The sequence below is a fragment of the Mauremys mutica genome, chromosome 3 (assembly GCF_020497125.1).
Source record: "Mauremys mutica isolate MM-2020 ecotype Southern chromosome 3, ASM2049712v1, whole genome shotgun sequence".
NCBI lineage: Eukaryota > Metazoa > Chordata > Testudines > Geoemydidae > Mauremys > Mauremys mutica.
Genome location: NC_059074.1, coordinates 41,564,627 through 41,625,574, shown reverse-complemented (window position 1 = coordinate 41,625,574; position 60,948 = coordinate 41,564,627). Strand labels below are relative to the sequence as shown.

The window sequence follows — 60,948 nt, the reverse complement described above, 5'->3', positions numbered from 1 at the left end:
CTGGACCAGTGACATGTGCATAGGGAGCCAAGTCATTGGAAATAATCAAGGAGGAAGCCAGTGGAAAAAATGAATGGGGCCACTCTGGTTACCACCTTGGGCTCAGGGGCATCCTCTGTACCCCCAAACCTTACCTCCCTTTTCACTTATTCACTCTGTGATGAGGCAGTTCTGGCGGTACCAAAGTGAGAGTGCCAGTTCAAGACAAATTGCTCAAACAGGGCAGTTACAGCCCTCGGCTTGGGGTTTTCCACCTCTAAGGCAACCCAAACCAGCCAGACAAAAAGGACTTTGGTTTCACCGCACTGGGTAACACAAGTCACACAAACAATGTCCTTAGACACTCCAGTCTCCCAGTATCACCACCAGACCCACTCATCCTGGGGATGAATGGTTATGAAAACCAACACCCCAATAAAAGAAAACGGTTCTCTTGATCCCAAAGGACCAAGCCCCAGCCCCAGGTCAATATACACGTCTGATCTTACCCACAAATCACGCTGTTGCCAATCCTTTAGAATATAAAATCTAAAGGTTTATTCATAAAGGGAAAAAGGTAGAGATGAGAGCTAGAATTGGTTAAATGGAATCAATTACATAGAGTAATGACAAAGTTCTTAGTTCAGGCTTGTAACAGTGATGGAGTAAACTGCAGGTTCAAATCAAGTCTCTGGAGAACATCCCCTGCTGGGATGGGTCACTAGTCCCTTGTGTAGAGCTTCATTTCCTAGCAAAATCTCTCCAGAGGTAAGAAGCAGGACTGAAGACAAGATGGAGATGAGGCATTATTAGCCTTATATAGGCTTTTCCAGGTGTAAGAACCTCTTTGTCCTTACTGTGGAACATTATAGCAAAATGGAGTCTAGAGTCACATGGGCAAGTCCCTGCATACTTTGCTCAGTTACAAGGCGTATCTGCCTTCTCTCCATGGGTCGATTGTGTAGCTGATGGTCCTTAATAGGCCATCAAGCGAACTTATCAGAGCTAACACCAACTTGTCTGCGGTGTCACCCAGAAGCAGAGCACAAATACAAAATACAGACAGTACAGAGCCAATACTTATAACTTCAACTACAAAATGATACAGACAGCATAATCATAACCACCAACCCATAACCTGGTCTTAGCCACCGTATATGACCACCTTTACCTAAGATTTGGTGCCACTACAGGACCTTGGTTGCAAACCATGTTCTACATGGTCCCAGTTTATATCAATAATGTCACACACACACACAAACGAGTGAAAGAGTGTGCCTCACTCATACAATAGGTCAATTTGGCACATTAGCCAGGAGGAAGCAAATTGTGAGTGTTTTCGACCACAAACCCCATCCCTCCAGATTTGCAACCATCCCTGGACCAGTGACAGGGGCATAGACAGCCAAGTCATTGAAAATAATCAAGGAGGAAGCCAGTGGAGAAAATGAATGGGGCCACTCTGGTTACCACCTTGGGGTCAGGGGAGTGCTCTGTACCCCCAAACCTTACCTCCCCTTTTCACGTATTCACACACAAAAAAGTGAAAGTGCACGCCTCACTCATCCAATAGGTCAATTTGGCACATTAGCCAGGAGGAAGCAAATCGTGAGCGTTTTCGACCACAAACCCCATCCCTCCAGATTTGCAACCATCCCTGGACCAGTGACAGGGGCACAGCCAACCCCGGACCAGTGACAGGTGCGTAGGCAGCCAAGTCATTGGAAATAATCAAGGAGGAAGCCGTTGAAAAAAATGAATGGGGCCACTCTGGTTATTACCTTGGGGTTAGGGGACTGCTCTGTAGCCCCAAACCTTACCTCCCTTTTCATATATTCACACCCAAAAAAGTGAAAGAGCATGCCTCAAGCATCCAAAAGATCAGGGTTCGGCAACCTTTCAGAAGAGCTGTGCCAAGTCTTCATTTTGTCTCTCTGATTTAAGGTTTCGCACGCCAGTAATACATTTTAATATTTTTAGAAGGTCTCTTTTTATGGCTATAATATATAACTAAACTATTGTTGTATATAAAGAAAATAAGGTTTTTAAAATGCTTAAGAAGCTTCATTTAAAATTAAATGAAAACGCAGAACCCCCCAGACCCCTGTAATAGGTCAATTTGGCACATTAGCCAGGAGGAAGCAGATCGTGAGCGTTTTCGACCACAAACCCCATCCCTCCAGATTTGCAACAATCCCTGGACCAGTGACAGGTGCACAACCATCCCTGGACCAGTGACACATGCATAACCATCCCTGGACCAGTGACAGGTGCATAGGCAGCCAAGTCACTGGAAATAATCAAGGAGGAAGCCAGTGGAAAAAATGAATGGGGCCACTCTGGTTATCACCTTGGGGTCAGGGGAGTGCTCTGTACCCACAAACCTTACCTCCCCTTTTCACGTATTCACACACAAATGAGTGGAAGCGCGCACCTCAATCATCCAATAGGTCAATTTTGCACATTAGCCAGGAGGAAGCAAATCGTGAGCGTTTTCGACCACAAACACCTTCCCTCCAGATTTGCAACCATCCCTGGACCAGTGACAGGGACATAGGCAGCCAAGTCATTGAAAATAATCAAGGAGGAAGCCAGTGGAGAAAATGAATGGGGCCACTCTGGTTACCACCTTGGGGTCAGGGGAGTGCTCTGTACCCACAAACCTTACCTCCCTATTCACGTATTCACACATAAAAAAGTGAAAGAGCATGCCTCAAGCATCCAAAAGATCAGGGTTCAGCAACCTTTCAGAAGAGCTGTGCCAAGTCTTCATTTTGTCTCTCTGATTTAAGGTTTCGCATGCCAGTAATACATTTTAATATTTTTAGAAGGTCTCTTTTTATGGCTATAATATATAACTAAACTATTGTTGTATATAAAGTATATAAGTTTTTTAACATGCTTAAAACGCTTCATTTAAAATTAAATTAAAATGCAGCAACCCCCAGAACCCTGCAATAGGGCAATTTGGCCAGGAGGAAGCAGAATGTGAGTGTTTTTGACCACAAACCCTGTCCCTCCTGATTTGCAACCCCATGGATCAGGCGGCAGCAAGTCCTGAGCAGGAGCCCAGACGGTTACGTTGTGCAGCAGAAACTGCAACTGGTTGCAAAACGGGAGGGTTTCGAAATGTGGGCTGGACCTCCCGCAGGCATGACTACGGCAGCTCAACCGGAGCCGCCGGTTTCTGTCGTTACACCGGACCAGCGAACCGCCCGACCAGCGGACTCTCCGCAGTCATGCCCGCGGGAGGTCCGCTGCTCCCGCGGCTCGAGGGCGCCTCCCGGGCATGAGTGCTTGGGGCGGCCAAATTTGTAGAGCCGCCTCTGTCTCCCCCCCTCAGTGTTTTGTCAGGACTCTGTACGGGGGGCGATCGCCCTTTCCATCAGTGCAACGCAAAACTTGGTTGCTGCACCAGGGCAGAGTGTGACCTGCCCCCCTATTGCCCTGCAGAATTAAGCTCCAAGGAGAGCTGTGAACAACCCGAGTCCGGCTTGCCAGTGCGGGGTATTTGGGACGCTCCACTCCCCCGTCAGGGGAGGGCGGGACGGTTTACGTCAGGTGGAAACAAAGGGTGGGGCAGGAGGAAGCGACATTATCCCGTGTGTACAGGCGTCTGTCCCGGCTGTGCTGAGGAGCTGGGATTCAAGGTTCTTGGCAGCTGCTTCTGCTTCTACAAAGGTGGAAGAAGCAGCCCGGACTTCTCTGTTTTGCAGTCGGCTGATCGCTGCTGTTGAGCACATGACAGGAAAGCACGGAGGCTGCGGGGAGAAAGGGCAGAGCAAGTGAAGCAGAGCAGCCGGTAAGCAGCAAGCAAATGGTGCTGGGTGGAGAAGAGTTTTATTAAATACAGCCCTTATTTTACCGAATGGAAAGGGTGAGCCTAGGAGAACCTGCCTATTGGTACCGACGCGGCAGATAAACAAACCGGGCCGGCCGCCAGGGTGTTTACCCTGGCGAGCCGGGAGCTGCAGGTTGCCGACCCCTGGGCTAGTGGTTGCACCAGCCCTGGCTCCTAGTCAAATTGTGTGAAATGAGATACTCTCTGGGCAGTTCTTCCCCTGCCCATATTGACAGGATGTGCTGTGTCCAGCAGTCTCAGCAATCTGGTCTCATGGATATTTTCAAACAAAAATGAAAGAAAACATTCAGCTGCTTTTAACCATCTCCATGTGAAGGAAGTTTTAATTAACTTTATGCCCCTAAGCTTGGAAATTCTGAACTATATAGTTAATAATATTAACTGTGATGTGGGTGAGAAATATGGAGGTTGTTTCTCTGTGTCCTATCTGCTTAGTTAGTTTCAGGAATAAAAGCCCTTTTAGAATGTGGTGCAGTTCTGTTCATAAATTGACCATGCAATTCTATTCAAAAGATGATCCTGCAAGCTCTTTCTCATGCAGGTAGTCCCGTTTACTAGAATAAGGTTTTGTAGAATTATGCCCTTTGGTGTCTGATATTCCAAACTGCAAGCAAAACAACACTGTTGGGATTCCCTCCAAGACCTTTTCCACTTGACTTATCCAGAACACTTCAGTTCTGCGAGAACACTTTTATTCTGTTCTCTGGAATCCAAAAACTCAGTTCAAATCCAGGCTTGTCACTGAGGTTTCTTTATTGGCATTTCAGAAAGCAGCACCTGAGGTGATCAGGTCAGGTGCAGTGGAGTAGATTAGGGTGCACAACTCCAAAGTACATAGTTTTAAATGAGATTATACACAAATTCTAAAAGAGACTAACACCTACACATTACATTCTACATATCACAGGCATTATGACTGGCTTGCTAATTTGGTGAACCAGGCCCTGTATAGATCATCATGAGCTATCCATGTGTTACGAATTGTGCTAGTAAGAAAAGCTGCAGAAAATCTTATCACACATCTTCCATTTCTTTATCTACTAGCTACATATTATTTACAAGGCCCCTTGTGAATGTATGCTTTGTCCATTTGTCCTGTGTTCTCACTTCTAATTTTCATTGTCCTACAAGGCTTGCAAACACGCACACCTGTGATGCTGCATACGTAATTAAAACACCTCACAGAACAGAGAATTGTAAGAAGCAGGGCTGTCTTTTCTTTAAGCTTTGAAAAGTTGTATTTATTTTTTCATAATATGACTTAATACAGAAAAAGATTTTTAAAAGTTCTGATTATAACAAAGTACATATTTGTGTGTATCAAAGGTCTGTTAATGTAAACATATAGAGAATAATGTTTACTGGTTTTCTTTTTTTCTAGACAAAACTAAGTGTGTGTACACATGAACCTTAGAGATGGGGCTCAATTTTCATTTACGTTTAGACCACATTATTCTGCTCTAACCGTTCAAGGCTCTTTCATACTTCCAGGCAGTGTAAAGTGGCCTTAGTGTAACTGAGAAGGAGGCCCATAGTGGCTGGTTTGTTGCCGCTTTAATCTGTACCCTGTAAACTGGGTGTGTATGTTTGACTCCTAAAGACTCTTAGGGTATGATTATGCTGCATTTTAAAACTAGTGCCAGTGAGTCTGAGAACCCAAAGCTCATGCTACGGTGCTAAAAAGCGCTGTAGACATTGTGTCTCAGGCTCCCAAAATCACCACCTACCTGGATTTCGGAACCCAAGCTCCAGCTCAAGCCCAAACATCTGCACAGCTGATTTTAGTGCCGTAGTATGAGCCTGAAGCACCATTACACAATCCTGAGTCTATAGAACAGGGCTCAGAGACTCGCTGCTGTGGGTTTTAAAATATAGTGTAGACGTATCGAGAGGGCTTACAGATGGAAAAAATGAAGGTTCAGTGATGCTTTAAAAATGCTGCTAAAGAAGCATAAGCTAGGGTTACCATATGTCTGGGTTTCCCCCTGACAGAGTATATTTTCTCTGTCCCAACAGGGTTTACAAATAACAGCAAATGTCCTGGTTTTTGCAGACAAGATGTAGCTCAGAAAGAGCCCCGATGGTCTGCTTCCTGATTGGTCCACTCCCCTGCATCTGTAACTGATTGGTCCATTCCCCTGAAAGCCATAGCAGCTGGATCCCATCCATCCATGCTCCAGCTCTTAGCCCTGGGGAGAGGGTCCCACAGGGAGGCGCTGATTGATGGTTGTTGCTGCGTCCTGGGTTTGTGCCAGTTGCTGTGTCACCGTGAAAGGGAGTGACACTGCACCGTGAAAGGGAGTGACACTGCACTGCCCCAGCTCTCCCTACATCCCCCAGCTTCCCTCCCTTCCCCACTTCCCTGTCCCTCACCCCCACAGTGTCCTCTTTTTGGGAACCTGAATTATAGTAATCCTATTGTAAGCCTCAATTTTTTTTTCTCTTTTTAGCAGTGGCCCTTCATTTATGTCATAGTAGTTGTTTCTGTTCACACCTGGAATATTAACTTTGTTAGAAGTAAAAAAGCATTGGTCATAAAACAATTTTAAGTGTTTTGTGAGGAAGGTGTTGTGGGGGGAAATGGAACTGACAGTATAAGTTGGTGAAGGATTATTTTTAAAATGTGTTGACAATAGCTGGAAGAACTTCTTGAGGAATGATGATTTGTAAAGGGAAGGGAAGACGAAGATAAAAAAAGAATTGATGTACAAGTAACAGAAAGGGAGGTTTCAGAGTGGTAGCTGTGTTAGTCTGTATCAGCAAAAACAACGAGGAGTCCTTGTGGCACCTTAGAAACTAACAAATTTATTTGGGCATAAGCTTTCGTGGGCTAAAACCCACTTCACCAGATGCATGGAGCGGAAAATACAGTAGGAAGATATATAGACATAGTCTATGAAAAGATGGGGGTTGCCTTACCAATTCTAACTAGACAATTCAATTAAAGGGAGGAAAAAACAATAAAGAAAATGACCAAGAAAATGTATTGTATTTTTATATAACTAGGGAACAAAAGGTGAATGTTTTTTTGTGACTGTAACATCCATAGGCATTAATAGTTCTGCAAGCAAGGAAACAGGGAGTCTCTCTGTCTATCTTCTTTTTTATATACCTGTTTGTGACCTGTAAGGCTAATCATCATCCTTGAACAGGTTTTTTTATGTCAGTTGTGAACTGTTGGGAAATATCAGTAGAAACAGTAATAAACTCTAAACAGTAGTGAAACTAGAGAGCTTTCATGAATGGGGAGACCATATATACACACAAAGACAGCCATTTGATACAAGTCTCTTCTGTCTTTTTTATTGCAGATGAGTTTCTGCTCTGTGTAACAGCCGAGGCTCTGTATCTTTATAAGAGACCATTGTGAGGGTGAGAAGCTTCAGAATCCCTCCAAATATTTTGAAGTAGAGAAGAAGAAATGTATCTTGCAAATCATGGTGCAACATCTGGAGACATATTTGACTGGGACTATGTTCTGTGGGAAGTTCGTTTGAAGCTACTAGCAGCTGTTTTTTTAATCTATGTGGGAGTATTTCTTCTAGCTCACTGGCTGTCCTCATGCATCAGTGCTAGTTATCGCACCTTGTCAGGAAAAGAGAAGGTCTCATGGAATACGTCTATCACATCTGGCCTGTTTGGAATTCAGAGTTGTATAGCTGGGTTGTGGGCCTTGCTCATTGATCCAGTTTTTCAAGCTGACAAAGTATATTCACAGCAAAAATGGAGCTGGTTTCACTGCTTATTAGCCTCTGGCTTCTTCTTGTATGAGAGTGTAGTTATTCATGTGTCTGGTATTGTTTTCAGAACATTTGATGTGCTCATGGTAGTTCATCATTTATTTGCCTTTGTTGGGCTTCTTGGTCTGATAATTAACATAAAATCTGGGCACTATCTCCCCCTGATGGGACTGCTACTTGAGATGTGCACTCCTTTTGGCTGCCTCTCCTATGTGCTTTCAAAGGTAAGAACTTGCTGTATTAATTCTTGGTGATAGAAGTTTCCATTATAAACATCATGTTGCCTCCCCCTCAAAAAAAATTCTGCAAAGAAATATTGGCCTTCAAATTGGGAGATTAGTTCTGGCATCAAGGAAGAATTTTTCCTTCCAAACTTGAAGTGAAATGGCCATGGAATCCTTAATTATAACATCCTAAAAATACTTAAATACTGTCCACAATTTTTTTTTTACCCATTTTGTAGAAAAGAAACAAAATGGAAAGATTTTTAAAAATTACTTTACAGACTCACTAGTTGGGATCTAGTGCACAGGACTAAAGATTATGTTAGTAAACTCTATTTTTAAAAGATTTTTTTAAAGACTGAAAATAGAAGTATGGGAATACCTTATCAGCTCCAACAAACTTAATATAGACTATTCAATTTCTGCTGTAGACTAAAGGCATGTGCATGTGTGCTCCCTCATATGAATGTTTATGTATATTCTGTGGATGGTGACAGGGAGAACAGCTTTGAAGAGATCTACCATCCCCCGCTGTTTTGTTTTGCTTTATCAGGTACTCTTTAAGTGTACTATTGGTCTGTTCCACAATGGCTTGACCAGTGGAATTATACAGAATACCAAAGACGTGGTTAATTTGCCACTGCGTGCAAAAATCCGCAAGCTTGTGGGAAACGTAGGCGGGGCCATTATCAATATTTATCTGTCGGGGGCGGCCCATAACGGCCACCGCAGCAAAAACATAATTAATTACATATTTGGCCTGTTTGCCCCATTGGGGGGTGGCCCAAATATAATGAGAGTAGGTATTAATAATAACATATAATTATTTCCAGGGAAAAAAAAGGGGGATAAAGCGTGACATCCATTTACCAAATTTGATTGGATTGAAGGCCGCAGGGGTTAACACCCAAATTGGAATAATAAAAACTGGCACAATAATTACAGGTTTAAACAATATATTGGGCCTGAATTAAAGGGATCATAAAATATTTTACTACAAATTTAACATTTTAATGAAAAAATACATAAGTATTAATGGAATTCCAAAAAAAACAGAATGAGTTAACTTAAATTAACTGAAAAATGCAAAAAAAAACCAAAGACTACAATCAAGGACACCACTTGCAACAAAAACTTGGGAAACAGCCAAGAGAAAGGGGGGGCTTGGCGGACGGCCAAGAAAGCGGGGGGCTTGGCGGACAGTCAAAAAAAGCTGCTATAAAAACGGCAGGACTCGGCCAGGCACTAACAAAATGTGTTAGCCAAAAGGGGAATGGTCACCATCTGGGCCCAGGAGTCCCCTTGGTGCAGCTGTTTTGGCATATGAGCCCAAATCTGAACATAAATACTTCCTATATAAGCACTATTTATTACCCTGGGGACTATCTAAATGCCATATTATCCGGCATGGGAACGAGGGAGGATTAGCCCCATAGTGCCCGGGGGCAGGGGTCCGAAAAATTGGGTAAGAACCACCACCACCTCCCCGGGGAAAGTAAGCTCCCTATCTTTAAGACAAGGAGGGATTATAAAAAAAACAATCTTTAAAATCTATTATCATAAACTGATAATCATATGGGATAAAATTGGGATTTGGGGTTTTACACTGCAGGGGTCCCATGGATTGAATGCAGGCGTTAATCGCTTTAAAATCATGGAGCATTTGCCATCTACCAGATTTTTTTCTTAATAACAAAAACTGGCGAATTCCAGGGGCTGGTGGATTTTTCCACATGGCCCGCCTGGTATTGTTCCTCACTTGAGTGATACAATGCAAAAGGCTTTTCCTGGGGCAGTGGCCACTATTCCACCCACACAGGGGTACTGGTTAGCCATACAAGGGGAAGGGCAGTAAACTCAGTCATGAATGGAAAAATGTGAACAAAACGAATTAGCTGAAAAAGGCTGAAGATAAAACACTGGCCTCAGTCAAAAACACCACTAGCTGCTAAAACTTGGCGAACAGCCAAGAGAAAGGGGGCCTAACTACACCCAAGCAAAAGCGGCAAAACTTGGCCAGGCACTAACAGCACTGGCCTCAGTCATAAATGGTAAGATGTGATCCAAATTTGCTTATCAAGTCTCTTCCCCATAGGGATACAGCAATATTCATAAAATAGGGCTTAAGGAGAATTTCCTTTCCCCCTTCTCGCGGAGTTATAGCAATCCATCGGGTGCTTTGTTGAGCAGCCTGCAATCCGTCCACTCCCCAAATGGCTGGCACTTTGGATTTGTCCCAGGTGGACGGCCACTGCGAAGCGGAGATGACTGTAACGTCAGCTCCAGTATCTACCAGTCCCTCAAGGGGGATACCGATAAGCGAGATTCCTCATTAATTCCCACCGGGCTTCAGGATTATCTACCTGCCTCTGAATAGCCTCCTGTAGTCTATTAATAAACTCCACATACGACTCTTGAGGGCCCTGGCGGGTGACGGTAAAGGACCGGGAGGGTTTCCCCGTCACCGGTACTTTAAACAGGGCTCTTAAAACACAATGCCCCACAACTTGGAGCGTCACAAGAGGGATATTCGCAGACTGCTCTCGTATACTGGCAAACTGTCCTGCTCCATACAGCTGCTCGGGAGTATAGGCCCCCCCACGATGCCCGCCCCTGTTGTAATGCTTCCTGTTGAAATTCACTATCCCAAATAACATACTGCACGGGGCTTAAAAGCATCCTACAAAGATCCTTCCAATCTTGGGGGAGCATGCTATACCCATTTGCAATCCCTTCTAAAATACCTCGGGTGATGGTGGATTTCAATCCCGACTCAGTAACCGCCCGTCTCGCCTCTCGGAGAACGGAATGGGGGGGGGGGGGCTGTGATCTCCACTTCAACCTCCCTCCCCCTCTGCGTTGCCAGGGCGATGTGTCACTGGGAACGCAGCCAACAGCTCTCTTATCTCTTCAGTGTTCAATCCTCCCTCCTCCTTTTCCTTCTGTATCATTGCCTGAAAAGGGGACAGCCGAAAATTCGGCCGTGAAGAGCCATCCGCACCCGGACATGCATCATAGCATTCGGGTACCACCTCAGGCGGCTTAGGGGGCAAGATCCGAGGGTAAGGAGGGGGGACCCAAGGCGCGGGGGCGAGAAGGATAGCCCTGGATAACGCTCCAACCCTGATTATCTCCAGAGCCTCCGTACATCGCTGACAAAGCAGGAGCCACTGCACCGCGGCTCGAGGCTCCGCGTGCAGCGTCGCCCCTATCTTTATCCAATCATCTACCGACAGTGACCCGTGATCCGGGTACCAAGGACATTGGCGATCGATTTCAATTAGTAGCTTTTCTAACTGACCCAGGGAGACTGGCCTGCCAGCCTGTTGTATGATATCCTGCAGCTCTTTCGCATGAACTTTCTGCCGAGCTGACAGTTTCCCCCCCATACTCACGAAACGGGGATATTCAGCGAGGGTCGATGCATCGAAGGCTATTCCAGCCGGTGAGCAGGGGGAATCACGTCGGGGTCACCAGATGTAGCAATAAATGAAGCCAAGTCAGTCAGTCTGTTCCCGTGGAGCGCCCCAAGCGGGGGTTTTCCACGTCCTTTTATTATAGTGGTTACATAAATCATTCTATTATGCGCATGTGCAACCTCAATCCAACTACTTCGCCCCCTCCCCTGATTGGTGCTCTATGCACTGCGTGTTCCAGTGGTAAACACCTGGTCAGCGCTTTATCTGTGTGTCTCCTGATCGAGTGTGGGGGGGTGGAAACCACTTCAGCCGCTCTAAATCCGGGGGCGGTTTTCCAACCCCCTTAGTGCTTGAGAAGTGTAACGTTCCTACAGTGGTTTAGAATTCTGCTGGAGAAAAGGTGCTGTATCAGGGGTTCTCAAACTGGGGGTCGTGACCCCTAAGGGGGTCACAAGGTTATTGTGTGGAGGGTCCTGAGCTGTCAGACTCCACCCCCAAACCCCACTTGGCCTACAGCATTTGTAATGTTAAATATAAAAAAGTGTTTTTAATTTATAAAAGGAGTCACACTCAGGTTCGCTGTGTGAAAGGGGCCATGAGTACAAAAGTTTGAGACCCACTGTGCTATATAAATGTGCAATCTCTTAGCACTCAAGAGAAAAATGATTGAGAGAATGTTTGCATGGAACTTTGCACTAAACAATAGGAAAGCTAAATATGTATCTTATTTATAGAAAGCACTGACTGCCTTATCTTGAAGCTGCAATCTCATTTCTCTTTCTTTGTTGTTGTCTCTTCCAGATTGGCTATGGTAATACCCTTTTTTGGAAGGCAAACCAATGGGTAAATATTCATATGCTTCACTGCCGCATGGTCCACATGTAATAAATAAGGTGGGTGTGTATTTCCCATTGGAATGACGTGATGGAAAATCTGGGACTTCCATATTTTATTGTTTTTTTCATGGGGTTAAGTACACTTACATTAATACTTAATCCATACTGGTTATTCAAAACGACTCAGCATCTCTTTGGTCCAGTTGACAGGAAATTTCCAAATACAGCAGTGAAAAATGGATCCTCTGAAAAATTAAATTGTGAAACATTCCAAAAGAAGAAGATATAATTCTGCAACAGCTATGAGAATAACAGTAAAACATGGCCTGAAGAACATGGTGCAGGTTTATTAGTGAGTGCATGAAAATAGAATTGCTTACAAGAAGTCTATGAATATATCAGTCTCTTTGCAGATTGCTATCAGTGTACTATACTCATTTATCAAAAGTGTTTTAAAATTGTTTCCCTTTATAGTTAAAACGCACACAATCTTTGTGTCAGGATTTATGCCAGTAATTTTAGTCTAAGAACATAATATAGTTAAATCTCTTTCTGGGGGAAGTGGCAAGTGAAAGGTAAGGGAGGTGTCATTTGATTTATAAAAATCTACATACAGAACCATAGTTTAAATGGCAGGAGGGATTCACTGCCTCCCCTCCCTTCTGTCTCCCTCAGGTCCTACTGCTGTTGGAAATTTTGATAATACAGCTTTCTCAGAAATGGGTCAAGTTAGGGCTTTGAATAATACCCCTCTTCCATGAACACAGTGGCAACAAACTCAAAACAATTATGTAGATATATATTTATTTACATGTTAACTTTTTAAAATTATACTTTAACACATGAATGTATTGCTTGCATGACAATGACATTGACCTTTGGTAGTCCTAGAGAGTTTAGCCTGGACATGTAGGACTGAAAACATTTATTCGTCAAAGTAATCATCAATGTCATCTTCATGTAGGGCTCCACTGCTAGACACGTTGCACATTGGTCTTCACTGGTGTCCCACTCACACATCTCTGTATAAGGCAAACAGCTGGCCAGACATTTACAGGGTAGTGAGCATCAAGTCTTTGCACATGATTTTTTGATTGCGATCCTAAATCAATCCTCTGGCTATAGTATTTCATGCATAATTGGTGCGATCAGTCCATCCTCCAAGACCCATTTGTGCCCGATAGGAGAAGGTAGTTTTGGATGCACTTGATCATCACAGAGCTATTCCATTGCTTGATAATTTGCCCTCTTGAGAGCAGATATAAATGCATCCCTTCCAAATGGAATTTTTCTCCTTTTGTCTGCTGCTTATGAAACATCTACCAACATAGTTCTGCAAGTGTCAGAATGTTGGTCTTGAAAAGTAAAACTCGGCATATGAACACCTCTAGTGCAGTGTTTCCCAAACTTGGGATGCTGCTTGTTTAGGGAAAGCCGCTGGTGGGCCGGGTCAGTTTGTTTACCTACCGCGTCCGCAGGTCTGGCTGATCGCGGCTCCCACTGGCCGCGGTTCGCTGCTCCAGGCCAATGGGGGCTGCTGGAAGTGGCGGCCAGCACATCACTCACCCCGCACCACTTCCGGCAGCCCCTATTGGCCTGGAGCAGCAAACCACAGCCAGTGGGAGCCGTGATCGGCTGGACCTGAGGATGCGGCAGGTAAACAAACTGACCCGGCCCACCAGCGGCTTTCCCTAAACAAGCGGCGTCCCAAGTTTGGGAAACACTGCTCTGGTGCATTTATGACTTCCCAGTGAGTGTCTCAGCCATTCTGAGCACCTTCAGGGATGGTGTAGCCTTTTCCATCCTGTGCCTGTTCCCACAGACACAGTTGGCTGAGTCCAGTACAAGTCCCATCTTACGCAAAGCTTCCGACCCTGCCTCAGCAAGTTCCTTTCTCCCCTGTTTCCTTTAATCCATCCCTGGGACACCTCCTGGGACTCCCCTAGGTTATAGTATTCCCCTATGTCCCTCCTGTCAGTTGGGGGGAGCGGGGGAGGGGTCCTGACATCGATAACACTACTGTCTCCTAGCAAAATTGTGTGCCTGGCACTGCAGGCAATCCCAATACCCTGGCCTCCGGGCTAATGCCTCTTCTGATCTGGTGATATCCTGGGTAGCCAGTTTAGCTTGAAGTCTCTGTATCTGCTATTCCAGAGGTTCTTGAACTGTGGTCTGCAGACCGTCAGTGATCCCTGAGCTCTGTTCAGGTGGTCCATGGATTGTTCCCTCTAAGGTGTGCGCCTGGGCAGCTGCACACAAGAGAATGAAGGGCCACCCACCTACTTCAAAGTCTTGAAGATTGCCTACTGTTCACCTAAGGATTCTGAACTGTGAAGAGAAGGCCTGGAACTGAATAAAAAACCTTTGGGTCCTGATCCTTTTTATCTCAGATCTGCTTGATGCTTTATGCAGGGGAAGCTTGAGTTGTAAGACTGAGATGTCCAGTCCCATCTGGATCACCTGGGATATGAACATTGGACTATAACTTATGAACTAATTCTGAAAGAGCTCTTTGCAACTACAAAGCACACCATCTCTAGTATGAAACTAATCTCAGAATTGTACTCGTCTGGATGTATACTGATCTTTTAATCAATACTCTCTCTCTTGTCTTTTTAAATAAATTTTAGTTTAGTTAATAAGGATTGGCTGTAAGCATGTATTTGGGTATGTGATAAATAAAAGGTGGGATAGCTCCCTTTGATGGACACCCAGCCAGCCACTTACCTGTAAAATCCCTCTTGGTAGCTGTTCTTTACTTGCTTTACTTGTAAAGGGTTAAAAAGTCCTCCAGGTAAAGGAAAAAAAGTGAGCACCTGACCAAAAGAGCCAATGGGAAGGTAGAACTTTTTAAAATTGGGAAAGAAACTTTCCCTTTGTCTGATGTTCTCTGGGCTGCAGGGACATAGGCAGTAATGCTGTAACCAGCTTTAAGCCAGGTATGATTATAGATTATCATTCATACCTTGAACCTACTTATCTGGAGCCTCAGATATGTAAGTAAAATTAGGGAATGTCTAAAAAAACACGATTAGGGTTATTTCTTTTTTTTTTCCCATTGGCTTGTGGACTCCTCTATGCTAACCCCAGATGCTTTTATTTGCTTGTCACCTTTAAGCTGAACCCCCAAGAAAGCTATTTTTGGTGCTTGATTTTTTGGAATTGCTCTTTTAAAATCTAGCAAAAGTCTAAGTTCCAGATGTATTTTCTTTCTTTTTGTTTTTAATAAAATTTACCTTTTTTAAGAACAGGATTGGATTGTTGGTGTCCTAAGAGGTTTATGCATGTTGTTTGATTAGCTGGTTGCCACAGCTAATTTCCTTTGTTTTTTTTCTCAGCTTTTCCCGGGGGGGAGGGCGTGAAAGGGCTTGTTGAAGGTACCCCACAGGGAGGAATTCCCAAGTGCTCCTTTCTGGGTTCAAAGGGTTTTTTCCCCCCTTCCCATTTGGGTGGTGGCAGCGTTTACCAAGCCAAGGTCAGAGAAAAGCTGTAACCTTGGAAGTTTAATACAAGCCTGAAATGGCAAGTATTGATTTTTTAAATTCTTGCGGTCCCCACCTCTGCACTCAGAGTGACAGTTGGGATTCAGCCTTGACAGGGTAAGATCTAAAATATTTGTTAACTTGGGAGGTAATGTGTCCGATCCTTTGGGATTGGTAGAACTTTCATATATGATGAATAGGATTTTCAGTAATCCTCATCATATTTGACTTGTGTATCTGTGCGGAAGCCCAAGACCGTGTTGCTATAAGGGAACGGTGTTTTGGCTACTGTACAACCAGTAAGGTATTGTACAAGCTATTTTGTGGCTAGCTGGGTGAATATAAGTATTGAAATAACCACCAGCTTTGGGGATTGTTTGCCCTGTTCTTTGCAGTTTGTCCTAATTGAGTAACCTCAATGTGCCCCCCCCCCGTTCCCCTGTCACAAATGTCCACTCTCAGTTGTGGGTACAGTGTATTCTCAGGGTAGCGTGGAGGGAGTACCTCCTTTACTGCCATCAATGGGCAGACTGTCTATTAATACCACACTTACATTGATACAACTTGTCCTCTAAGTCTGCCATCCTTCCCACCAGTTCATCCCTCTCCCATCAAATTGCTTCACAGGATTCTCCATGCAGCATCCCATGTCTTTAGATCTGCTATCTCTACTGCTAATATGGATTTCTCTGTTAAAATCCTTTGTTGGTCCACTATCCCCTCCAAAGCCTGAATATGTTGGAGGAGATCATTTTCCCAGTATGCCATCCCAGGGCACATTCCTTTTTTCCGATATTCCTTTCCCTTGACGTCCCCTAGTACCTCCCCCATCTCCTTTTCAGTCTCATCCCAGATTAGTCTCTGTACCTGGTATGGGCCCTGATTCCAGAGGACATGCTTCCATGCTGATGACGGATTCTGCTCGATAACGATCCAAAGCAGTGCAGACTGACACACGTTCATTTTCATCATCTGAGTCTGATGCCACCAGCAGAAGGTTCATTTTCTTTTTTGGTGGTTCGGGTTCTGTAGTTTCTACATCGAAGTGTTGCTCTTTTAATATTTCTGACAGAATGTTGCACATCTGATCCCACTCAGATATTGGACGGCACTAGATTCTTAAACCTTGGGTCAAGTGCTGTAGCCAGGGCCGGCTCCAGACCCCAGCGCGCCAAGCGCGCGCTTGGGGCGGCATTTTGCTGGCAGGGCGGGAGGCGGGTCCGGCGGACCTTCCGTAGTCATGCCTGCGGGAGGTCCACCGGAGCCGCGGGACCAGTGGACCTCCCGCAGGCAAGACTGCGGAGGATCCGCTGGTACCGCGGCTTTGGTGGACCTCCCGCCGGCACCCCTGCGGAGGGTCCGCTGGTCCCGCGGCTCGGGTGGACCTCCCGCAGGCATGCCAGCGGATGCTCCACCGGAGCCGCGGGACCAGCGTAACCTCCGCAGGCACGTCTGCAAGAGGTCCCCCGGAGCCGCGGGACCGGTGACCGCCAGAGCGTGCCCCGCGGCGTGCCGCCCTGCTTGGGGCGGCGAGATTCCTAGAGCCGCCCCTGGCTGTAGCTATCTTTAGAAATCTCACGTTGCTACCTTCTTTGCATTTTGTCAAATCTGCAGTGAAAGTGTTCTTAAAACGAACATGTACTAGGTCATCATCCGAGACTGCTATAACATGAAATATGTGGCAAGACGTGGGTAAAACACCGAGCAAGAGACATACAATTCTCCCCCGAGAAGTTGTCACAAATTTAATTATTGCATTATTTTTTAACGAGCGTCATCAGTATGGAAGCATGTCCTGTGGAATGATGGCCGAAGCATGAAGGGGCGTACAAATGTTTAGCACATCTAGCATGTAAATACCTTGCAACACTGGCTGAAAAAGTGCTATGTGAATGCTTGTTCTCACTTTCAGATGATGTTGTAAATAAGAAGCTGGCAGCATTATCTACCGTACGTAACCCCTCTGCCAGGCTGAAATGATAGCAGCAAGGGCCGGGTTCAATACATAGGGGCCCTTCCCCACAACGTAATGCAAACCAGCTCAAGCCCCCACCCAGTGACCTGGGAAAATCTTACACACACCCCTGGGCGTCTCAAGGAGGCAATACTTCCCCTCTCGCAAGCACAGACTCTTGGTGTAGTAGAAAAGGTTTAATTACATGAGATAAACAACAAGCATTAGATTGGGAAAATACCTCAACGAGAGTTCATAGGTCAAACTGTGAGCAAAGACCCACCCCAGGAACTTGGGCCGTGGCCTTCTCTCTGGGCCCTTAAGTCCAGCAACCTCCAAATCACCCACAGTCCCAAAAGTCCCACAATTCAAAAGTCTCTGTCCCGGGTCAGTGCAGCTCCAGTGTTCAAGAGTCTCTCTGCAGAGGTCCCCCTCCCCAGCCTGGGTAGAAAGGGGCACCTTACGTGGTTTCGGGGCCAACTGCCCTGCCTCTTTGTGGGGTTCTGCTTCCACCAGCCGTCCCCGCAAACAGCTCAGCTCCGCTTGCTCTGTGGGCTGCTCCGCTCTGCCAGCTGCTCTGGTCCACCAGCTGTCCTGTGATCCACTCCAGCCGTCCTCGCGAGCCGCTTGGCTCCACTCACCCAGTGGCTGCACAAACTGCTCCACTCTGCTCTGCCAGCTGCTCTGCTCCACGGTATTGCTTCAGGCTCCCCCACTCATTAGCACAGTACTCAGTGCTCTCAGCTCAGCAAGTCCAGCTCTTCAGTGATTTCAGCTCTTAATAGGGGAGCCCCAGTGCCAGTGAGTTCAGCTCAACAACCTGTATCTATATTCTTAAGGAAATCAAAAAATTAACTCTGACATTCCACAGTGGAGAGAGGCATAGGTGGAACTGGTGCTTCTGGCTCACACAAGGACCCTGTAAAAGCAGCAAAGAATCCTGTGGCACCTTATAGACTAACAGACGTTTTGCAGCATGAGCTTTCATGGGTGAATACCCACTTCTTCGGATCAGAGCCTGCACCACCAAGTACAGCTATCTGTCCCCAGCCTCTCTCTCTTGACTGGGTTTTGGAACCCATGTCCCTTGTCTAGCAAGTGCTATTTAGCTGATAATGAAACCCTCTATCATAAGACAGTTTTGTAGTTCCTCATTTACTTAATCGGGGTGACAACATTTTATTGCTCCTGCCCCAATAACAACGAAATTGGGGCTCCCATAGCTGTGAAAATAATCATCCCAGGCTGCTGTGCGGTATGCTAAGTGGGGTGGGAGTGCCAATGCAAATAATTGAAATGCTAATACGAATACTTGAAACTTCTTTCTGCACTCCCCATAATTTACCACCAGATGTCAGGGTAGAGCTCATCCTGACTCTGCTTACACATATATGTAAACAAACGTGTTTATCTTAGCGATAGGTTGAACGAGAAGTAGGACTGAGTAGACTTGTAGGCTCAAAAGTTTTACATTGTTTTGTTTCTGAGTGCATTTATGTAACAAAAAAAAATCTAAATCTGTAAATTAGCCCTTTCACAATAAAGAGATTGCACTACAGTTCTTGTATGAGGTGAATTGAAAAATATTATTTCTTTTATCTTTTTTACAGTGCAAATATTTGTATTCAAAAACAATAATATACAGTGGTCAGTGTACACTTTGTATTCTGTGTTGCAAATGAAATCAATATATTTGAAAATGTAGAAAAACATCCAAAAATATTAATAATAAATTTCAGTTGGTATTCTATTATCGTTTAACAGAGTGATTAAAACTGCGATTAATCGTGATTTTTTTAAAGTTAATTGCATGAGTTAACTGTGATGAATTGGTTTTTGCATGGTACTAAAAACCACATCTTGCTAGGCAGAAGCAACACACAGTGTCTTTGTTTCTTGTTCACATATGTTAATAAGGATACAAGAATATCAAATCAAATGAGCGAACAAAACCCTAAATTCTATCTCAGGCAAATAAAATACTATATTACCATCACCACTATGGAGCCAAAGAGGCTACTGTTGGGCTTCAGTAGAGCCAGGGCAAAAGCCCATTGCTGTGACCGGAACTAAAAGAGCCTGGCATGCAGTGAAGATGGTGTGAGTAACCACAATGGTTTGGTTTTGTTTGGGAAACTGCTTTCAGGGCAAGGGGAGTAGTAAAGAGGCTTTAAGTGCTTTCCCTGAGTCTGAGAAGAGAAGAAGTGGTCTTATTGTCTAATCAGGATCCAGAGTTAATGATCCCTGTTATAACAACTCACATCTTCACAGGGGTTGTGCAGCCTGGATTGGTGCCAAGTTAGAATCACTCTGATCTTTGTTGACCTCTCTGGACTACTTTGCTTGACCAACAGAGCGCTGTCTCCAGGTTCAGGATCTTTAAGTACACCCACACAAGCATCTAGAACTCTGAAATTAAGAGACGTGCACACTAAGGGTTGGATAACACATGTCTGTGTAAATGTAAGTTCGTTAAGTTTTATTCACTACTGTAAATGTGTGTGTGTGTGTGTACACACAGAGCACAGCCAGGTAGAGATGTCACCAAAATTAATTTCTTATAAATAGAAGGGCTGTTTATTTGTTTTTCTGGGATGCTCTGCAAGGCATTGGATTAACCCAATCTGGATGTGCATAACAATAAGTACGTCCTGTTCTTTTGCTGTTGTATCCTGTGGTGGGTTTTGTACCTCATCAACCCCTTTGATTCAAGGGGTGGGGCGAGGTTAACCCCACCACCCTGAATCTACGTTGGTTTTACTACCTCCCTGGTAGTCAGAGCTGCCGCTTCCCCTGGTAGGATACCGCAGCCTGAGTCCATATTGTGCACTCCTAACACAATGGGGCCCAAGGACCAGAGTCTCTCTACCCTTCCTTCTGCTGGCAGGGTAGCGCGGCCTAGCGGCTGGAGTCTCTATAGTGTGCTCCTAAAACAGTGTGGCCTAATGGCCAGAGTGTCTCTAAATTCTTTTCCCCTCAGGGGATAACATGGCCTGAGTCCGTCTGTCTCCTTTGGGGTGAGAGGGGGGATCAGTGAATTATGTCATGACAAATGGGGGGTGTTAGAGACCCCCGGTAGGGAAGCCCGGGGCCCACCCACCTTCACCAGGCTCCAGCCCAGGGCCCTGTCAGTGACGGCGTGATCTGCTACGGGGAATCCTACCGCAACATGCTGCCCTCAGGGTGGTGGTAGATACCACTCCCTTCCCTTCTCTGGGTCACTTCCTACCTGTTCTCCAAACTTAGCAGTTCCTGTGGCATCAGGATCTCTAGGTTCCTCAGCACCCAGCGCTCCCTGGGGTTCCAACAGCTGCCAGTCTCTGAATCCGCTTCCTGGCTCCTCAGCTCCCCCCTGTAAAGGTCGCAACTGCTCCTGGGCTGGAGCTTCCGCTGGGCATCCTCCTTCCCCAGCCGCTAGTCCTGACTGAGCAGTTCTGCAGGCTTTTGTGCTTGGCTCCCGGTTGGAGCATGCCCAGCAGAGCCTCAGCGGGGTGGCTTGCTCTGCCAGCAGGGAAGGGTTAACTCTCTCAGTCCCAGGGCCGCCCAGAGGGGGGGGCAAGTGGGGCAATTTGCCCCAGGCCCCCACGAGAGTTTTTCGGGGGCCCTGGAATGGGGTCTTTCATTCACTCCAGGGGCCCTGGAAAACTCTTGTGGGGCCCGGGCTCGTGGAGCTTCTTCCGCTCCGGGTCTTTGGTGGCAATTTGGTGGCAGGTGGTCCTTCCACCCTGGGACCAGCTGCTGAAGTGCTGGGTCTTTGGCAGCAATTCGGCAGTGGGGGCTCCCCGCCACTGAAGACTCCAGGCCCCCAAATTCTCTGGGCAGCCCTGCTCAGCCCCAGTGCAGGGGCAGTCCACCCTGTCACATATCCTCACCCTTTATTTACTGTTATCTCTCAATGTCTTATGTTTTATTTGGACTGTAATATTCTCTCAGGGAGAGACATAACCATGTTATTTGTTGAGAAGGTACTATATTCACCTGTGGCACCGTCTAAATGTGAGCAGGGTCTGAATAAGCTCTCCTCTGACATCTAGTGGTGAGCTAGGGGAAAAGACTTCAGGAACTGACCTTGTTTGCATAGACCAGGGATTCTTAAACGTCATTGCAGCGTGACCCCCTTCTGACATCAAAAATTACTATACAACCCCAGAATGGGGGACTGAAGACTGAGCCCTGCTGACCTGGCTGAGGGCAAAGCCTGAACCCCACCACCCGGGGTGGCGGCAGGGGTGGGAGGAGGTGGAAGGGTCAAAGCCAAAACCCAAGGGCTTCAGCTCCAGGCAGGAGGCCTGTAGCCTGAGCCCCGAAGCCAGGGGATGAAGCACTTGGGCTTCAGGTTCGGCCCCAAGTAATGGGGCTCGGGCTTCAGCTTTGACCCTGGGCCCCAGCAAGTCTAAGTCAGCCCTGGCAACTCCATTAAAATGGGGCCATGACCCACTTTTGGGTCCCTAGACACAGTTTAAGAACTGCTGGCATAGACATGCCTACTCTGTTCATGTGCACAGCATGATGGAGCTGCTTTGCCCAAATGGTCACCTTTGACTGGTGCTGGACTGCAAGCCACTTTGATGTTGGGTGCAGGGGTGATGAAAAAATGTTGTGCTTGTCGGAGTGGGTGGTGGCAGAGGTGTGCTTGGCCTGCCCTTGTTGAGGGGGTCATCCTCAACTAAACTGCACTCACTAAGGAGGAGGAAGAGATGCCGAATCCCAGTGAAAGGGGAGAGAGAATGGGGTGTGTGTGGCTCTGCCCAAGAGTCTTAGACACCTTTCAATCCCCCCTCCCTCCATTATTTAAAGACAGAACTGATTAAACTCAACTGAGAGTCTTTTATTTTCTTATGGATCACTAGAGTTGAAATCACTGACAATCAGGGCTGTTTTAGGCCTGATGTGGGACATTGTCTCCAGTGAAAGACACTGCCCAGCTGCACTAGCAGTGAGGCTCCCCCATTAACAAGCTGAACTCACTGAGAGCTGTGTTAAGTGGTGGGTAGAGCCCTGCAAATCCACGGTCCCACCCACCACTAGAGCCCTGCGCGGATACAAACTTTGTACCCGCATATGCAGACCATTTTTGCGCATCACAGCTCAGATGCGGGTACAAAGTTTGTATCCGCGCAGGGCTCTAGTGGTGGGTGGGACCTCAAGACATCACAGAGGTTGCAGTGGAGAGGACAGCAGCAGAGTGAATGACAACACAGCAGCTGATGGCACAGTGGTGGGGTGAGTGAGTGACGATGGAGTGGCTGACAGTGCAGCAACAAAGTGAACAGTGATGCAGTGGCAGAGTGGACGATGGCACAGTGCCCAGTGGCAGAGTGAACAACTGCACAGCAGCAGGCAGCGACACGAAGCGAACAGCATGGCAGCAGCAGCTGAAGCATTGCTCAATGCCTTGTCTCCACACAACCCCTCCCCGGGGTGGGAGGTGAACTCTTGCGAACGCACCTCTAAACTCTGGGTTTTTGCCGACCAAGGACAATTGTGAATGGGTTTCATTGCAGAGAGAGGGGAGAGGTGTGTTAAAGGAACATTTGTTTCTCAGACTTTCACACTGCAAGGTGAGAAGCTGAGGATAAGGATGGTGCCCAACGTACCCTGAGGTTGGGTGTTTCGATCGTGGTCACATGTTTTTGAATCATGCCTGTGGTGTTTTCACAAATTAATGTCGGGTTCCTTACCTCTTTTAACAAAAAGTTTTCTTTTCTATACACAGACTCAGTGTTTGTGAGAGGGGAAGTATTGTCTCTTAGAGATGCCTAGGAGTGGTCTGTAATTTTCTCACTTTACTGGGTGGGCCTCGAGCTATTTTCTTTGTTGTTGTATCAAAAGAACCCCCTGGAACCACATGATAGAAGAGTTTCATAAATAATAACACTTCCAGTCTCTGACCACAAACAATCCCTGTCCTAGATTTGCATCTGGTAGTGGCAACGTGGACACATGGGCATCAATATAGGTCTGGTTTCGGCATAAGAAAATGTGTAGATTCTAGACTGCTCCACTATTCTTGAATGGTTTTCTTACCATGTGCAGATTGCAAATGTATTACACATCTCCTGTGGAACATGAAATCAGTATAGGACTCCATTAAAGGTCTCTTGCAACCTCCAACTACTATGACACTGAATGTCCTTGCAAGAATGTCATAAGACTTGCAAACATTTTATATAGTGAACAAAATCATCTGAATACTGTTTTTAATACAACACTAGGAATAAAAAAAATATGCAGCAGAATTTAGCGATCTACTAAAATCTCTAACAGTTTTATAAAATAAAAACTGTTCATATGCTGAAAAATTACAGAATAATCTACATTTACTCTGTCTGGTTAATAGATGGACCCTTTTCTAAATGCTAGATATAAAAGCTGGTTTAAGGTTGTTAAATGGGGCAAAGGTGTGTGTGTGTGTGTGAAATTCACTTTACCTGATTAAGGCCTAAGAACTAAGTACTGCTAGCTAGAGCCTTATTTGAACCCCTGTACAAGGTGAATTTCACGCTCTAGCTGTCACCAGAAAGTGTGCTCTTGGGAACTATAGATCAGGGCCATCTCAGTGTCACACATGTTGGTTTCTAAAGTTAATTTCCTAATAATTAAAGGGACAATGTCAGGTTGTTTAAGCCCCAAATTTAGGTTCCGTCGGGTAGAAATGAATGCATAAATATTACGATTTCTTTTAAAGCAAGAATCCGAACATGGAAGCATTTTGCTAGGGCGTAAGATAAGCAAAGTGAAACTGAAACGAGACTAACCGGGGTTTGCCCCGGTCCCCAAGCGGGTTCCCAGCCAGTGTCAGCAGGAAGCAGCTCCAGACAACAGCGAGAGGAGACTTAGGGCTTGGCTACACTTACAAATTTGCAGCGCTGCAGCAGGGTGTGAAAACACACCCTCTCCAGCGCTGCACATTGCGGCGCTGCAAAGCACCAGCGTGGTCAAAGCCACAGCGCTGGGAGCGCGGCTCCCAGCGCTGTCCGTTATTCCCCACAGGGAGGTGGAGTACGGACAGCCTTGCAAGTGTGGACGGAGAATAATTGCAGCGCTGGAAAGCCTCCACCAGCGCTGCAACTTGTAAGTGTAGCCACAGCCTTAGCGCTTCAAAGCACTGCCGCGGCAGCGCTTTGAAGTGCTAAGGGCTTGGCTACACTTACAAGTTGCAGCGCTGGTGGAGGCTTTCCAGCGCTGCAATTATTCTCCATCCACACTTGCAAGGCACATCCAGCGCTGCAACTCCCTGGCTTCAGCGCTGGCGGTGCACCCGTTCGGGTTGGGGTATAAGGAATGCAGCGCTGGTGATCCAGCGCTGCTCATCAGGTGTGGACACACACCAGCGCTTTAATTGGCCTCCAGGGAATAAGGAGATTCCCAGAGTGTTCAGCCACTCTGCTCATCAGTATGCACTCTACTGCTCTGGCCTCAGGTGACCCGCCCTTTAAGTGCCCCGGGACTTTTAAAAATCCCCTTCCTGTTTGCTGCAGCCAGGTGTGGAGTGCAATCAGTGAATCTTTCCAGGTGACCATGCCTCCACACGGCAAACGAGCCCCAGCATGGAGCAATGGCGAGTTGCTGGACCTCATTAGTGTTTGGGGGGAGGAAGCTGTGCAGTCCCAGCTGCGCTCCAGCCGTAGGAATTATGATATTTTTGAGCAGGTATCAAGGTCCATGCTGGATAGGGGCCATGATCGGGACGCGCTGCAATGCAGGGTTAAAGTAAAGGAGCTGCGGAGTGCCTATTACAAAGCCCGCGAGGGGAACCGCCAATCCGGCGCTGCCCCCACGACCTGCCATTTTTACAGGGAGATGGACGCGATACTTGGGGGTGACCCCACTGCCAATCCGAGGACCACGATGGACACTTCTGAGCAGGGTGGGGGACAGGAGCAGCAGGAGGAGGAAGAGGAGGAGGAGGAGGAGGAGGAGGAGGAGGCGGGGGGGTGGAAACTGCGAGTGAAGCTACTGGGATGGGGGAAGACACCCCAAGTCCCAGGAGGCATGCAGCCAGGAGCTCTTCTCAAGCCAGGAGGAAGGAAGCCAATCGCAGCAGCCAGCAGTTGCTGAAGGACAAACAGAGGAGCGAGTTACCGGTAAGCATCTTTTATTTTCAGGGTGGAAATGTTTCGGGAGAGGAGGGGGGGTTAGGGCTGCATACATGCATGCCTAGATGTGGAATAGCCCATTGATGTGGTCTATCACGTCGCGGTAATCGGCTGCAGTAATCTCCTCAAAAGTTTCAGCCAGAGCGTGGGCAATGTGCCTGCGCAGGTTTATAGGGAGAGCCACTGTGGTCCTTGTCCCAGTCAGGCTAACGCGTCCGCACCACTGTGCTGCGAGGGGTGGGGGGACCATTGCTGCACATAGGCAAGCTGCATAGGGGCCAGGGCGGAATCCGCATTGCTGTAGAACACCTTCCCGCTCTTCCCTAGTGACCCGCAGCAGGGAGATATCTTCCAGGAGTAACTCCTGTGGAAAATGTTGGGAGACTGTTTAGTGCAGATCCCCCATGCAGCTGTTTGCTGTCCCCAACGCACAGAAACCCCTGCACAGCCCTGAAGCAATCTCAGTACCCCTTACTCACCATTTCCTGTCTCCTGTTGTGTTATGTGTGATCTTATTTGGTATGGGAAAAGAATGCTAAAGTGAACACTGAAAACTCCTTCAGTGTGTGGGAATTACTGTTTGGATGAGATAATTAACAATGCTACCCTGTTAAATGTTGCCATTTTTGCCTTCAAGAAGTGACCTTGACTGCTGGACTGCCCAGATCTACCACAGCACAGAGACTACAGAATCTGAGGAAAAAGCCTCGAAAAACCAGGGAAGACATGCTGAAAACAGTTATTGATCACTCTGCTCGAGAGAGTAAACAGCTGCAGGAGTGGAGAGAAAGGGAAAGCAGGATCCACCAGAGGGACAGCAGGATCCGCCAGAGACATTGGCGGAGAAACGCTGTGGCAAAGAGGAAAAGCACAGACCAGCTGCTAGGCATCCTGGCGCGCCAAGCGGACTCTCTCCAGGCACTCATAGCTATGCAGGCAGAGCAGTCCCGTGCTGCCCCACAGCCCCCCCATCCCAAATTTTATTCTCTTCTGCCCCAATGTTAGCTCCAAACCCCCTTCCCCAGCATCCAGGTTCTTACCACCACCAGCTGCCTCCAACACCTGTACGTTCACCAACCAGCCCTGAGAACTACGACCCTTACCCTCTGCACTCAACTCCCATCACCATGCAGTATATGCACCCTGAAGTGCAGCAGCCATTGCACAGCAATGCAGACAGGACATGTGCAAACTTGTGACTGTACAGTTCACCCACCCACCCCCCTGCCCTAGGTTCCTGAAATGTTGTGTGTCTGTCAATGAAGTATTTTTCTATTCAATAAAATAAATCTTGGCTTTGAAAACAGTCTTTATTATTGCATAGTGAAAGATACCTTATCCCAGTAAAGAAACAGTCACTGGAAATCATGTTAGGGATAATAGAATCCTAACAGTGTAACCACTGCACTTCACTCCCATGCAAGGCAGCAAACATTACTGTTGGCTTTCAGCCTCAAATTCTTCCCTCAAGGCATCCCTAATCCTTGTAGCCCTGTGCTGGGCTTCTCTAATAGCCCTGCTCTCTGGCTGTGCAAATTCAGCCTCCAGGACTTGAACCTCAGTGGTCCATGCCTAACAGAATGTTTCACATTTCCCTTCACAAATATTATGGAGGGTACAGCGTGCGGATATAACCGCGGGGATGCTGCTTTCCCCCAAGTCTAGCTTCCCATACAAGGACCGCCAGCGGGCTTTTAAACGCCCAAAAGCACACTCCACAGTCATTCGGCACTGGCTCAGCCTGTAGTTGAACCGGTCCTTGCTCCTGTCAAGCTTCCCTGTATAGGGTTTCATGAGCCAAGGCAATAACGGGTAAGCGGGGTCTCCAAGGATCACAATGGGCATTTTGACGTCCCCTACTGTGATCTTCCTGTCTGGGAAATAAGTCCCTGCCTGCATCTTCCTGAACAGGCCACTGTTTCGAAATATGCGTGCATCATGCACCTTTCCAGGCCAGCCTGTGTAAATGTCAATGAAACGCCCACGGTGATCCACAAGCACCTGGAGAACCATAGAGAAATACCCCTTCTGATTAACGTACTCTGATGCTAGGTGGGGGGGTGCCAGAATAGGAATATGCGTTCCATCTATCGCCCCTCCACAGTTAGGGAAACCCATTTGTGCAAAGCCATCCACAATGTCCTGCACGTTCCCCAGAGTCACGGTCCTTCTTAGCAGGATGCCATTAATTGCCCTGCAAACTTGCATCAACACGATTCCAACGGTCGACTTTCCCACTCCAAACTGGTTCCCGACCGACCGGTAGCTGTCTGGAGTTGCCAGCTTCCAGATTGCAATAGCCACCCGCTTTTCCACCGTCAGGGCTGCTCTCAATCTTGTGTCCTTGCGCCGCAGGGTGGGGGCGAGCTCAGCACACAGTCCCATGAAAGTGGCTTTTCTCATACGAAAGTTCTGCAGCCACTGCTCGTCATCCCAGACTTCCATGACAATGTGATCCCACCACTCAGTGCTTGTTTTCCGAGCCCAAAAGCGGTGTTCAACGGTGCTGAGCATTTCCGTGAATGCCACAAGCACTGTAGTGTCACACGCGGCAGGCGACTCGATGTCATCGATATCATCGTCGGACTCCTCACTGTCACTTTGGAGATGAAGGAATAGCTCAACTGCCAAACGTGTTGTGCTGACGACACTCATCATCACAGTCCTCAGCAGCTCGGGCTCCATTTCCAACAGAAATCGCGATTCACAGACAGAGAGTAAAAAACAGAGAGACTCACAATGGCGCCAAACGTGGCCGGAAAGACTGTGAATGCTGGGATGTGAAGCGATGCACCACGGGGCGTTGGCACAGGAAGCGGAATGAGCCACACACTTCCTTCCCCTTCCCACAATACTCAGCGCCAAAATGGGACAAGGTGCTCAGTGGGATAGCTGCCCACAATGCACCTCTCAATACAGCGCTGGAAATGCTGCAAGTGTGGCCACACTGCAGCGCTGGTAGCTGTCAGTGTGGCCACACTCCAGCGCTGGCCCTACACAGCTGCATGACCAGCGCTGTAACTCCCAGCGCTGCAACTTGTAAGTGTAGCCAAGCCCTCAGTGTAGCCACAGCCTCGGTGAGCAGCAAAGCTGGGGGTTGGGCGGAAGGGGCAGGATAGGAAGGCATCGCTGTAGAAGCTTTTCACCTATGCTACTAAGGATCTATATGGCTTCCTCTTCTATCTCCCATCAGCTCTCCCAGTCAAACTGTGTGAAATGAGAGACTCTCTGGGCAGTTCTTCCCCTAGCTATATTGACAGGATGTGCTGTGTCTAGTGGTCATGCCACTCTAGTCTAATGCATCAGCAAAATGGACCTGTGCTCACTGATATTTTAAAAGAAAAACGAAAATGTTCAGCTTCTTTAAACCACATCATATGGGAGAAGTTTTAATTAACTCGAAAATTTTGGCATATACAATTAGTAATAACTGTGATGCTGGGGGTGACAATAAGGAGGTTGTTTCTCTATGTACTACCCTCTTAGGTATGTCTACACTTACCATTTAAAGCACAAAAAGTCCCTTTTTTGCGCTAACACCACGGAAACCTTCTTTGAAGCCCTGCACCAGGTGAATTTCGCTCTAGCTGTCCCCAGAAAGTGTGCTCTTGGGAACTACTGATCAGGGCCATCTCAGTGTCACACTTGTTGGCATCTAAAATTAATTCTGTAATTATTAAAGGGACAATCTCAGGTTGTTTAAGCCCCAAATTTAGGTTCCGTTAGTAGAAATAAATTTAAAAAATCTAATATGAATAGAAATCTTAAGAATTTTAAAAAAAGCAAGAACCCGAACACGGCACCATTTTGTCAGGGCATAAGCTACGCAAAGTGAAACTAAAACTGAAACGAGACTAACCGGGGTTTGCCCCGCTCCCCACGCGGGTTCGCAGGCAGTGTCAGCAGGAAGCAGCTCCAGACAACAGCGAGAGGAGACTCGGCGAGTAGCAAAGCTGGGGGCTGGGCGGAAGGGGCAGGCAGGGAAAGGAGCAGGATAATGGGGCACAAAGCTGGAGTGGGGAAAGCTAATCAGAAGTAATGTAGGCGGGGGAGCCTGCTCCAAACCCTCCTCCCCATGCTCGAGGCTTTAAATGCTTCTAATCACCCTTCCCCATCTGGTCCAGCCAGGCTCCATTACCCGCCTGTCCTCGCCCACCCCCTAGTTAACCTGTTCTCTTCAGCAATCCCCCTCCGAACAACCCCCAGGCATCTTACTCCAGGTGCTTCCCCTGACTCTCTCCAGTACCCAAATCCCCACCGATTTCCCCAGTCCCCTGCCTTCGCCATCCCCCGCTCATCCTCGCCCCAGTCCCGCTTCTACAGGGCACATTGGAGAGGCTCCTGCCGCACCCCCACCCTGCCCCAGCGGGGGAGCACCCAGAGAGGGAAATCCGTGACTACGGCCGGTGAGAAATGTCCCACGTCAAGCTGCGCAAAACCAAGACGTGGGTCCCTTCGTATACCACACTCGAGGCGCGATACAGCCAACACACGTGTGAGTTACACACTATTTCTACGCAGGGGACACACACATCCTGCCCCACAGCGGGGTATTGGAGGGGTTGGTTCCAGCTCCCACGTTTCTACCCAGCTCAGTGGTTCTAGCTGGGCTCAGGCTGGCTTTGCACGGGACATGTTTTGCATCCTACCAGCTGCGCTGCCAATGACAACACACTCCCCGTGCAGTGTTTTGTCAGGACTCTGTACGGGGGGCGATCGCCCTTTCCATCAGTGCAACGCGAAACTTGGCTGCAGCACCAGGGCAGAGTGTGACCTGCCCCCCTCCTGCCCTGCAGAATTAAGCTCCAAGGAGAGCTGTGAACAACCCGAGTCCGGCTTGCCAGTGCGGGGTACCGGTATTTGGGACGCTCCACTCCCCCCTCCGAGGAGGGCGGGACGGTTTACGTCTCGCGGAAACAAAGGGTGGGGCAGGAGGAAGCGACATTATCCCGTGTGTACAGGCGTCTGTCCCGGCTGTGCTGAGGAGCTGGGATTCAAGGCTCTTGCAGCTGCTTCTGCAAAGGTGGAAGAAGCAGCCCGGACTTCTCTGTTTTGCAGTCGGCTGATCGCTGCTGTTGAGCACATGACAGGAAAGTACGGAGGCTGCGGGGAGAAAGGGCAGAGCAAGTGAAGCAGAGCAGCCGGTAAGCAGCAAGCAAATGGTGCTGGGTGGAGAAGGGCTTTATTAACTACAGCCCTTATTTTACCGAATGGAAAGGGTGAGCCTAGGAGAACCTGCCTATTGGTATTTCGTTGTTGTTGTTTCCCCTCCTTGCAAATATTTTCGGTGTGTTGTACTGTTGCTTCATGTGAGGAGGAGGGAGTGGAGATTAGAGAGCTTTAAGTAACTTGTTTTTGGTTAAATGCTGAGAAAACATCCTATTTCCTGGAAAGAGGCTAGTGCATGAAGTCAGGGGAATTTCACACAGCCTGGAGGTAACTGTGCTTGTGCTGAGGGGAGGCAGAGGTTGGAGGGTGTTTTGCTTTCTCTTTGGGGAGTTGAGAAAGGAAAGTTTCTGGGACTTTCTCTTCACACCACTGTAAACTATGCTTATGGTTAATGGCCTAATTCCCCACTTCCTTGTACGTTGTGTAGGGTGAGTGTAAAATGCTACCAAATTAGAATTCTTAACTCTCCCACTGGTCCAAGATGCAAGGCAGTGGGAAGGAAAGGCCAGTGGAGTTGCTCTGGTGTAAAGGAGAGCAGAATCAGGCCCTCTGAGAATATAAATAAACAATATTCCATTACTCTGTAGCTATTTGGATCCTTCTGTTATTTATTATATTGGGGAGCAGGATAGGAAGGCATCGCTGTAGAACCTTTTCACCTATGCTACTAAGGATCTATACAGCTTCCTCTTCTATCTCCCATCAGCTCTCCCAGTCAAACTGTGTGAAATGACAGACTCTCTGGGCAGTTCTTCCCCAAACTATATTGACAGGATGTGCTGTGTCTAGTGGTCATGCCACTCTAGTCTAATGCATCAGCAAAATGGACCTGTACTCACTGATATTTTAAAAGAAAAACGAAAATGTTCAGCTTCCTTAAACCACATCATATGGGAGAAGTTTTAATTAACTCAAAATTTTTGGCATATACAATTAGTAATAACTGTGATGCTGGGGGTGACAATAAGGAGGTTGTTTCTCTATGTACTACCCTCTTAGGTATGTCTACACTTACCATTTAAAGCACAAAAAGTCCCTTTTTTGCGCTAACACCATGGGAACCTCTACACTTGTTAATGACTTTTTGTGGTGAAACTCAGAAGTTTCACCGCAAAAAGAAAACCACCTTTGCAAGAGGCATACAACTGTTACCACTGTTCTTTTTGCGCTGCTGTGAAAGTGATGACATGTTCTAGCCGTGTAAACACCTTTTGGCCTCCAGAGGATATGCCACAGTCAGGGCTGGCTCCAGGCACCAGCTCAGCAAGTAGGTGCTTGGGGTGGCCAATGGAGAGGGGCGGCACGTCCGTCTCTTTGGCGGCAATTCGGCAGCGGGTCCCTCGGTCCCTCTCAGAATGAAAGACCAGCCGCCGAATTGCCGCCGAAGACTGAAGCGGTGGCGGTAGAGCTGATCGTGACATTTTTTTTTTGCTGCTTGGGGTGGCAAAAACTCTGGAGCCGGCCCTGGCCACAGTTCCAAAAAAGACCACTCTGGCCAGCATCTGCTCTGATGCATGGATGTCCGCCCCTCCCCCTGTAAGCCCTGGGAAGTTTGAAGCTCCCTTTCCCTTTGTTTGTAGATGTGGCCAGGAAAGCAGCCAGACAGCAGGAGGTTTTAAAAAGAATGCCATGGAAGAAACCAGGAAGTAAAGGGGCTCCTGAGACATGAAGTAGGGCAGCACGGGGCACTGAGCAGGGACCCAGAATGCCTTCACTCACCACCCCCGTTCCCACAAGACCTATGGAGAGAGCTGCACTGTGGGATAGCTGCCCTACAATGCTGCTCTCATTGGCGATGGAAGTGCTGGTAGTGTAAACACTCTCTGACACCTGAGGAATTGAGTGAGTACACAGACCAGCACTTTACTTTCACTTGTTCCCTATCACCGGTGAAACCTACTGTGCAAAAACTCTATAAGTGTAGACAAACCCTTAGTTAGCTTCAGGAATAAAAGACCTTTTGGTCTAATTCTGTTCAGTTGACAGTGCAATTCTGTTCACACGTTGATCCTGGAAGCCCTTTCTCATGTAAGTAGTCCCATTTACTAGAATAAGGTTGTCATAAACAGTTAGTTAGGGGTTAAGGTTTTTGTCTACCTGTAAAGGGTTAACAAGCAGAACCTGAGAAACACCTGACCAGAGGACCAATCAGAGACAAGATTTTTTCAAATCTCTGTGGAGGGAAGCCTTTGTCTGTGTTCTTTGTTAGGGCTCTTTTTGGATCTAAGAGAGACCAGTCATGTCTCCAAGTTCTCCTGGAGTAGTTTCTACTATTTAATAGTGAGTATTAATTAGAAAGGTGGATTAGTCTTTTGAGTTGCTTTCTATATTTGCAATTGTGTGTTTGCTAAAAGAAATTCTTTATTCCTGTTTGCTGTTACATTGCTTTTACTGAGAAAGAAAGGAGGGGGGATTCTCTCCCGAGATTGATAAGTTTAGACCCTGTATATTGTTGCATCCTGGTATGACAGAGATAGTGTACTTTCTCTTTTTATTCTTTAATAAATTCTTTTTTATTAAGGACTTGGTTGTGTCGCAATCCGTTGCACAGTTATGGCTATGTATGGCCACTTGTCGGTCCATGGCCATCTTGTCCTGTTAAAAGGACAAGGCAGCCTCCATCTTGGACCAAGTTCTTGTTGTATAGGTGAGGGCAGAGACTCAATCCTGCCCAGCAACACTGGTTGTGTATGCTCTCCTGTGTTTTTGTTTTTGTTTTTTTTCTCTCCTGCTGGGCCATCTAAAGGTCAGGCTAGTTCTGTGTGTGGAGGCCTGATTCTGCCCAGCAACCTGTTTTTTTTTTTTGGGTCGGTCGTCTGGAGGTCAGGTTAATTCTGCCCAGAGACTCACTTTCCTGCTCTTTTTGTGTGGAGCATCCACGTGTTAGCTGAAGGACCTGATCACTCTTTCGGCCAGGGTCTCCTCCCGGTAAAGCGCGCTCGTGTTGTATCGTTTGGATTCGTTGTCGTTTGGACCCGATCCCTGTCAGCTCGTCATGCTTCTGGTGTCTGTTCTGCTGGTCAGCTGCGCCTGGAGTGCGGTATTTGCTTTTTGATATCTGACAGTTAGCTTATTTAGCCTCTTAGTTTTTCCCCTCCCTAACTTGGTACCAAATATCTGCTCAGGATATCAGGATTGTATTAGTGAGCTCAGAATTGCACAATTGCTTAGCTAGATTGTATAATTGTTCTAGTTGTTATTAAATTGTTAATTGCAAACTGTTTATGTGAATGAATCACTGCTCTGTCTGTGTCCAGTGTGTGTGTGTTTAAACTTGGGAGCTGCCTCTACTTAGAGAGTAGCTGACCAAGGGGGTCCAGTCCCCGCGGTCTGAGTGAGTGGAATCTGCCCAGCTGCAGCCGCACCACACTCTGGATTTATCCTCTGTGTGAACGCAAGGGTGGCTGAGGCAGTGGCCCGTGGGTCTCTTTTCTGTGTTGCACCGGGCATCGCCCTGACGAACCCGATTCCTACCTTGAGAGATTGGTGTGCCTGTCTATTTGGTGGTGTGGCGAGCAGTATACAGTACATTGTTATTGGTTTGAATTTGCTTGCATTGTTTATCTGAGTCCCAGTTGGAAATTGCCTCCTCCCCCGGCCCAAGGTGTAAAGAAATCCCTAAATAAACGCACCCACTTGGCTTTTCAGTGTTACCCTGGTCCTGCCTGTCTTTTCCTCACTCAATACCAAGCTTGAACGAACCCCCAGCTAATTCAGACAGGTTGGTCTTTCCTTGGGTGGATTCTCAGGGAAAGAGGAGGGGGAGGTATCCCTCTGTAGTTAAATCCCGGTGTCTCTCCTAGAAAAAGGGAGGGGGGAGGAAGCAGGAGGGAATGGTTTATTTCTCCTGGGTGTAAGAACTCCATGGATTTGGGGCTCTTGGGATCCCCTAGGATTTTGGGGAAGGATTGTGTCCCAATCCACGCATCTGATTGGGTGGTGGCAGCTTTACCAGATCTAAACTAGGATTTTAGTTTAGAGAGGATCCATGCAGGTCCCCATTTTAGAACCCAACAGCTCTAAGTGGGGGTGAGACCTATGACATGGTTGGCAGCGGTGACGAACCTGAAACCCATACAGAGGCAAGGCATTTCTACCAAAAGGCAGTTTTGAAGCAGTTTTCAGGGCTTTGTTAGAAAGAGTTTTTTTCAGCTGGGCTAAGCTGAAGGGAGCTATTCTCTTCTTCTAGAGCAGGAAAGCAACCTGAGAGAAGAGGGGGGGGTTACAAGTATTCTATTTCTAAACGGTACTGTTAGAAGGAATCTTCAGCAAGGGGCTGGAGGGAATTAAGTTTCCAGCAGGCTTTGTTGAAAGCAGTTTTTCTTTCTGGTGGCTGAGGCTGTGGCTACACTTAGCGCTTCAAAGCGCTGCCATGGCAGCGCTGCCGCGGCAGCGCTTTGAAGCGCTAAGTGTAGTCAAAGCGCCAGCGCTGGGAGAGAGCTCTCCCAGCGCTGTCCGTACTCCACCTCCCTGTGGGGAATAACGTACAGCGCTGGGAGCCGCACTCCCAGCGCTGGGGCTTTGACTACACTGGCGCTTTGTAGCGCCGCAATTTGCAGCGCTGCAGAGGGTGTGTTTTCACACCCTGCTGCAGCGCTTCAAATTTGTAAGTGTAGCCAAGCCCTTAGAAAAGCATCTTGGAGGAAAAGGAGGGGTAAGGTTTTCTGACAAGTCTTTGTTTCAGGAGACACCCTGCTGAGAGGGTACTTAGCAATTGGGAGAGAGAGTTGCAAAACCGGTTTTTCTACCTTCTTGGGAGCCAGGAGGGGGGAGATTGGTTTTTTTTGGAAACAGATTTTCAGCTGGGTTTAGCTGAGGGAAATAAGGTTTTCTAATGGGCTGTGTTAGGAAGAGACTTTTTTTTTCTTCTTCTTTTCTTTTTTTTCCTCTTTTCTTTCTGGTTGCTTGAAAAAACAGCTAGGGAAGAGGTGTAAGTTTTTCTAGGAGGCTTGTTAGAAAGGACCCCCACTGTGAGGTACTTAGCAAGTGCTAGAAACAGGACAAACCAGTTGTTTTTTTTTGGTCTTCTCAGTATATCAGCAAACAGCAGCTACACAAATGCAAATACAAAATTTTTGTTTCTTTTCTATTCAGTCTCTTTGTGAATAGAAAGGGTAGGAAAAGTGAACCAAGCAATACAGTTCACTGAATGCAGAGGGGTGTGGCCAGCACCAGAAAGCACAAAGACATGGAGAAGCAACAAGCCAGAGAGGCTAACCACAAGAGGGAGCTGGAGAAACAAGAAACACCACAGAGCCAAAGAGGCAGCCAAAGAGGCTGAGCACAGAAGACAAATGGAGTTAAAAGACAAAAACCTGGAATTAGCAAGAGCTAACCCACATGTTCCAGCCAACTCTAACAATCCTTCTCCAGGCACAGTTCCCCATCCCATAAAATTTCCCACCTACATGGCAGGTGAGGACACTCAGGCCTTCTTAAAAATTTTTAAAAGAACCTGCCATGGGTACAGCATCCCTGAAGACCAGTACAAGGACTGGTCAGGAAAGTGGACTTTTGCTGTCTATGACAATTATTCCATCCCCATGCTACTGGGGGAAAACTTGGCCAACCATGTGCAGATGGCCAAGAGGGGGGGGAGTGGTCACCCGCAGCCAGGCCAAACAAGCAGGCACTCCCATCCCTGTTCCTCAGCCGTCCACCAGGACCCCGTCTGTGTTACCAAAGACCCAGACAGAGGTGGTGGAACCGAATCCCATGCCAACAACTACAGCAGCGATAGTACATCCAGTCCCAGGACCAGAACTGGAAGAGCAACCAGCGGCAGAACCAGCGCCAGCACTGACGCCAGCACTTACAACACCATCACCAGAGGGCGCCAGCGGGCCTGAACTGGCAAAAGCAGCGGACAGCTCTACCCAAGAGGCTCAGCCAGAGCCTCAAATATCACCTTGTGCACCAGCGGAGAGCGGTCCACAGTCAACGGAAACAACCTCATCACCTACATCGCTTCCAGAGGGACCCAGCCCAAGTCCACAGTCTAAGGAGGAACTGGTGTCTCCAGCTTCAAGGGAACAGTTCCACACTGAGCAGGAAGCCGATGACAGCCTTAAGAAAGCTTGGGCGGCGGCACGCAGCAACCCACCGCCTCTCAGCTCTTCTACCCAATTCCAGTTGTTGTAAAACAAGGACTTTTATATAAGGACATTCTTTCTGGTGGACACCAGGAAGGCCAGCATCCTCAAAGACAGTTGGTAGTTCCAACTAAGCACTGGGACAAGCTCTTAAGCTTGGGCCCTGACATCCCAGTGGGTATTCTGGGGTCAACAAAGCAAAAACAGGTTAAAAAAATTCCTTCCACTGGGAGGGGATGGGCAAGGACGTTGCCAAGTATGTCCGGTCAAATGCATACAAAGTGCTCGTCAATGTCAAATACCTTGTTGTTTACATACTTAGTAGTATATGTAATAGTGCATGTGTTTTTGTTAATCTGTTTATTTTAAAGTTCTAGAAGGAAATCGCCGCCAGTGTGGGTCCCCCACTGTTGGCGATTTGGGGGGCGTGTCATAAACAGTTAGTTAAGGGTTAAGGTTTTTGTCTACCTGTAAAGGGTTAACAAGCAGAACCTGAGAAACACCTGACCAGAGGACCAATCAGAGACAAGATTTTTTCAAATCTCTGTGGAGGGAAGCCTTTGTCTGTGTTCTTTGTTAGTGCTCTTTTTGGATCTAAGAGAGACCAGTCATGTCTCCAAGTTCTCCTGGAGTAGTTTCTACTATTTAATAGTGAGAATTAATTAAAAAGGTGGATTAGTCTTTTGAGTTGCTTTCCATATTTGCAATTGTGTGTTTGCTAAAGGAAATTCTTTATTCCTGTTTGCTGTTACATTGCTTTTATTGAGAAAGAAAGGAGGGGGGATTCTCTCCCGAGATTGATAAGTTTAGACCAGGGGTCTCAAACATGCGGCCCGCGGAGCTCCCCAGGGGAGCTCCGCAGGGGCCCCCAAGAGAAAAGCGGAGGCTCCCGCCTCCGCCCCTCTCCTGGAGCCTCGGCGCATAGAGCGCCGAGTCTCCGTCCGAGCGCCTGAGCCCCGCCCCGATCCGAGCCGCGTGGGGAGGGGGCGGGGCTGGGAGCTCTGGGCTGAGTGCTGCGCTCGGCGTGGAGCTCCCAGCCCCGCCCCCTCACCACGCGGCTCTGAGCGGGATGGAGCTCAGGCCTCGCCGGAGACGCGCTCGGGTAAGGGGGGGGGAAAGCGGGACCCGCCGGGGCCGGGGCCGGGCGGTGGGGGAGGGAAGCGGGACCCGCCGGGGCCGGGGCCGGGCGGTGGGGGAGGGAAGCGGGACCCGCCGGGGCCGGGGCCGGGGGAAGGGAAGCGGGACCCGCCGGGGCCGGGCCGTGGGGGCGGGGGAAGGGAAGCGGGACCCGCCGGGGCCGGGCCGTGGGGGGGGGGGAAGGGAAGCGAGACCCGCCGGGCCGGGGGGTGGGGGAGGGAAGCGGGACCCGCCGGGGCCGGGCCGGGGGAAGGGAAGCGGGACCCGCTGGGGCCGGGCTGGGGGGGGGGAAGGGAAGCGAGACCCGCCGGGGCTGGGCCGGGCCGGGGGGCATGGGCGGCAGGTTATATATTTGTGTGGGGCCCGGGCCCCAGCAATATTCAGGGCTGGGCGCCCTGCTCCAGCAATAGTTGGAACTGGGTCTCTTCCCGCCCCCCCCCCCCGGTCCTGCCTGGATCGGCCCCGGCCACCGCAGGTCTCCCCCCGCCGCCGCGACCCTGCCTGGAGCAGGTCCCAGCCCCCGCCTGCCACCCCCCCTCCGCGTGTTCCCCCCCCCCTCCGCCGCGTTGTGTTGCGTCCCTGCCTGACAGAACGCAGCGCGCCTCTCCCCTGCCTGCTGCCCGGAGGGCTCCCAGCAGATTTGCTGTCTGCTGCCGCAGGGTCCTAGTGCCTGCCCTCCGCCAGTACTGGCAAGGTAGGCTTCCCTTACCCTGAGCCTCTCCAACCCCAAACCCTCAGCCCCAGCCAGAGCCCTCATTCCCCCCGCACCCTAATCCTCAGCCCCAGCCCTGAGCACCCCCACATCATGAACCCCTCATCCCCCTGCACCCTAATCCTCAGCCCCAGCCAGAGCCCTCATCCCCCCACACCCTAATCCTCAGCCCCAGCCCTGAGAGCCCCCACATCATGAACCCCTCATCCCCCCGCACCCTAATCCTCTGCCCCAGCCCTGAGCGCCCCCACATCATGAACCCCTCATCCACAGCCCTCACCCCACACTCCAAACCTCTTCCCTAGCCCTGAGCCCCCTCGCATCATGAACCCCTCATCCACAGCCCTCACCCCACAGCCCAACCCTCTTCCCTAGCCCTGAGCCCCCTCCTGCATCATGTACCCCTCACCCACAGCCCTCACCCCTGCACTCCCTCCTATCCCCAAACTCCGTCCCAAAGCCTGCACCCCCACCCCCTGCCGCAGCCTGGAGCCTGCATCGAGCACAGAGCCTGCATCCAGACCCCCTCCCCCACCCAAACTCCCTCCCAGAGCCTTAGGCAGTAAATCTAAGTGCGTGTTTTGTCCTTTGAGTGAGGTGCATTACTGAGTGTATATATTTATTAAAACTGCGCGCGCTTAGGGGAGGAGGTGGAGAAGAGACAGGGCAGGGGCGGGGCCTCATGGAAGGGGTGGATTGGGGGTGGGGCCAGGGGCAGCAAGGGGGCGTGTCAGTGATGCGGCCCTCGGGCCAATGCACTAGTCCTCATGCGGCCCTCGGGGTCATTTGAGTTTGAGACCCCTGGTTTAGACCCTGTATATTGTTGCATCCTGGTATGACAGAGATAGTGTACTTTCTCTTTTTATTCTTTAATAAATTCTTTTTTATTAAGGACTTGGTTGGTCTTTCCTTGGGTGGATTCTCAGGGAAAGAGGAGGGGGAGGTATCCCTCTGTAGTTAAATCCCGGTGTCTCTCCTAGAAAAAGGGAGGGGGGAGGAAGCAGGGGGGAATGATTTATTTCTCCTGGGTGTAAAAACTCCATGGATTTGGGGCTCTTGGGATCCCCTAGGATTTTGGGGAAGGATTGTGTCCCAATCCACGCATCTGATTGGGTGGTGGCAGCTTTACCAGATCTAAACTAGGATTTTAGTTTAGAGAGGATCCATGCAGGTCCCCATTTTAGAACCCAACAGTTCTAAGTGGGGGTGAGACCTATGACAAAGGTTTTGTAGAATTATGCCCTATTTTTTTGGTGTCTGATATTCCATGTTGCAAGCAAAGCAACATTGTTGAGATTCCGTCTGAGACCGTTTCCGCTTGGCTTATCCAGAACACTTTATCCAACTCTCTGGAATCCACAGTAAGTTCAAATCTGGGCTCATCACTGAGGTTTCATCATTGACATTTCAGAAAGCTGCATCTCAGGTGATCAGGTCAGGAGTAGTGGGGCAGGTTAGGATGCATTACAGTTCCAAAGTACATAGTTATTGTCACAGAGTGTGGGGGAGTCAGGGCCCTGAACCGCTGGCTTCCTGCAATTCACCATGACTCTCAGCCAGCCAGTAAAGCAGAAGGTTTATTTAGATGGCAGGAACACAGTCCAAAACAGGTTTTGCAGGCAAAGACAACAGGATCCTCCCCAATATAGGTCCATCTTGGGGTCCCAGGAGCACCACACCCCTCTTGGGGGGGTCAGAGCCCTGTCTGTGCTTCCCTCCATTCCCCAGCCAGCTCCTGCAACTCCTCTCCCTCCCCCGCATCACCTCCCCCCAGCCTTTGTTCAGCTTCCCGGGCAGAGGTGTCACCTGGCCCCTAACCTCTTCCTGGGTTCTCATGTTACATGCTCAGGCATCCTCCCTCCATCCAGTCTCCCATCCCCCAATGCAGACTGTCCTCCCAGGCAAACACCCCCCACTCAGCATTCACAGACGACAGTAAGAACAGTCCCAGTTCATCACATCTCTCCCGCCTTTGAGACCGAACTGAGCAGGGTCACTTCAGCCAGTGACCTGGGGAAGTTCGAACCAACCCACGTTCCCAGGGATGCCCCCAACATCCCTCCCATTCCTTGGTGAGAATTACACAAGGCCCTTCCAGTTTCCTACCCCCCTTTAGGTCGAGGTTGCTCGATGGCACTCGTAGTTTGCCTGTGGGAAGGCTTATGCAGCCCATGCCCTTTCCCCACCCAAATACTCCTGGGGTTCAAGCTCGGCTGGGGTCTTCTCCCAGTGTTCCAGTCTGGGGGGCTGTGATTCAGGCTCTCTTGATTCAGAGCCCCCCTTTTGACCTGGGCCCCATTCTGGAAAGGCTCCTCTATGATGGACAAGGGTCCTACAGCCATTTTCCCCTTGTCCCGGGCATTCCTCACCCTCTGGCAGGGGTCACATACACTGGGCCACTCTCTACATGTCTCTTTTTTTTTTAAATTGCAGATGGGTTTCTGCTCCGTGTAACAGCACAGGCTCAGTAGTTTTAACATAGACCAACACGTGGATGAGAACCTTCAGACTCCCTCCAAATATTTTGAATTAGAGAAGAAGAAATGAATCTTGCAAAGGAGAGTGGAACATCCAGAGACATATATGACTGGGACTATGGTCTGTGGGAAGTTCGTTTGAAGTTAGTAGCAGCTGGTTTTTTTATCTACCTGGGAGTATTTCTTCTAGCTCACTGGTTGTCATCATGGATCAGTACCAGTTATCGCACTTTGTCAGGAATGGAGAAGGCCTTCTGGAATATGGATATGACACGTAGCCTGTTTGCAGTTCAGAGTTGTGGAGCTGGCTTGTGGGCCTTGCTCATAGATCCAGTATTTCAAGCTGACCAAGTGTATTCACAGCAAAAGTGGAGCTATTTTCATTGCTTAATAGCCGCTGGCTTCTTTTTACTTGACAATGTAGTTCTTCATGTGTCTAATATTGTTTTCAGGATTTTTGATGTGTTCTCAGTGCTTCATCATTTATTTGCATTTGGTGGGATTCTTGTTGTGATAACAAACATAACGTCTGGACACTATCTAATCCTGATGGGACTGCTACTTGAGATGAGTTCTCCTTTATCCTGTCTCTCCCGTGTGCTTTTAAAGGTAATAACTTGATGTATTTATTATTGGTGATAGAAGTTTCCATTATAAAGCTCACATTGCCTCCTGCTCAAAAAATATCTGCAAAGAAATATTGGCCTCCAAATTAAGAGATTAGTTCTGGGATCAAGGAAGATTTTTTCCTTCCAAACTTGAAGTGAAATGGCCATGGGAATCCTTAACTGTAACATGCTAAATACTTAGATATTAAACATTTTTGCCCATTTTGTAGCAAAGAAAGAAAATTGAAAGATTTTTTAAAAATTACTTTACAGACTCTAGTTGGGATCTAGTGCACAAGACTAAAGATTAGGTGACTAAACTCTGTTTTTAAAGTTTTTGTTTGACTGAAAATAGTAACATAAGAATAACTCATCAGCTCCAACAAGCTTAATATCTGAATTTCTGCTGGAGACTAAAGGTGTGTGTGTGTATATATACTCTATGGATTTAAAGAGGGAGAACAGCTTTGAAGAGATCTGTGATGCTTGTAGGGAGAGAAGAAATCAGCCCTGCTTCTGAAACCACAATCCGTTCCAAGCGGTATGTCTTAGTGGTTTAAGCATAAATTCTAAAATATCTGGACTCTTTAAAACTATATAGCCACAAGCCCTGACAGGTTCACCTCAGCCCTCTTGTGATGCTTTTAATGAGAACTTAAACAGGGCCTGTCCGTGCATGTAGATGCTAGAGCAGCTAGAGTCAAGGTTTGCTTGGGAGGTGTTTGCCATAACTTTCCAGACCCTGCTAGCCCCCCTGCACTTTTGTGAGAGGTGCTTTGTTTTGATTGTCTTCCTCCCTTCAACAGATGGCTGCATCTAAGTGATGTTGTATGCACATAGGTGGCAAAGTGGTTTAGAATTCTGCTGGACAAAAGGTGCTTTATAAATGTGCAATCTTTTAGCACTCAAGAGAAAAAAGATTTAATGTTTGTATGGCAGTTTACACTAAACACAACAGGAAAGCCAAATATGTCTCCTATTTATAGAAAACGCTGACTGCCTTATCTTGAAAGTACAATCTCATGTCTCTTCCTTGTTGTTGTTTCTTCCAGACTGGCTATGCTAACACCTTTTTGTGGAAGGCAAACGAATGGATACTGATCCACATGTGTCACTGCCGCATGGTCCTTTCTTATCACATGTTGTGGGTGTGTATTTCCAATTGGAATGATGTGGTAGACAATATTGGACTTCCATATTTTATTGTCTTTGTCATGGGGTTAAGTATACTTACATTAATAATTAATCCATACTGGACATACAAAACAACTGAGAAGTTCTTCCGTCCAGTTGATGGTGTGAAAGTAGAATGAATTATATTGTAAAAATAAGAATGGATTAAAGAAATGTTGTATGTACCTTTAAGCAGAAATAAGAAATGTTGAAATACAGGTGCCAGGAAAAGAAACATTAGGCATAAACAAGGGTGCTAATGGCGAAACATTAACAGAAGATCGGTAATAGTTAGTAAGGAAATAAAATATGCATGTCTAGCCCAGGTAAACTTATCAGATTCTGCTTCCTTTGTTATCTTGTTAAGTGCTCGCCCTTTTATCTGTATAAATAAGATAGTTTGTGTCTTGCATGGTGCTCACATTATCTGGGTGTTATTAGCAGAGCGCTGTGCTAATAAAACAGAGTGGTCTGACAAACTTTGAGTCCTGAGTCTAACTTTGACAATGGGAACTCTTCAAATACAGCAGTGAAAATAAATCTTCTGGTAAATTAAATAGTGAAACATTTCAGAAGAAGATGATATAGTGCTGCAACAGCTGTTGGGTAACTGGAAAATATGTCCGGAAGAATGTGGCGCAGGTTTAATTTAGTTTGATATAATATAGTAAAATCTCATTCTGGGGGAAGTGGCAAGTTAGTGATAGAAACGCAAGGTATATAAAATCTACAGAATCATAATTTCAGTGGCAAGAGGGACTAACTGCCTACCCTCCCCCTCGCATCCTTCAGCTGCCTCTCTAAGTCCTCCAGCTGGTGTAAATTTTGATAATATAACTTTGTCAAAAATGGGTCAAGTTAGGGCTTTTGAATAATATCCTTCTCCCATGAACATAATGGTGACAAACCTAAAACAATTATGTATATATCTATTTGAGAAAATATTGAAATATCAACTCCTTAAAATTATACTTTAACAGAGGGATGCATTGCTTAGCTGAAAATTACATTGATCTTTGGCAATCCTAGGGAGTTTAGCCTTGACATTTAGGACTGAAAACATTTATTCATCAAAGTCATTATCTGTGTGATCTCCGTTTAGGGCGCCACTGCTAGACATGTTGTCATATTGATCATCATCCACATCACACTCATACATCTCTATTAAGGCAGATGGCTAGCCACACATTTGCAGAGTGGTGTCTTTACATGAGCTTTTGATTAGCTGAAGGAGTGCATGGTATTTTATGTATAATTGGTGTGATCGTTCCATCCTCCAAGACCCATCAGTGCCCGATAGGCGAAGACAGTTTTGAATGTGGTCAATCATTCCAGAGCCATTCTATTGCCTGCTAGTTTGCCCTCTTGATAGTAGATATAAATGCATCCCTTGTCAATGACAATTATTCTCTGTCTGCTGCTTGGAAAACATCCACCAATATAGCTCTGCGAGTGTCATAATGTTGGTCTTCAAATGGTAAACTAGGCATATGAATGCCTTAAGTGTGCATTTATGACCTCATCAGTGACTGTCTCAGCCATTCTGAGCACCTTGAGAGCAACGAGAGAGTCTCCGGAGGCTGAATGAAATGTCTTCCTGTAAGATAATTTGGTCTTTCCAGCCATCCTTCCAGTACTGTCACATGCAGAAAAGGTGTGACAACCTGGCAGTGAGGCTGTTGAACTGGCCTGTAAACACCCATGTCATTTTTATTCAGTTCTGTAGATGTATTCCAGCTGCAAAAGGAATGTTAACTGAACTGAGCAATCCCTGGGTCTAGCATGTATGGCTGGCCAGTGACGCATCAAAAGCCGCTACTTACACATTTCGCTACCAACATCAGTTTCTGGCACATATACTACTGTATCCGAATCTGCTACTTCACCCCTTGATTTTGGCCAGTGATAGTGAATTATGAAGAATTGGGGGGGTCCCTTTGGCGTAATTTGCTACCTCTGATCTTTCATGTCTGGTCAGGGTAGCTAACTGTGATGGGGTGGGGTCATTTGTTACAATTTGCTGCCTCTCACCTTTCACATCATCTGATTTGGGGTACCTTTCACATCCTCTGGTCTGTAGGTAGCAAATTGTAGTGGGGCATCACCATCCATCACAATTAGCTACCCCTGGACAAAGGTGAGAGGTAGCAAGCCATGGTGCGTTTTGATGTCCTGTTACAATTTGCTACCATTTTGAAATTGCCATTGGAAACATAGACACAAAAAAAGAGGTATATTTCAAAATTTAAAAATGTTCTTGTAACCAGGTATATAAACAAGAACTGTTTACTTTCAGTTCTGATTTTTTTTCAAAAACAAGCATCAAAATATATGTATAGATAGATAGATGTATAGACACCTTTTTTCTATACTCAAATGAACAGTAAAATTAAACTTCTCTATTACTTGTTTATATTCCAGCTGTGTTATTCCAAACACCAAAATATTTCTCTTTATATAATTGTTTTGTTAACATCTGAATTATGCATACTTGTTGCACCTGTACTCTTTCTTCTCATCAGTTAGGTTTTCTTTATTAGTTCCCTCTGGAAGGCAAGGCATATGTCCCCTCCTCTTACAAGAGTCACACTGGACCTTTGGTAAGTACTAGATGAGAAAATGAAATTACAGAACTAATAATACTAAACATAATTTCTGTTTACTCATAACATTATAAAAAGATATTCCTTCAACATATAATCATTACTCAAGATATGACTATCAGCAGTGGTGAAAATGTTTGTTACTGGAATTATTACAAGAATCCTGATCCTAGGCTGGTTATTACATTAGGTCCGTATGCAGTTGGCTAGATGTTGGGCCATGGCTTTTGTTCTTGTACTACAAACCACTGTATTCTGCTTACTTACCAGTTCCAACATACAGTATGTGTTTCTCATACAATGTTGTGTTTCTTACCATTGTGCAATCTTCATTTTCTTTTCTGCAAGTGACAAAGTTGCAGTATATGCAGCACTCTGAAAAATCAATACAATGTACCGTACTCAAATGATTACGTTGTGACCAAAACTCTAAATAGAAATCTTGATTTATTCATTTATGCCAATTATTTCAATTAAATAACTGGGTTTGCAAGTATTTCAGGGGGTTATATTTTAAGGTACACCAGTCTATGTTTCTCAAATTTTTACTTTACCGCTGGTGGATATAATGAAATCCAATTACATTTCACTGCTCTATCAATGGCAACCATTAGACTCTGACATACCCTATGATATACCCCACTGTAGGTGTATTAAGATAACCTGTATGTGACATAATTCCACTCTTCCTGTTATCTTCTGATATACTATGGGCTCAAAAGGTATATGTAACAAAGTTGTTACCTGACTCCTTCATTAAAAGAATTGCTATTTTTCTTTTAAATGTAATCAGAGCCTCTTGTGTGGTTTCTACAGAACTGATGTCTTTACGTTTCTACAAAGTAATAACACTATTTAGAAAACACATCATAATTACACATCATTAACAAATAATAATGAAAATTTGGTATCGAATACCTTTAGGATGAGTGGTCCGCAGTTCTGCCCATAAGTTTGTCTCTTTTGTTTCAATTGTGGATTTTCCAGTTACTTGGTAGATGAAGGATGTGAAATTTTACACTTGCTGACTGTGTAAGGGGGTTTTGCTTTTTCTTACAGTTTCTGTACATGTTTTATGATCCTTTCTCTATTTAATGAATGGTTGCAACAACTTAGTGCTCATATATATACACTTGGTTTCATATTATTGTATCAGTCTTATGCTATGTATCACTCAGTTTGCTGTGTCACGTGCAGGCTCCATGCTCCATGCGTCAGAGATGGCAGATGGTGAGGAGGGCCATGTGGGTTGTGGGATTTAGGAAAAAAGGTGCAAAAATTATATGTAATTTTACATATGGGATATGTATAAAATTATGGGATGGGGAACACTGAACTATGTGCGACATATTTTGGCCCCAGCATGCATTGCCAAAACTTTCAAAAATACAGTACAGTCGACAGTGGCGAGTTGCACAGTGGGATACATTTTCATGATGCGCCACGCTTTTAATCAATGCAAGGATTTCTGGTGAGTCTGCTCAGTGCCGACACAAGGAGTCAAATAGGCATATGCACATGTGACATACTAACGTGGAGATTCTGTGGTGACGTAACTTGAGTTAATGTAAATTTGTAGTGTAGGTATGGCCTTAGGTATATGAAATGTTTGGTAGAGGTAACAGAAAAAGTATGAGGCAAGGCTAAGATTCATTTAGGTGTTTAGGGTCCTGCTTTTGTGGAACCAGGCCTACTGCATCCTAAAGGCTCAAGAACAAAGAGGCACATATAAAGAACCAATATCATTAATTTCTTGTTTTTTAATGTCCTGACTTAAGGACATTAAACTCATGATTTTGGAATTCTTGTGGTCATCATGCTATCTTGGGGTTGTAGATGTGTTTTCAGTGTGTTGTGAAAGCCAAAACTATTAACTGGGTTCAGAAAAGAATTAGAGAAGTTCCTCACAATAGGTCCATCAGTGGCTATTAGCCAAGATGATGAGGGATGCAATCCCATGCTCTGAGGCTGGATGTTCCTAAAACTCTGACTGCCAGATGCTGAGAATGGACTTCAGGGGATGGATCACTGAATGATTGCCTTTTCTGTTCATTCCCTCTGAAGCTTTGGCACTGTCCATTGTTGGAAGACAGGATACTGGGCTAGATGGACCATTGGTCTGACCCTCTGTGGCCATTCTTATGTTCAGCAAAAATTTCAGAAGATTTTTGGATGTAATATGAGATAGTGTACTGCCCTTATTGAATATTTGAGACCAAGTTCTACACAGAAGCAATGACATGAAAAAGCACTAGGGGCTGGATTCAGAGGCAAAATAACAGTTGCAAAAGGCCATCCCCTTTGGTGGATCAAATGCAAATGAAGTTTTGACAACAGGCCAGGACATCAGTCAGATTGGAAGTCACATGATCCAACAGAATAAACTTGTACTATAAAAATAAGAAGAAAAAGTTAGAATTAAAAATTCCAAATTAAAAATCACAGTAAAAAAACATAGCTAGTGTTATACTAGAAATACAGATGTCATTGCTAAAACTTCTAGCAACTATTTACTTATATTTTGATGACTATTTGCTATTAAAATAAAAATTAAATAGCACAATGACATGCATCTGCACAATGATAAAAAAGGTAAATGATGAAGTGGTAAGAGTAATAAAAATAACATTGTAAAAGGAGCAAAGCTATATTCAAAATGGATTACAAGGAAGGGAGCACCATTGAGGGAATCTCAGCAGCAAAGACAAATTTTTGAACTGTTATGAGACTTCATGTAGACATATAAACTGATAATGGTTTCTTTTTATTTTCAAAATGTGTGACACAGTTTTTGAGGGGCTATATGTAAAATATTTCACTGATTCAAGTCTCCTGTAGCACCTCGGCACGTTATATCAGATAGAGAGGAGCTGTAGTGTCTCGGCATTGGGATACACTGTGCCTTTAAGAACTTAGCCCTGGGAAGCCCGTGCTGAGGCATACTACCCTGTGAGAAGGGAAATAAAAAAGCCCATTTGCCCCCCCCCTCCTTATTTTTGCAAACATAGCAAGTAGCTCATCCTATTGGGGTAACTGTTACCCCCCTCTACCCTTCCCTGTGCTAGGGCTTTGCCCTCTGCCATGGTCATGCAGCGCCTCCCCCCTGAGCTGAACCCTGGCTCCTAACCCCCATCCCTGATTTTCCTCTTCAGCCCCTCTCCTGCCCCTGCCTCCAGCTGCTTGACTTCACAATCCAGTACATTTCTGCCCCCTGCTCAGACCCTGCCCACCCCCACACACACTCCGATTTGCCCCCTTCTTATCCCTCGAAAGATCATACAGCAGAATCTGATTCCAAGTAAGGGCAAAGTGAGGGCAGAGACTTCAGCAGATGTTACTGAGCATATTCAGTTTGTGTGAGCATTCTCAGTACATTGTAAGTAGCAAATTCTGACAAGGAGTCTGGCACCTCCTGTAGTAGCTGCGATTATGGATTCACAGAACCAGCAGACTGTGACTGACCATGCACATTGCTGGCAGGAAATGGCTTGCTTGCAACGGGATCTGCTATTACAACATGAGAATAAAAATCAGATTCATAGACTGCCTACTGCAGAGCTGTTCCGAAGGCTAGCAGACACAGACCGTGAGGGAAGCGGAACCCACAGCTTTCACTGCCCTCAAAGAGATAGTATAGGAAAGCCAAGCACCCCGATCTCCCCATGTAAGAAGATCCTGAGGGCTGCAGTCCAGCCTTGCAGATTGCAACTCTTACGATGCTTTGGGAAAGAGAGAGACTTCTGCTCCCCGGAGCAAGGGGAGTCTTATTTTGAAGGCAGAGGCAGCATGCAGTGGGCTCCATTTTGTAGGGACTTTTTAAAAAGAGTGTTGTCTGAGTTCTGGCTAAACAGGACACCAGCCCGCTGCTGAAGGCTCCTATTCTGACTTGGGATCTGAGACTGTGGTCCCAGTGGCCTGATCATAGGATAGAACTGAGAGTGCTTTGTGGAGCTCTGTCCAAGCCACGAGCTACTGTTAAGGTGCTGCTAGGAAGCCAGCAGCTGCTGCTGCTGAGGAATTGCTGGGACTTCGGCAAGTGGGGAGCCAAGGAGGCTATTTCTGGGCTTCATTGGAGCCAGGACAAAAGCCCATTGCTGTGACCGGAACTAACAGAGGCTGGCAGGCAGTGAAGGCTGTGTGAGTAACCACAACGTTGGGCTTTTGGCCGGGGGGTGGGAGGGGAAGGACTGCTTTCAGGGGAAGGGGGATAGTGAAGAGACTTTAAGTGCTTTCCCTGAGTCTGAGGAGAGAAGTGGTCTTATTGGCTAACCAGGATCCAGAGTTATTGGCCCCTGGTTATAACAACTCACCACCAGGGTGATGCAGCTTGGATTGATGCCAAGTTAGAATCACTCTGCTCCTTGTTGACTTGTCTGGACTACTTTACCTGACCAAGAGAGCACTGTCTCCAGGTTCAGGGTCTTCACACGCATCCACGCAAGCGTCTAGAACTCTGAGAGTAAGAGGAGTGCACACTAAGGGGTGGGATAACAGGTGCCGGTGTAAATGTAAGTTCATGAAGGTTTATTCACTACTGTAAACTGCATTTATTAATTGATATAGTGCTGTGTGCCTACTGACTCAAAGGGGTTGTGATAGTTTAATTAATCTCAACCTGTTAAATGATGTTTTTCAGTATTGTTAAGTAAAGGTTTGTTAACTCTAATGTAAGAGTATATGGCTTGTGTAGTGTTACTAACTGGTACATCTGGGCTAAATACATTTTGTAGATTAGCTCAGGTCTATTGCTGGAGTTTCCCAAAGTATGTGTGTGTGGAGATGCCACCAAGACTAATTTCCTTATAAATAGAAGGGATTCTGCAGAGGGATGGATAGAGATTCCTACCTATGCAACAGTAGGACTGGGATACTCAGGATCTCCTTTATGGTTGACAACAGGCTTTGTGGCACACATCACATGTGAGTAGTCCCTGCTCCCGAATAACCCAGGAAGCAAAGGGGAGTTACATTCCTATATCTCTTTCTCCCACCCTGTGTCTCTCTTTTGTCTTTTTAAATTCCAAGTTCTTCAGGGCAAGGATGTTGGGATCCCCTGAGACCCTTTTTCATTCAGTTCCCAAAAACTCTGTTTGAGTCCAGAATTTGTGACTCAGGTACCTTTATTGTACATATAGCAACTCTATGCCCACCCTAGCCAGGCTTAAACATAGGGGGTGGATGCAGGGTTTATTGCAAATCCACAGTTACCCAGCAAAGGTTTTCCTTATATACATCTTTACTGACACTAGCATCCCTGGCTATACATTGCATTACTCATTTCATGATTAGTTCCTAAAAAGTAGCCAAACCAATCCTTGTACAGCACGCTCTGTCTATGTGCTATTCATGTATGATCTCTATGTTCCAACTTTATTCGGTCCATTTTGTCCAGAGTGTTTCTGCTTATCTTAGCTAGACTGACTCCAGCCAAATATTTGTTAAGCCCTGTAACAGGGTCAGACTCACCCCTGCGGCGCCTCCTGCTGGTCATCCTTGGGAATTAGCTCAGTCCAGCATTCGGAGCACCCTCTGCAGGCTGGTGATCCACCTGTCTTCTCCTGGCCCCCGTGTCACTCCCAGTACCCCAGTGCCCCTTTAACTGGGTCTCCCCCTCCCAGGGGTACCCCCCACTCTACTATCCCCACTTTGCCTCAGTATTGGCCAGTCATTGTCTAGCCCCGCGTCCTGGGGCAGACTGCAGTACAAGCCTGTTCATCATTGGCAAGGAGGGTTTGGACCTGCTGCCTTGGCCTACCCCTGGGCTGCCCCCTGCAACCCCCAGTACCTGTTAGCCCAATGCTAGGCCGCAGCCTGGGGCTTTCCAGGCTGGAGCTCCCCAGCCCTGCTCCACTCAGGCTCCCTACAGCCAGGCCCATCTCTCTCTACAGCCAGAGAGAGACTGTGTTCCTTCTGGCTTGCCTGGCCTTCTTATAAGGCCCTGCAGCTCTGTTTGGGGCATGGCCCCAGCTGCAGCCTCTCCTCCAAACAGCCCAGCCTAAAGCCCCTCCCAGGTCTGTTTTAAAGCCCCAAAAGGGCAGGAGCGGGTAGCCACCCCGCTACAAGCCTTTATTTACTCAGGGTACGTCTACACTACGGGATTATTCCGAATTTACATAAACCGGTTTAGCAAAACAGATTGTATAAAATCGAGTGTGCGCGGCCACACTAAACACATTAAATCGGTGGTGTGCGTCCACGGTCCGAGGCTAGCGTCGATTTCTGGAGCATTGCACTGTGGGTAGCTATTCCGTAGCTATCCCATAGTTCCCGCAGCCTCCCCCGCCCCTTGGAATTTCCGGGTTGAGATCCCAGTGCCTGATGGGGCAAAAATCATTGTCGCGGATGGTTCTGGGTAAATGTCGTCAATCACTCCTTCCGCTGGGAAAGCAACGGCAGACAAGCATTTCGTGCCTTTTTTCCCTGGATTGCCCTGGCAGATGCCATAGCATGGCAATCATGGAGCCTGTTTTCCCTTTTGTGACTGTCACCGTATGTGTACTAGATGCCGCTCACAGAGGCGATTCAGCAGCGCTACACAGCAGCATGCTTTTGCTTTTGCATGACAGCAGAGATGGTTACCAGCCATATTGCACCATCTACCATACCATAAATTGGTAATAAGATGATCGTGGCTACCAGTCCTTTTGCACTGCACCATCTGTTGCTGTCATAAGTGCCCCTGGCTGCTCTTAGCCAGGGGCGCAAAAGCCAAAATTGGGAATGACTCCTTGAGTCAATCCCTCCTTTTTGGTATCTAAAAATAGAATCAGTCCTGCCTAGAATATGGGCAAGTGTACTAGAGAACCACTGTATCATAGAACCAGAGAGCACAGCTGCTCTGTGTCAGATCCTGCAGAAATTATGAGCTGTATGCTATTCACAGGGGGTGCTCCTGCAACAACCCCACCTGTTCATTCTGTTCTTCCCCCAGCCTTCCTGGGCTACCATAGCATTGTCCCCCCACTTGTGTGATGACACAGTGACTTGTTAGTGAGAAATGAGTGGAAGGCAGCCTCCAGCTGCTATGATAGTCCAGACAGGACATTAAGCAGTGTGTAGGAGAGGAGCCCAGCATCCCACTGCTAGTCCAGGGGCAACTGAATCTTTTCTTTACACATGAAGGATGGGGGCTGATGGAGCTCAGCCCCCTGTTGCTATGATGAAGACGGTTACCAGCCATATTGCACCATCTACCAGGAAAAATTAGGGGCAGGCACCCTTGATCGACCTAACTGATGCTAGTCGGCATGGTTACCAGTCCTTTTGCACTGCCCCATGTGCCAATAGGCTGATGATGACGATGGGTATCAGTCTTATTGCACCATCAGCCACCCATGGCAGGGGGGAGCAAGGATGTTGGTGTTGAGTGCTGCTGCATCGTGTCTATCTGCAGCATTCAGTAAAGATAGGGTGACATGTAAAAGAGTCAAGAGAGGATTGTTTTCCCTTTCACTTCTGGGGGTGGGTGGGGGGGTGCGTAAATTGCCGAGCTATGCCCTGACCCACCGCGGACACTGTGTTTGACCCTAGAAGCATTTGGAGCTCAGCCAAGAATGCAAGAACTGTGGGATAGCTTGAGTCCTCCAGGCCATGAGCGTCCATTTGATTCTTTGGCTTTCCATTACGCTTGTCACGCAGCAGTGAGCTGAGTCCCTGCTATGGCGTCTGTCTGGAGATTTTTTAAAAATGATTTTGAATTTTGTCTTCTGTAACGGAGCGCTGATAGAACAGATTTGCCTGCCCTTACAGCAATCACATCCGCATGGTCCATGCTGGAGCTCTTTCTTTATTTTGATTTTTAACTGCCTTGCCACACGTGCTGATTGGAGCTCCACGCTGGGCAAACAGGAAATATTCAAAAGTTCGCGGGGCTTTTCCTGTCTACCTGGCCACTGCATCCGAGTTCAGATTGCTGTCCAGAGCGGTCAGTGGTGCGCTGTGGGATACCACCCGGAGGCCAATACCGTCGATCTGCGGCCACACTAACCCTAATCCGATATGGTAATACCGATACTAGCGCTACTCCTCTCGTTAGGGAGGAGTACAGAAACCGGTTTAAAGAGCCCTTTATATCGATATAAAGGGCCTCTTAGTGTGGACGGGTGTGGCGTTAAATCGGTTTAACGCTCCTAAAACCAGTTTAAACGCGTAGTGTAGACCAGGCCTTAGTCTTCTGTTCACCTTCCAGGACCATTCAGAAATAAGGTCTTACCTATGTCAACTTACTCATGTAAAGTTAGGCCTACAAAGAACTGTCTGTAACGCTGTTTGTACAGCACCTAGTGCTCTAGGGCACTATTTTCCATTGGTCCTTAGGCACTACCATAATAGAAATAATAATAAATAATGAAGGGTAAATAAGTACCTCAGGTGCATAGCAGTGGTGAATCAGGCCCTTGATCTCCATGTTGCAAACCTCAGACCATCTTCTGCACTGACATCCTTCCCTACTGTATGATTAAAACTGGAGTGGTAGTTCAGGCTTGCTGCTCATTAGGAGTCAACACTCAAAACATGAAACTGAGACAATGCAATTAATTACAATCAACTAATTTTAGCGATAAGATCAGAGATTATTTCGGTTAGTAACTTGTTTTTGGCTTTTGCACAGAACACTATGGGTCAGAAGAGTTCAGCAATTACAGGATGTGGTTTCTGATCCCACAATTTGGTTGAGCAGGGGCCCTGGGCCCTGAATATTGCTGGAGCCCGGGCACCACGGGCCCATACAACTCACCACCCTGATTACAGGGAGAGGGGCACAGCGTGTTAAGGGAACATTTGTTTCTCAGACTTTCACACTTCAAGGTGAGAAGCTGAGGAAAAGGTCGCTTCCCAATGTACTCTGCAGTGGGTGGTTTTTCTCATGGTCATGTTTTCGAATCATGCTTGTGGTGTTTTCCCAAATTAATGCCAGGTTTCTTTCCTCTTTTTATTAAAAGTTTTCCTTTCTATACACAGACTCAGTGCTTGTGAGAGGGGAAGTATTGCCTCCTAGAAGTGCCCAGGAGTGGTGTATAAGTTTTCCACTTTACTGCATGGGCCTCAAGCTAGCTCTGTGTTGTATTTTCAAAAGGAACCCCTAGATATTGAACCCAAGAAGGGTTTAATAAATAATAACACTTCCAGTCTCTGACCAGAAATGCTCCCTGTCCTATTTGCATCCGGTAGTGGTAACACGGACACATGGGCATTGATATAGGTCTGGTTTGGTCGTAAGTAAATGTGCAGGATTCTAGACTGCCCCAATACTCCTGAATGTTTGTTTACCTACCATGTGTAGTTTGCAAATCTATTACACATCTCCTGGGGAACATACAAATCAGTATAGGGTTCCATTAAAGATCTCTTGCAACCTCCAGCTACTATGACACTTGATGACCTTGCAAGTATATCATAAGATCTGCAATCATTTTATATAGTGAATAATCCGAATATTGTTTCAATACAACAGTAGGAATAACAAAATACACGCAGCAGAATTTGGCAACCTACTAAAAACTTAGCAGTCTTTTGTGAAATAAAAACTGTTCATGTGCTGAAAAATTACAGAATAAGCTACATTTATGCTGTATGGTTAACAGATGGACCATATGCTAAATGATATGTATAAAAGCTAGTTTTTATTCGACGGGGCTGAAATTCACTTTACCTGCTTAGAGCTTGAGTCCTAATCACTGGTAGCTATGGAGAGCCTTATTTGAAGCCCTGCACCAGGTGAATTTCGCTCTAGCTGTCCCCAGAAAGTGTGCTCTTGGGAACTACTGATCAGGGCCATCTCAGACCTGGTCTACACTGGGGTGGGGGAGGGTTCGATCTAAGGTACGCAACTTCAGCTACGTGACTAGCGTAGCTGAAGTCGAAGTACCTTAGCTCGAATTACTTACCTGTCTTCACGGCGCGGGATCGACGTCCGCGACTCCCCCGTCGACTCCGCTACCGCCACTTGCTCCGGTGGAGTTCCGGAGTCAACGGGAGCGCGTTCAGGGTTCGATATATCGCGTCTAGATGAGACGCGATATATCGAACTCCAAGAAATCGATTGCTACCCGCCGATCCGGCGGGTAGTGAAGACGTACCCTAAGTGTCACACTTGTTGGCATCTAAAATTAATTCTGTAATCATTAAAGGGACAATCTCACGTTGTTTAAGCCCCAAATTTAGGTTCCGTTAGTAGAAATAAATAAAGAAAATCTAATATGAATAGAAATCTTAAGAATTTTTTTAAAAGCAAGTACCCGAACACATAGGCGGCAGGTTTGTATAATTTTTGGTGGGGCCCAAAATGGTGGTGCCCCCCCACTCCCACCCTGTAAGCCGATATAAAATGAAGCTACAACGCGTCAGTGCCACAAGATTACAAGGGTCAATTAAAAGTGGAAAGTCAGAAGCAGCACTTGCCTACTTCAATATCCAGTATTATATTTTGTTGCACCTGTTGTGATGAAGTGGGAATGTTCTTAATATTTTCTCTGAATACTGTGTGGGTGCCTCAGTTTCCCCTGCAAGATGCCAACTGAAGGTGTTGGGGAGAAAGAGATCAGGTGGCCTCCCTGTCTGGAAGAGACACAGAGGCCAGAGAGAGTGTCAGTTTGGAACTGGCTGGGGAAATGGGGAGAGACCCAGAACTTGGTTCTGGGCTCCCCACCCCCCAAGATGGACCTGACAGAGGAGTTCTGTTTTCTGTACCAACAAGCTCTGTTTAAACTGTGTTCCCGTCATCTAATAAACCTTCTGTTTTACTGTCTGGCTGAGAGTCACATCTGACTGCAGAGTTGGGGTGCAGGGACCTCTGGTTGCCCCAGGACTAGCCTGGGCAGACTCGCTGTGGAAAGTGCATGATGTGGAAGTGCATGCTGAATGCTCCGAGGTCAGACCCAGGAAGGTGTAAGCTTCTTGCCCTGGAGACAGTATGCTCCGAGAGAGGAGGCTCCCCCAGAGTCCTGACTGGCTTTGTATGGAGTTGTTCCAAAGCATCACAGCATCCCCTTCCACACCGTGCACTTCCCAGAAGTCTGCACAGGCACTGACACTCCCTCCTCCGGCCTTTGTCTCTTTTCCAGGCATTAGGAGGCCACCTGATCTCTCTGTTCTCCAACACCTTCAGTTGGCACCTTGCAGGGGAAACTGATTTGGGAGAAATGAAGTAAAAGCTGCCCAAACCGAGCTTGAGCACTCCTGAATTTTGAGGTGTTCAAATCTGGAAGGCAGGTGCTGGGGGTGGGAGAGGGCTGTGGGCTCCATGGGGGAGCATGGCAGCAACTGTCTGGAGTTGCACGGAGCCAGACACGCTGGTCTGAGTGGCACAGTAAGCGGTTTGGGGGTTGGAGAAGGGGTAGGGAGTTCCGGGGGGCAGTCAAGGGACAAGGAGCAGGGGGGGTTGGATGGGGCAGAGGTTCGGAGGGGCAGTCAGGGGACAGGCAGCAATTGGATAGGCATGGGAGTCCAGGAGGTTTATCAGGGGACAGGTAGGAGGGTCCTGGGGGGAAGTTGGGTGGGGTCTCAGGAGGGGGCAGTTGGGGACAAGGAGAAGGGAGGCTTAGATAGGGGCTGAGGTCCCAAGGGGCAGTTAGGGGCAGGGGTCTCGGGAGGGGGTAATCGGGGGACAAGGACCAGTGGTGCTTAGATAGGGGATGGGGGTCTGGGGGGCAGTTGGGGCAGGGGTCTGGGGAGGGGGCAATCAGCGGCCAGGGGCTGGGATTCAAAGGGCTCTGGGCTGCCGGCAGCCGCGGTCAGCCCAGAGCCCTCTGACTCCCGGCCGTGGCTGAGATTTAAAGGGTTCTGGGCTCCCCGCCGCAGCGGGCAGCCCAGAGCCCTCTGACTCCCGGCCGCGGCTGGGATTTAAAAGGCTCTGGGCTCCCCGCCACAGTGGGCAGCCCAGAGCCCTCTAATTCCCGTCCGCGGCTGGGATTTAAAGGGCTCTGGGCTCCCCGCCGCAGCGGGCAGCCCAGAGCCCTCTGACTCCTGGCCGCAGCTGGGATTTAAAAGGCTCTGGGCTCCGCGCGGTTGCAGGCAGCCCAGAGCAGGGGAGAAACCTAGCACCAAATATTGCTGGAGCAGAGCCCCTGACTGAATATTCCTGGGGCTAAAGCCCCAGGAGCCCATATAAGTTGGCGCCCATGTGCTCTGGCTCTGTGGCAGCAGGGCAGCCTAAGCTGCAGTCCAGCCTGTGTGTGAGGAGCTGGGGAAGGAGGGAAGTGGGGCCTGGGATGCGGGGGCGGGGGTGTCCTGTTGCTGCTGCTGCAAGTCTCCCCAGGGCGGAGCGGCGTTTCCATGCCCGAGTGGGGTGTGCAGGGCACCGCCAGGCTGGGCACGGGGCACGGATCCCGGCTCGTGCGCTGACGGGGCAAGTGGCTGGGCAGCCCGAACTGCCAGGGAACTTCAGCCTCCTGCCCAGGGCTGGCTCCAGACCCCAGCGTGCCAAGCGCGCTCTTGGGGCGGCGTCCCAGCAGGAGGGCGGCAGGCGGCTCCGGCGGACCTCCCGCAGACATGCCTGCGGAGGGGCCGCTGGCATGGGCGCCAACTTATATGGGCTCTTGGAGCTAAAGCCCCAGGAATATTCATAATCAGGGGCTCTGCTCCACCAATATTTGGAGCTAGGTTTTTCCCCCTCCCTGGAGCTTCCCTGCCTGAATGTAAAGAGAGCACACAGTGCGTCTCTCTCTCTCCTTTGCTGCTGCTGCTGTAGGCTAAGGGCTGCAACATTAGCATAAGAGGAATGCTAACTACTGCTGAAGCACTCAGGATGGGGAGGGGAGTGGAGGGGGCCTCCCCTCTCCTGCCCCTACCTGGAGGAGACACAAACGGGCCAGGAGACAGACAGCATTCACCTTAGCAGCTGCTGGGGCTTCCGTGAGTGTTTGACCTATGATTTTTTATTATGTTTGAGTGTTTGACCTTATGATTCCCCCTCTGCCCCAGCCCCAGTCCCAGCCCCAACTCCTACCCCCAGTGAGGCACAGCAGGCTGCACAGGGGAGGCAGGAAGCCACATGTGAAGGCAATGCCCCCTCCCCCAGCACCTACCAACCCACCCACCACAGGAGGGATGGGAGAGGGAGGCTTCCTAGACCTGAGCAGCTGGGGCTTGGGTGAATTTTATGACACCCTGCTCCCCCGTCCCATAGCCAGCCACCACCCTGCCTACTCCACTTCTGCCCCATGCTGGGCAAGGGGCAGCCCCATCCCCCATCCACAGTGAAGTTATGGTGAGGGGCAGCAACATGGAAGGCCACCTGTGCCCCCCCCCCAGTACCCAGCATAGGGGAGGGGAGTGAGCTTTCTGGACCTGAGAGGGGCTCTAGGAGCATGTGCAGAGTGTGTGTGCCGTGGGGGGCAGGAGGGGTCCCTCCCCTGGAGCTTGCTGCTGCCAGTGGTGGTGATGGGGAGTCCTCTCTGGCCCTAGCCCTGGGGCAGCCTGTCTGCACCCCAAGTTCTTCATCCTCAGCCCTGCCTCACCCCAAAGCCTGCACCCCCAGCACCGAGCACCGAGCACGCTCCTGCACTGTGAACCCCTCATCCCCAGCCCCACCCCAGAACCCTCACCTGAGGGGAAAAACATGCAATTTAAATTTGGTGGTCAGTTTGGAGTATCATTGTATTTAGCACAATATTTTATTATTTTACACCCTTCAAAGTATGTAACTGGTTGTATACAGGTGTTTTCTCTGAATACTGTCTGTGTGCCTCAGTTTCCCCAATGCATTTCTTAAGGCTCTAGATGGTGGGATAAGGGGGTGTGATTGTTGTAAAGCCCTAGAGGGCCAATGTGCTGCCATCTGCACAGAGAATGGCTGCAACCCTGCCTCCAGGCAACTGATGGCCTGGGCCACTCTCCTGCAAGGTGCCAACTGAAGGTTTTGGAGAACAAGGAGATCAGGTGGCCTCCTAATGCTTGGAAAAGAGACAAAGGCCAGAGGAGGAAGTGTCAGTGCCTGTGCAGACTTCCGGGAAGCGCATGGTGTGGAAGGGGATGCTGGGATGCTTTGGAACAACTCCATACAAAGCCAGTCAGGACTCTGGGGGAGCCTCCTCTCTGAGCATACTGTCTCCAGGGCAAGAAGCTTACACCTTCCTGGGTCTGACCTCGGAGCATTCAGCATGCCCTTCCACACTGTGCACTTTCCGCAGCGAGTCTGCCCAGGCAGGTCCTGGGGCAACCAGAGGTCCCTGCACCCCAACTCCGCAGTCAGATGTGACTCTCAGCCAGACAGTAAAACAGAAGGTTTATTAGATGACAGGGATACAGTCTAAAACAGAGCTTGTAAGTACAGAAAACAGGACCCCTCAGTCAGGTCTATCTTGGGGGGTGGGGAGCCCAGACCCAAGTTCTGGGCCTCTCCCGATTTCCCCAGCCAGCTCCAAACTGACACTCCCTCATCTGGCCTTTGTGTCTCTTCCGGACAAGGAGGCCACCTGATCTCTTTGTCCCCAACACCGTCAGTTGGCACTTTGCAGGGGAAACTGAGGCACCCACACAGTATTCAGAGAAAACATTAAGAACATTCCCACTTTGTCACAACAGGTGCAACAAAATTTAATACCGTATATTAGGTATTAATAGGCAAGTGCTGCTTCTGACTTTCCACTTTTAATTGACCCTTGTAATCTTGTGGTGCTGACGCATTGTAGCTTCATTTTATATCAGCTTACAGGGTGAGAGCGGGGGGGGGGGGGGGGGACACCACCATTTTGGGCCCCACCAAAAATTATACGAACCTGCCGCCTATGGCCGCTGGTCCCGCGGCTCCGGTGGAGCATCTGCAGGCATGCCTGCGGGAGGTCCACCAGAGCCGCGGGGCCAGTGGACCCTCCGCAGGCACATCTGCAAGAGGTCCCCCAGAGCCGCGGGACCGGCGACCGCTAGAGCGCCCCCCGCGGCGTGCCGCCCTGCTTGGGGCGGCGGAAATCCTAGAGCCGCCCCTGCTCCTGCCCCTGGACCCAGCCCGCTGCACACCTCCCCTGCCTCAGCCCCGCGCTGGGCGGGGAGAGGCAGAGCCCGGCTCCAAGCGGGGGATACTGCCCAGCCGGGGGACCCCTGCGGCTCAGGCACCTGGGGGGTCAGTGTCCGTCCTCTCAGCTCTGCCTGCACGGGGCTGGGAAAGCAGCTGTCAGTGCCTACCCCTCTCAGCCCTTGCACCCCCCCATCCCGCTCGCAGCCCCTCCACTTGTACCTCCCCCATCGCTCCTTCGCCGCACCCCTTCCCCTTGTACTCTCCCTTCACCCGCACCTCTCCCCTTGAACCCTCCCCCAGCGTTCTCCTCCTGCACCTCCCTCTTCCCCTGCACCTCTTCTTCCCCAACCCTCCTGATACCCCCTCTCCTCCTCCACCCTCCTCTGTGAGTACATCACACCCCACTTCTCTGCCAGTGTAGAGCCCCCA

The 60,948-nt window shown here is 48.0% G+C and overlaps 2 protein-coding genes across 4 annotated transcripts; both read left to right on the top strand.

Moving 5' to 3' along the window:
- Positions 1-3,660: 3,660 nt before the first annotated feature.
- LOC123366886 (protein CLN8-like) lies at positions 3,661-12,824 on the top strand. Its single transcript, XM_045010745.1, is given in 3 exon segments — positions 3,661-3,781; positions 7,153-7,805; positions 12,026-12,824. Coding segments are annotated over 2 exon segments (867 nt in total). The 5' UTR covers positions 3,661-3,781; positions 7,153-7,262; the 3' UTR covers positions 12,350-12,824.
- On the top strand, positions 3,698-43,210 carry LOC123366887 (protein CLN8-like). 3 transcript variants are annotated; one of them, XM_045010747.1, is made up of 4 exons: positions 29,509-30,090; positions 30,654-30,739; positions 41,139-41,791; positions 42,843-43,210. In XM_045010747.1, exons 3-4 carry the CDS (start codon positions 41,249-41,251, stop codon positions 43,101-43,103), a joined length of 804 nt encoding a protein of 267 aa, XP_044866682.1. In that variant the 5' UTR covers positions 29,509-30,090; positions 30,654-30,739; positions 41,139-41,248; the 3' UTR covers positions 43,104-43,210. The 3 variants fall into 3 exon arrangements, with proteins under 3 accessions (XP_044866683.1, XP_044866682.1, XP_044866681.1); XM_045010748.1 differs by lacking the exons at positions 29,509-30,090; positions 30,654-30,739 and adding an exon at positions 3,698-3,781; XM_045010746.1 differs by lacking the exon at positions 29,509-30,090 and having other exon boundaries at positions 30,541-30,739.
- The last annotated feature ends 17,738 nt before the right edge of the window (positions 43,211-60,948 follow it).

What these genes read in the sequence shown, in the direction of transcription:
- LOC123366887 (XM_045010748.1), top strand. Translation starts at nt 41,249, where the DNA reads ATGAATCTTGCAAAGGAGAGTGGAACATCCAGAGACATATATGACTGG. An exon ending in TCTCCCGTGTGCTTTTAAAG is followed by an intron (nt 41,792 to 42,842) that starts GTAATAACTTGA and finishes TGTTTCTTCCAG; the next exon opens with ACTGGCTATGCTAACACCTT.